This window comes from Salmo trutta, chromosome 14 (assembly GCF_901001165.1).
Source record: "Salmo trutta chromosome 14, fSalTru1.1, whole genome shotgun sequence".
In the NCBI taxonomy this organism is placed as follows: Eukaryota; Metazoa; Chordata; class Actinopteri; order Salmoniformes; family Salmonidae; genus Salmo; species Salmo trutta.
The window spans coordinates 31,191,449-31,263,537 of NC_042970.1; the positions used below are offsets into that span (position 1 = coordinate 31,191,449).

The window sequence follows — 72,089 nt, forward strand, 5'->3', positions numbered from 1 at the left end:
AATAGAATAACATAGAACATAACCCAAAAACCCCAAAACACACAGACAAACACCCCCTGCCACGCCCTGACCAACTACAATAACAAATAACCCCTTTTACTGGTCAGGACGTGACAGATACAATCTTCCCAGCTCTACAGATTCTGCTGTGCGGAGGCAGAGTCATTAGATCATTTCTTTTGGTATTGTCCATATGTAGCTCGTTTTTGGTCACAGGTCCAGGAATGACTGAAGAATTGCAACATTTGCCTAGAACTAATGCTGCAGATAGCAATACTGGGTGATTTGAAAAGCCATTGTCAATCAATCAATAATATAATAATTATTTTAGCAAAAATGTTTATTTTTAATTTACAATCTGTAGAACCTATGAGAATAGAAAGGTTCAATTGTTTTGTGAAGCATCACAGCACAGTTATATGGCAAATATATCGCAAATAGAAATCCGAAATGGATGATGTTGAGAGATAGATGGGAGGGGTTGAATGGAGCTGAAGGGTGGGACTAATAACAAGATAAACAATGTAAAACATACGGGGTCTGTAAAATGTATATAGGTTCAGAACTTTTGTGAAATAGCACAGTTACAAATAGAAATCAAACTGGATGGACATCAGAAATAGAGGAAGGACTAAAAACAAACAAAAAATAACTATTGTAAAATAGACTGTGTCTGTAAAATGTGTATAAGATGAATAAATTGAAGGTAAAAGCCGAAGTGTTTATTAGTTTACTCCAATTGGGGGATCGGTGGTAGGGTTTGCGGGGAATAATAATAAAGGTATATTCTTTAAAAAAGTATGCGTCTATATAGGTATGTGTATATATATATATATGTGTATATGTATGCATGCGTGTATGAATATATATATTTACCAAAAATATATATGGGGGATTGGAAATGATGCAGACAATTACATTGATGGAAGCAATATTCTTTCCGCAATATTAAGCTGATTCACCCCTAAAAAATAAATAAAAAAACACACAGAAACAGTACACCCTCCAAATAATTCATATCATAGGTCTAATAGTGCTGTAGAGCTCTTTTTACTTGCACACAATATAGCTGGGTCACCCCGTCCTGCCCCTAGGGGTGTATGGCCCTGTAGCGTCCCAACCCAACACACCCCACTCAGCTTTAGGGTCTTAGTAAAACTTTCCTTATTGGTGGGCGCCGGAGGAGAGGGCTGCCGTTTTACATCCACCTAACCAATTGTGCTATTGTGTGTTTTTTCGCGTTATTTGTAACTTATTTTGTACATAATGTTTGTGCCACCGTCTCTTATGACCAAAAATAGCTTCTAGATATCCGGACATCGATTAATCACCTAGGACTGGAAGAATACTTTTTCTTTAACAAGCCGGACGTGGAGGATTTACTTCAGACACCCGACAAGGCCCCCATCCCTGTCATTTGCAGGAGAAAGAGACGGAGATATCGGGGACATAGGTCGGGGTGCCTTGTTAGGATCCGACGACGAGTGGGTAATCTGCCTTTACCATCGGTCCAATTAGCCAACGTACAATCATTGGATAATAAAGTAGGCGAACTACGATCACGTATATCCTACAAACGGGACATTAAAAACGGTAATATCTTATGTTTCACCAAGTCGTGGCTGAACGACGCCATGAATAATACAGCTGGCGGGCTTTACACTGTATCGGCAAGATAGAACAGCAGCCTCTGGTAAGAATAGGGGTGACGGTCTATGTATATTTGGAAACAACAGTTGGTGCACGAAATCTAATAGTAAGGAAGTCTCATGATAAGCTGTAGACCACACTATTTACGAAGAGAGTTTTCATCTATATTCTTCGTAGCTGTCTATTTACCACCACAAAACGATGATGGCACTAAGATCGAACTCAATGAGCTGAATACGGCCATAAAAAAAAACAGGAAAATGCTCATCCAGAGGTGTCTCTCCTAATGGCCGGGGAATTTAATGCAGGGAAAATTAAATCAGTTTTTACCTCATTTCTTTCAGCATGTTAAATGTGCAACCAGAGGGGAAAAAAACCTAGACCACCTTTACTCCACACACAGAGACGTGTACAAAGCTCTCCCTCGCCCTCCAATTGGCAAATCTTACCATAATTCTATCCTCCTGATTCCTGCTTACAAGCAAAAACTAAAGCAGGAGGCACCAGTGACTCAGTCAATAAAAAAGTGGTCAGATGAAGCAGATGCGAAGCTATAGGACTGTTTTGCTAGCACAGACTGGAATATCAGCGATCACTGCCTCATTGCCTGCATCCATAATGGGTCTGCGGTCAAACGACCACCCCTCATCACTGTCAAACGCTCCCTAAAACACTTCAGAAAACAGGCCTTTCTAATCGACCTGGCCGGGGTATCCTGGAATGACATTGACCTCGTCCCGTCAGTAGAGGATGCCTGGTTATTCTTTAAAAGTGCCTTCCTCACCATCTTAAATAAGCATGCCCCATTCAAAACATTTTGAGCCAGGAATAGATATAGCCCTTGGTTCACTCCATACCTGTCTGCCCTTGACCAGCACAAAAACATCCTGTGGTGTTCTGCATTAGCATCGAATAGCCCCAGTGATATGCAACTTTTCAGGGAAATTAGGAACCAATATACACAGGCAGATAGGAAAGCTAAGGCTAGCTTTTTCAAACAGAAAATTGCATCCTGCAGTACAAACTCAAAAAAGTTCTGGGACACTGTAAAGTCCATGGAGAATAAGAGCACCTCCTCCCAGCTGCCCTCTGCACTGAGGCTAGGAAACACTGTCACCACCGATAAATTCACAGTAATTGAGAATTTCAATAAGCATTTTTCTACGGCTGGCCATGCTTTCCACCTGGCTACCCCTACCCCGATCAACTGCACTGCACTCCCCACAGCAACTCGCCCAAACCTCCCCCACTTCTCCTTCACCCAAATCCAGATAGCTGATGTTCTGAAAGAGCTGCAAAATCTGGACCCCTACAAATCAGCCGGGCTAGACAATCTGGATCCTCTCTTTCTAAAATGATCTGCCGAAATTATTGCAACCCCTATTACTATCCTGTTCAACCTCTCTTTCGTATCGTCTGAGATTCCCAAAGATTGGAAACCCACTCTTCAACCCCCTCTTCAAAGGGGAAGACACTCTAGACCCAAACTGCTACAGACCTATATCTATCCTACCCTGCCTTTCTAAGGACTTCGAAAGCCAAGTTAACAAACATATTTCATTTTGAATCTCACCGTACCTTCTCCGCTATGCAATCTGGTTTCAGAGCTGGTCATGGGTGCACCTCAGCCACGCTCAAGGTCCTAAACGATATCATAACCGCCATCGATAAGAGACAGTACTGTGCAGCTGTATTAATCGACCTGGCTAAGGCTTTTGACTGTCAATCACAACATTCTTATTGGCAGACTCAACAGCCTTGGTTTCTCAAATGATTGCCTCGCTTGGTTCACCAACTACTTCTCCGATAGAGTTCAGTATGTCAAATCGGAGGGCCTGTTGTCCGTACCTCTGGCAGTCTCTATGGGGGTGCCACAGGGTTCAATTCTCGGGCCGACTCTCTTCTCTGTATACATCAATGATGTCACTCTTGCTGCTAGTGATTCTCTGATCCACCTCTACGCAGACGACACCATTCTGTATACCTCTGGCCCTTCGTTGGACACTGTGTTAACTAACCTCCAGACGACCTTCAATGCCATGCAACTCTCATTCTGTGGCCTCCAACTGCTCTTAAATGCAAGTAAAACTAAATGCCTGCTCTTCAACCGATCGCTGCCTGCACCTGCCCGCCCGTCCAGCATCACTACTCTGGAAGGTTCTAACTTAGAATATGTGGACAACTACAAATACCTAGGTGTCTGGTTAGACTGTAAACTCTCCTTCCAGACTCACATTAAACATCGCCAATCCAAAATTAAATCTAGAATTGTCTTCCTATTTCACAACAAAGCATCCTTCGCTCACGCTGCCAAACATACCCTCGTAAAACTGACCATCCTACCGATCCTCGACTTCGGCGATGTCGTTTATAAAATAGCCTCCAACACTCTACTCAACAAACTGGATGCAGTCTATCACAGTGCCATCCGTTTTGTCACCAAAGCCCCATATACTACCCACCACTGCGACGTGTATACTCTCGTCGGCTGGCCCTCACTTCATACTCGTCGCCAAACCCACTGGCTCCAGGTCATCTACAAGTCTCTGCTTGGTAAAGCCCCGCCTGCTACGGGTGGGTCACCATAGCAGCACCCACCCGTAGCACGCGCTCCAGCAGGTATATCTCACTGGTCACCCCCAAAGCCAATTCTTCCTTTGGCCACCTCTCCTTCCAGTTCTCTGCTGCCAATGACTGGAACGAACTGCAAAAACTCTGAAGCTGGAGACTCTTACCTCCCTCACTAGCTTTAAGCACCAGCTGTCAATGCAGCTCACAGATCACTGCACCTGTACATAGCTCATCTGTAAATAGCCCATCCAATCTACCTCATCCCCATACTGTATTTATTTATTTATTTATCTTGCTCCTTTGTACCCCAGTATCTCAACTTGCACATTCATCTTCTGCACATCCTACCATTCCAGTGTTTAATTGCTATATTGTAATTAATTTGCCACCATAGCCGATTTATTGCCTTACCTCTCTTATCCTACCTCATTTGCACATGCTGTATAAAGATTTTTCTACTGTGTTGTTGTATGTGTCGAACTGCTTTGCTTTATCTTGGCCAGGTCGCAATTGCAAATGAGAACTTGTTCTCAACTAGCCTACCTGGTTAAATAAAGGTGAAATAAAAATAAATAAAATAAAAATATGTGCCGGTGGCATTGAGGAGTACACCACATCAGTCACTGGCTTCATCAATAAGTGCATCGATGACGTCGTCCCCACAGCGATTGTACGTACACACCATAACCAGAAGCCATGAATCACAGGCAACATCCGCACTGAGCTAAAGGGTAGAGCTGCCACTTTCAAGGAGCGGGACTCTAAACCGTAAACTTATAAGAAATCCTGCTATGCCCTCCGGCAAACCATCAAACAGGCAAAGCGTCAATACAGGAATAAGATTGAATCGTACTACACTGGCTCCGACGCTCGTGGGACGTGGCATGGCTTGCAAACTATTACAGACTACAAAGGGAAAAACAACTTGGACAAAACAGAGATGCTAGTTCTAGATCACAAGAAACAAAGAGATCTTCTGTTGGATCTGACAATTAATCTTGATGGTTCTTCAGTCGTCTCAAATAAAACTGTAAAGGACCTCGGCATTACTCTGGACCCTGATCTCTCTTTTGACAAAGATATCAAGACTGTTTCAAGGATAGCTTTTTTTCACCTACGTAACATTGCAAAAATCAGAAACTTTCTGACCAAAAATGACGCAGAAAAATTAATCCATGCTTTTGTCACTTCTAGATTAGACTACTGCAAAGCTCTACTTCCGGCTACCTGGATAAAGAACTAAATAAACTTCAGTTAGTGCTAAACACAGCTGCCAGAATCTTGACTAGAACCCAAAAATGTGATCATATTACTCCAGTGCTAGCCTCTCTACACTGGCTTCTTGTTAAGGCTAGGGCTGATTTCAAGGTACTGCTAACCTACAAAACATTACATGCGCTTGCTCCTATCTATCTTTCCGATTTGGTCCTGCCGTACATACCGACACGTACGCTACGGTCACAAGACGCAGGCCTCCTTATTGTCTCTAGAATTTCTAAGCAAACAGCTGGAGGCAGGGCTTTCTCCTTTAGAGCTCAATTTTTATGGAATGGTCTGCCTATCCATGTGAGAGACGCAGATTCGTCTCGACCTTTAAGTCTTTATTGAAGACTCATCTCTTCAGTAGGTCCTATGATTGAGTGTAGTCTGGTCCAGGGGTGTGAAGGTGAACGGAAAGGCACTGGAGCGACGAACCACCCTTGCTGTCTCTGCCTGGCTGGTTCCCCTCTCTCCACTGGGATTCTCTGCCTCTAACCCGATTACAGGGGCTGAGTTACTGGCTTACTGGTGCTCTGCCATGCCATCCCTAGGAGGGGTGCGTCACTTGAGTGGGTTGAGTCTCTGACATGATCTTCCTGTCTGGGTTGGCGCCTCCCCTCGGGTTCGTGCCATGGGGGAGATCTTCCTGGGCTATACTTGGCCTTGTCTCAGGGTATTAAGTTGGTGGTTGAAGATATCCCTCTCGTGGTGTGGGGGCTGTGCTTTGGCAAAGTGGGTGGGGTTATATCCATCCTGGTTGGCCCTGTCTGGGGGTATAGTCGGACGGGGCCACAGTGTCTCACGACCACTCCTGTCTCAGCCTCCAGTAATTATGCTAAAATAGTTTATGTGTTTCGGGGCTAGGGTCAGTCTGTTATATCTGGAGTATTTATCCTGTCTTATCCGGTGTCCTGTGGGAATTTAAGTATTCTCCCTCTAATTTTCTCTCTCTCTCTCTTTCTCTTCTCTCGGAGGATCTGAGCCCTAGGACCATGCCTCAGAACTACCTGGCCTGATGATTCCTTGCTGTCCCCACTCCACCTGGTCATGCTGCTGCTCCAGTTTCAATTGTTCAGCCTTGTGGCTATGGAACCCTGACCTGGTCACCGGATGTGATACCGTGCTGTTTTCAACCCTCTCTCTCTACCGCACCTGCTGTCTCTAACTCTGAATGATCGGCTATGAAAAGCCAACTGACATTTACTCCTGAAGTGCTGACCTGTTGCACATTTACATTACATTTAAGTCATTTAGCAGACGCTCTTATCCAGAGCGACTTACAAATTGGTGCATTCACCTTATGATATCCAGTGGAACAACCACTTTACAATAGTGCATCTAAATCTTTTAGGGGGGGGTGGGGTTAGAAGGATTACTTTATCCTATCCCAGGTATTCCTTAAACCAATCCACAGCCTTATGGTGACCTTTACACACGTTTAAATACTGTACACTGTACACATTACAAGTCACATGGAATAATAACTGCTGGATAGCTCCCCCCTCCTTCCCCCACCTCTGTTCAAAATATATCGACAGTTATTTATTCTGCAAGATAGATAACGGAACATGGTAAAACAAAAACAAAACGTCAATCAAATGATTGTGCTTTTAGCTCTCCTGTATAGTAAGAAGTAGGATGACTTTGTCCATAAATGCTGATCTAAGATCAGTTTTGCATTCCCCCCTAATGGTTAAAGTTATGATTTGGGGAGTAAGCTGATCCTAGATCTGCGGTTAGGGGCAACTTCCACCTGGAGTATATATTCTGTACTTTGACAAACAACCTTATTGCTTTACATACACCAATAGAGGTGTTTGGGACAATAATATAATTACATTTACATAATAATATCACTCCTTTTTCATTTACATACTATGTAGGAATACACTTGGTGAATGACCACTGGTCTCCAAAAAGCGTGTGTGTGTGCATTTATCTTTGTGTGTGTGACATTAAGTGCAATGTGATGGTATTTGCATGGCATAAAACTAATCGAGTGTCTTTCCTCCGTCGAGTAGAGTCGTCACTCCATCCTCTCTGTGCTTCTCTGTGTATGAAGAGGATTCAGCTGCTTGGCATGGGAAACACAAGGCCAACAGAAAGGCTCCTCACATGAAACAACAAGGGCCAAAGCCAACCGACGCAAACATTCCCAGCGACATCATCCGCAGTAGTCCCAGTCCAAATCCCACAATGAACTTTTCTAATACCTCTTCACATGTTCCAAGTCCACTCCATCATCCATCCATGCACCCTCTACAACCACTGTGATTATTATTATTTGACCCTGCTGGTCATCTATGAACATTTGAACATCTTGGCCATGTACTGTTATCTCCATCCGCACAGCCAGAAGAGGACTGGCCACCCCTCAGAGCCTGGTTCCTCTCTAGGTTTCTTCTTAGGTTCCTGCCTTTCTAGCCACTGTGCATCTACAGCTCAATTGATTGCTGTTTGGTGTTTAGGCTGGGTTTCTGAATAACACTTTGTGACCTCACTGATGTAAAAAGGGCTTTATAAATAAATGTGATTGATGATTGATTTTTCAAGCAGATCACCAATAGCGTTTGCCCTACCAAGCAAAAAGGCAGTAACTACTCATTTGGTCAAAAATTAGTTCATGTAATTTTTGAAACATTAAATACGTGCTTAATCATGTGGACAAGTATCCTGCCACTATTGGATTGTGTTTTGGAGAAAATGGGGGTCACGTTAGCAGTAATTGCATGAAGTTACTGTGAAACCAAGGTAAATAAAAGCCATTCTTCTCAGTTCCACGATATGAGCAGTTACTGCCTTTTTGCTTGGTAGGGCAGCATAGTCCCTGTGCCCAAGAACACTAAGGAAACCTGCCTAAATGACTACCAACCCGTAGCACTCACATCTGTAGCCATGAAGTGCTTTGAAAGACTGGTCATGGCTCACATCAACACCATTATCCCAGAAACCTTAGACCCACTCCAATTTGCAAACTGCCCCAACAGATCCACAGATGATGCAATCTCTATTGCACTACACACTGTCCTTTCCCACCTGGACAAAAGGAACACCTATGTGAGAATGCTATTCATTGACTACAGCTCAGCGTTCAACACCATAGTGCCATCAAAGCTCATCACTAAGCTAAGGACCCTGGGACCAAACACCTCAACACATCCACCACGCTGATCCTCAACATAGGGCCCCTCGGGGTGCGTGCTCAGTCCTCTCCTGTACTCCCTGTTCACTCATGACTGTGTAACCGATGTGAAATGGCTAGTTAGCTAGCGGTGGTGCACGCTAATAGCGTTTCAATCAGTGACGTCACTCGCTCTGAGACTTGAAGTAGGGTTTCCCCTTGCGTTGCAAGGGCCGCGGCTTTTGTGGCGCGATGGGTAACGATACTTTGCGGGGTGTCAGTTGTTGATGTGTGCAAGGGTCCCTGGTTCGAGCCCAGGTTGGGGGCGAAGAGAGGGACGGAACCTACAGTGTTACATTGGTGCCGTGACCCAGATCATTGGTTGCTGCGGAAAAAGGAGGAGGTCAAAAGGGGGGTGAGTGTAACCGATGTGAAATGGCTAGTTAGTTAGCGGTGGTGCGCGCTAATAGCGTTTCAATCAGTGACGTCACTCGCTCTGAAACTTGAAGTAGGGTTTCCCCTTGCGTTGCAAGGGCCGCGGCTTTTGTGGCGCGATGGGTAACGATGCTTTGTGGGGTGTAAGTTATTTTTGCGCATTTGATATTGCCTATAGGGCGCAAAATTGCTGGGACCCTGGCTGGCAAGTGAGCTGCATCACATATGCCTAAAATAACATTGCAGGACTGCGGTTGGGTTTGGCACCATCGGAAAGAAAGCCAGCAGGTGCTGGAAGAGTGAGGTATGAAAAGCTGTGTCTGAGGGCAGGAGCTGGATGAAGAAATCGGTCCTGTGCAGACCTCTACTGTACACCATGACAGCGATGCCTGGAACTTTAGAGCTGTTTATTACTGTGTCAGTGTGAAAACTAGGGAATTATCTAGGGAAACTGACAGATCAATAACATTACATTGACATACTGACAAATACAACTCACATTGCACTGAAAAAATATAATTCTTCAATCATTTGGCTGATGGTTTTATTGTTTGATTCAAGTCTAGTTTGAGGCAAAAATAATTGCTAATGTAAGCCAACTTTTGGCCAGCTCTCTCTAACGGTACATCAACTGGCAAAAGCTTGCCAAGTTCATTTACTTCTGAAGCGTGACAAAACAAAGGCTACAAAACATTCCATACAAACAACTGCTGTTAGATAGTAATAATAGCCACCTCATATCGCTATCTGACAGATAACTAAAGGCTAGAGCTGACCTGGCTGTGGAAGCTACTCACTAGCGTAGCTTATTCATTCACCTCAGTCAAGACGGGATGAAACATTAGCTAACGCCACATGTCAGTTACAATACTAGCTCAGCACAGCGAATAAACACTAGTTTTGTATTTTTTCTGATAAGTTAAACAGCAGTTACCTTGCCAGCTACATCAGTCAACTAAAGAGTAGCCAGTTTCAGTTCTGCTTCTTTTACAACACGGTGAAAGAGCGCAACACTATGTTCAACTCTCCCGTGCTGATCCAGCCAGCCTTCCAGAAGCTTTGACTTCACACAGCCTGTCAGCCCGCTCTGTGGTGTCTGTGTGGTCCTAAATCCAGTCGGAAAACCACTCCGAACAGCCTACCTGATTGCTCGGCGGCGTCTGCATGGTCTTAAAGCACACCGTTGCCATGTTTTGTATCACATTCCAATGATACATTTTGGGGGACAAAAATGCAATTTCAGAACGTGGGGGACATGTCCCCCTCGTCCTCAGTGAAAGTTGCGCCCCTGCCTACAAGTGTGATCTGGGATTTCTATTGGATAAGCAGTTTTAGCCTATCTTCAGACTGTACTGTCTTTGCCAACATGATGAGATTATTATGGACAAAAGACCGAGATTATTTATTGGAAAGGAGCATCAAGCTCATCACCTTGCACTTTCACTACCCTGTGAAGTTCATCATAATTTATTTCAGGCTTACCCTGGCGTAAGGTTTTGATAACTGTGTAAATCTCTCCAGGCGAAGGTGACTTTTGTCAATATATTCGCCTGTATTTACCCATCAAAAATGAAATTCTAATGATCTGCTAATGTGGCTATCATAAAGAGCTACAAATGCCATGATGATCTGGACGAGACTGACGAATCGAGGCAAAGGTAAGAATCTCTGGATTAACTATCAGGTGTATCAGGTCTATCACCTACACAGGTGTAACTAATGTTAGCTAAATTTGGTCATGAATAAATTGGCTAAATTTCTTTAAATTAATATGAACTAATAAATACCAGGAACTACGATGTGAATTTTGCTAAACCTTTTACATGAATTTACCATTGATCCTGGTGATACCGTAAATGTGTACATTCATTTTCCCAACAGAGATGTTTCCATCAAATTGACTTCTTGCAGATAAAAGCCTGTGCGTGATCACATAGTGCACATAAAAATACCTTTTGCGGTTAAATGACCAAATAAAGTTAAATGGCTTTCCATCGCATTTTGAACTTTACATATGGTTATATAGGAAGTGTGCCCACTATGGTATTGGCACGTGCATTCTAGCCAACAGCAGATAGGGGTACAGTACTGTATCTGCACGCTGGTGGCTAGAGCGCAAATATAGCCTACAGGATGAGATTATCATGCACAAAAACACAAGATTATGTTTGTCTAACAGCAGCCAAGCATCGATGATTATGTCACCAGAATAAAACCCTTGATATTTATTGAAAAGGAGCATCAAGCTCATCACCTTGCACCACCCTGCTAAGTTCATCATAAATTGTTTCATCTGTAGCCTAATGAACTGTTTGCTTTCGACAAATTGTACTGGGAGGACCACACAACATGTCATTGGGTGACTCCAAGTTTACTTTGATATGATGGTTATTATATCAATATTTGTGCATAAAAGCGTTGCCAACGACATTTCTCACATAATTCGTTTAATCGACACAAAGAGATCCCTACTTCCCGTGGCATGCACTTTACTTGGATAAAAAAAGGTTGGATGGTAACCTGGTTTAGCCTGTGTATGTTTGTCCTTCATTGGACCTTGAGGTGTGTCACAGGAAGTGAGAAAGAAATTAGAAGGAGGCCTATGCCCTCAGTGTCCATAGCACTTTATCAGAGGAACCCGTCTGCCCCCTAGTGGTTATTGTGCTTCTCACATCCACCTGGCAACAGGTTGCTCATGGCAAAAGGAGTAATGCAATTGTATTTGTATGCGAATCAGACATTTAACAATAATAAACTTAAAGTTTACAAATTTGCACAAATGAATGAAAGGGGGTAGATACTGTATCTCCAAAGGCCTGTACTGTAGCTATGGTGCTTACCCTATCCTCCTGGTTCAACTGTTGCTGTAATTGAGGCATCTGTCTGGCTGTAATGAGGGCAAATGACAGTTATGAATAGGTTTCCTCTTCTCCACCAGCTGCTCCTCATCACTCCTCCGATGTCTCTCTGGCAGTGCACCAGTACTGGTGCCAGTGACTTTGGCTGCAGCCGTACAGACAGAGAGATTGTGTCCCAAATAGCACCCTATTCCCACATAGTGCACTACTTTTGACCAGAGCTCTATTGCCCCTGGTTAAAAATAGTTCAATATATAGATGATTTGGGACATAACCAGAGAGGTTCTACCTAAGTAGACCCCAGAAATAAATGTGTCAGTCCCTGTCAGTCGATGCAGGCCTCATTAATCAACTCCTCTACCACTAACCAGTTCCACCTCACTCTCCCCCATCTCTTTCATGACTTTGATTGATATTGTACATGATGTGTCTCTCTCTCACACTCTCTCAAAGAATTTACATCAGTATAGAGCAGATCACTATGAAGACATAAAATAATCTATAGGCTGAGTCTCATTGTAATGTTTTGTTACTACTTTTATTAATCTTATCAGTTTCTATTTTTAAAGCACACATTTTTTTCTTATTTCCTACCATATGCCTTAGCCTACATTTTCAGCCTAATTTTCTAAATCTTCACTAAACAATACAAAAATGTGTTGGAGTTTCTATGGCGCAATCTTATTTTTAGCTTGTTGCATTTCCATCTGATCCAAAAAGGATAGGCCTACTATAATATTAACATTTATGTGTCTCATACATAAAGCCTAAGATATTAGAGGTTACTGACCTTCCTCACTGTATTTTAGGCCAGAACCGCACCCATACTGTGTTGAGTGACATGTGTGGAACCAATCGTTCTTCTCTACGCGAGCCGCATTCCACCAATCACCAAAGCTGGGCGGGACTTTTAATGCTGCTCTTCAACATGGCGGACCTTTCGCCTACGAGTTGAATTTAAATCACATTTTACTTACTTAATAAGTTAGAGACAAAAACAGTGTGTAGTAAGATTAGAATATATCGCTTTCAAGACGGTAACTGCAGTCTACTAAAAATGAAAGGCAAGGAGCGGTCGCCCGTTAAAAAGCGCTCGCGGATTCTGAACGATATTCGAGATCGGGGAGGAAGCCACCCAACAAGTAAGAAAATGGGAACACTCTCGACGGCAGGCAGCAACGGGAATAGTTCTGTCAAAAGTGGTGGTTCGGTAAAACGGAGTTTACCATCTGAAAAGAGAGACTGTCGAGATTTAGACGGACATGTGTCAAATCGAACTGGGAGTAGCCATGGATATGCTAATACAACTGGTTCGAGTAGCAAGCTAAACATTAGCATTGCTCTGGACCCCACGACAAGGACCAATTCTCGTGGGGAACCGCGGCCTCTTCCGAGTAACGAAAGTGAGTACAAGACTCTAAAAATTAGCGAACTGGGCTCTCAGTTGAGCGACGAAGACATTGAAGATGGATTATTTCACGAATTTAAGAAATTTGGGGACGTGAGTGTCAAAATATGCCGAGTTAACGACGAAAGGGTGGCATTTGTGAATTTCAGAAGGCCCGACGATGCCAAGGCGGCCAAGCACGCACGCGGCAAATTGGTACTCTATGATCGCCCTCTAAAAATTGACGCGGTGTACATGAACCGGAGGAGGAGCCGCTCCCCCATCGAAAAAGATCCATATGCAGGAGTTGCAGGACACAGACATTTGCATGTCCAAAGACCCCTTTCACCAACGGGGCTAGGATATAGAGATTTCCGACTGCAGCAGCTAGCTTTGGGCCGTCTCCCCCCTCCCTCCCTCCCTAGAGAACTGGAAAGAGAGAGGGAATTTTCTATCTATGAAGCCAGGGCCCGGCCACCCTTCATCCCTGACTGTGCAGCTTTCTGTGAGGAGGACCTCCTCTCCCCTGAAGACGATCAGCGGGCCAACAGGACGTTGTTTCTTGGCAACCTTGATGTCTCAGTGACAGAGAATGACTTGAGGAGGGTGTTTGACAGGTTTGGGTTGATCACAGAGGTGGACATCAAGCGGACATCCGCTCGCGGACAGAACAGCACCTATGGATTCCTAAAGTTCGAGAACCTGGACATGGCTCACCGTGCTAAGATCACCATGTCAGGAAAAGTGGTGTGTCACAACCCTATTAAAATTGGCTATGGCAAAGCAACACCCACAACCAGGCTGTGGGTGGGGGGTCTTGGCCCCTGGGTCCCCCTTGCTGCTCTGGCTAGGGAGTTTGACCGCTTCGGCACCATCAGGACAATAGACTACAGGAAGGGGGACACATGGGCCTACATCCAGTATGAGAGCCTGGACGCTGCCCAGGCCGCCTGCTCCCACATGCGTGGCTTTCCTCTGGGTGGTCCTGAGAGGAGACTTAGGGTGGACTTTGCTGACACAGAGCTCCGCTACCAGCAACAGTACCTGCAGCCTCTCCCTCTGCCGCCTCACTTTGACCTAGTGGCAGACTCGTTCGTCCACCGGCCCACCCTCGAGGCCATCAGAATCAGAGAGAGGAGCCCTCCACCCCCACTCCGTTTCAGGGAAAGGGAACTGTACAATGCAGACTGGGCTGGCCCAACAGTCTGCGAGAGGGTGCGAGGGACATCTTTTGAACCCGTGGAGCACCTGGAGAGGCGTTCACGTGAACCCTGGTCTCTGGAACGGGAGCTGCAGAGCCGAGACCAGGCCCGAAAACGGCGCCTTTTAGAGGATGGGCGTCGCCCGGACCGCTCACCAAACAGCAGTGAACATGGGCGTCGTCGTCACGGCACCTCTCTGGAGCACAGCCCTGGTGGCAGCAGCCGGGACGGGGGGCGCTACAGCGCCCCACGCTCCGATAGACCCTCTCCCGTCAGAGAGCAGCGAGGCAGCCTAGGCCGTGGCCCTGGGGACAAGCGGCTGCGGACAGTCAGCCCAGCCTTACCAGAACGGGACCGCAAACGCAAAGCCAGTGACTCATGCACAAGCCCTGTAAAGAGGGAGGACCGCTCTGATCACCCCTCCTCTTCCATGTCCAGCCTGCAGTCTAAGCAGGGGGCTGGGGGGCAAAAGCTGTGTCAGGCCTGGCAGGGCGTGCTCCTGCTGAAGAACAGCAGCTTCCCCATCTCCATGCACCTGCTAGAAGGGGACTTAGCTGTGGCAGCCAGACTACTGGTGGAGAGCTCCACTGGTGGCCAGGTGTCCCAGCTAAAGATCACCCAGCGCCTGCGTCTGGACCAGCCCAAGCTGGATGAGGTGTCCCGTCGCATCAAGACTGCAGGCCCCAGCGGCTATTCTGTCCTCTTGGCTGTGCCCGGGAGCTGTGAGGAGGGGCCCCAGGATGTGGGAAGCTCCACCGAGAGGCCTCTAAAGAACCTGGTCTCCTACCTGAAGCAGAAGCAAGCAGCTGGCGTCATCAGCCTGCCTGTGGGTGGCACCCGTGACAAGGACGGCGCAGGAGTTCTTCACGCTTTCCCGCCCTGTGATTTTTCCCAGCAGTTCATGGATGCCTCAGCTAAAGCCCTTGCCAAAACCGAAGAGGACTACCTGGTGATGGTCGTTGTCCGAGGAGCCTCATAAAATGAGAATCGTTCATGTGTGATGCATTGGTAGCACATTAACACCCACAATGTGTTACGGGATTTAGCTGTCATTGAAACAGGGAACAGGGTGGGGTTGATAGCTTTCTGTCTTGCTACAAGTAGAACTTCTTGGCAGAACACAATGCTATACTAAGAGTCATTTGGTAATCAAAAATAACAAGCCTTTCAGATATTTTAAGTTGTCAACTCAGCATGCATTAGCATGTAGCCTGCATTACATTCTATTGGTGGTCTACTTTTAATGTGAACAATTTAAATCGCAAGAAGTGGATACATTTAATTGAAAATGGTTAAGTCAAAGTACACTCACCTTTCTCTATTTGCGCAACTAATCTGTAAATCATTCATCTGTAGAGTAATTTATGCATTTTTGTGAATCACAACTACATTGGTTATTGCCTTTTTATTTTGAAAAAATCTGACATCCATTGTATTTGCAAACAATCATTTATCTGGTGTCAAGTCTTGTTTGCTATTCATTGCAGTAGAACATAAAAGCATGTAAAATTAATCTGAGACCTGAAAAAAAACTGAACTACACTTAGTTATCTCCTCATTTGAATTTCTTACACTTAGTCAGACTGGTAATAGATAAGCCATGCCATATTTTAAGAGCCCTGTGAAGGTGTGTAGCTGTAAGACGATACAGGTTTCCATTGCGTTATCAATAATTTATTAGTAAAATTGGCGTCTGCTTTTGTTGAGCAATAGGAATATACCAGTCTCTATCAAGCAGCCAATGTAAAGGGGCATGAAAGGTTTTGAAATTCAGTTATTTACATAAAACTACCTGGAATATTTTCAAATTAAACATGGCTGTTTGATAAGGTCTTACTTATTTGATCCATAATTGGGACGATTTTTGTTATTTCTGATCTCCAAAGTGCTCACATTTTCACCTACTGTATCACCAACTGTTGTCAGTGTATCTTTGCTTGGCACCAATAGCACTCACAGTTAAGTTTGAATTTTCAATGTTGGAAACAATTATTTTGTGTGATACATTATAAGAGAATCTAGGATATCAGTTTGTTTTACAAGTGTTGCATTGCCCTGTTGACTATATAGACTAATAGTAAAAAAAAAACAAAAAAAAAACAAGGCTCATAAGTTTCTTTTGAGTGGTCTAGTTTAAAAGTGCCTATTAGTTAGGCAATATCCAAATATTGAACCTATTAGTGTAAATCCAGAATGGTTTTGATTGTCAACAGGTCTATGATCCTTGGGTTCATTCAATAGAGATGATGCCACACAAATTCCATAGAGGGTATTATTTTTGACTAAATAAGAACTACCACTATTTTCCTGTGCCACTGAGGTCCTTGAGGTCAGGACGTTATCCTGGTTTTTATATTGTGAGTAATGTTATTTCCAACAATCATCCCCACAGTTAAATGGCTTAGTTAAGTTTAAGTCTTTTACTATACATAGTAAAGAGAGAAATAAAGCTTCTAAACCAAATGATGATGGCCCCCCCATGGCAGTAATATGTGTGCCTTGATGACTTCCCCTTTTGGTTCTGAGAAAACTGTCTAGAAACCATTTAGACTGCCTAGCCTTCCAGAAAGCTAGACAGAGCCATTTCAAATAGTCTTTTCAGTTCCACAAAAGTGAGTCAACAAGGTGAGAAGGAACGTAGTTTATCTAAATGGAATTTCTCCAATGAGTTCAATCAGTTATGTCAAATGTATGACTCACTTTTCAAACAGGATACCTTTCTATTTGCTCTCAAGGACCAAGAGTATGTATGTCCCTAAAACATATATAGATTTTAACAATTGGTTTAGTTCAACAGTGTACTTAAATTCTGTTTAGAGTTAAACTAAGGATAAGGTTTGTTGACTGGCATTAAGCATATGTATCAAAATCTTTCCAAATACTACAGTGGAAGTTAATTTACATAATTGTTGATTTTCAATTTGGCTTTTACATTAATTGCCAACTTTATACTTGGGGAACTCACCAGTAGTGTTGTTAATGCCATAGCCTTCTGCTTCTACTTAGAATTCAAAGTATATTGGCATTTTTATTTAAAAAAAACAAAGTTTTATTTAAAAATGTATTTTAAGTGAAATTTCTTGTATAAAATTATTACTGTATGTATGTTATGGACACTTCAGATTTGAGCAAGGAATACCAGAGTGGATAACACCACCATACCACCGTTGGACACTGGAAAACACCATACGCAAAAATACTCCAGAATGCACAGGGGCAAGGGTCCTTTGCACAGTGGCCCTTTGTGCATTTCCTCAGAATTTACTGCTCGTTGTGTTAATGCTTTGTGATGCCATTTCCCGTGTTTTAAATGGAAAAAATGCTTTGTGCTGTGTCCACCTGATTTTTGGAGAAAAAAATGGAAACCGCAATTGCACATGCGCCTAAGACGTAGTTGTCAAAAAACACAAAGTGCAGCTTGCACTTCATAGATTTTGTTTCGGTATCAATAAATGTTCTCTTTCGTGGGAAAACAAATGTTTCTGCCTTGGAAGACGACTTTTGTGACCTTTTCTGTTGTGTTGCGAAGGAATTGTCTTTTGCACTTAAAAACCCTGGCCCTGCCTGTGTGAAAAATGGGAGCACCTTTCCAGACCAGAAAGGAAAAAGAAAAGTGTTGAGAGCAAGGGAAAGAGCTCAAATCTTTGTGTTGACATCATTGCTCACCATCATTGTTGACACCGCTTTTTGAAGAGTTGCTGATGTTCCAGCTGTTAATGCCCAAATTTGCCCCACCCCCCATACCTTTTACCTGGCCATCATTACTTTGCTGAGATGTCCCGTTGAAGTGGGAGTGGGGCCCTACTCCTGTGTCATCTCTGGTCCTCGTAGCTGTAGGTGATGAAGCTGTTTTCCAGTGAGCTGTTACAACGGGGGCTGGAGAGAGGCTCACCGCTTGCTGGCTGCTGCTCTGATGGTGGCGCTGTTGTCATCACCTTGGGCCACTGATCCAGTTGTCCCGGGTGTTCCACTGCTCTGCACACCACACCTCCTGCTGTGTGTCACTTTGGCCAACAACACACAGCTGGAGTGCCTGTCCTGTCCACTCAACTCTACTGACGAAAACAACCCTGCAGAGCTAGGAGGGTAATGCCTCAAGATCTGTTCCAGCTTAACAAGGAGCCATAGTTTTAATTATTTGTGTATTTGCCAGTTGCTTTGCTCTCCCTGCGTTGAAGCCTGCAGGAATAATATTTTACTGTGTTAGGGTCAGTTTACATTGGTACCCCACCATGGGATGGAGTGACTCGGCACCCAGGCTTTCCACAAACCATCATGTGCCACTCCCAGTGAAAGGAACCTCACGCCCTGTGCAGGGATCGATGATTTGAATTGATTTAGTTCTAAAGTTTATTCTAAGTGAATATGAAATCAAAATGAAGAGACCGTCATTGGGCTGCCATCAGGGATCCAGAATCCACAGGAGGCACTGCCCAGTTAACAGTCGGCTTAGTGCCAGGATTCCAGGCCTGACTAGCATAGTTGCGGATTTGGTATGTAAACTTTGGTAGGAAATGCAAATCCTGCCTTGCGAGAAACCCACTGTGTGTGCCACACACTGGACGGCAACACAAGGCTTCTCAGAGGTTTTGACCTCTGCCAGTCTATGACAGGAGTAGGCACCTCCCTTCCCCCCACAGACACCTGTCCCTGCTCAGGTAAAGATTGCTGCCAGCCTGAACGACATACTTTGGTACGTATAAACAAAAAACAGTCTGATCCCTTGTTATGAACACCTGAAAATCACTTAATCTGGTATTGTGTACTTAGATGCATTCTATATATGAGGCAAGCAGATAAGCCGTTCAATTAATGATACCTGGTTCATAATATATGTAATACCATACACTTGTATATATTGCACATAAACGTGCATAGACATCTCCTTAAAGCAATGCCATCAGTATAATAGCACTGGTTACAATTTATAGAAGTGTATTGCTCCATGATCATTTTGTTTCACTTTCCAAATGTCCATAGGTCTGTTATACAATTCATTAACAGTGCGTTGTAAATAGTTTTTTCTCCCTGCATGCTGTTTTGTCACAGGCAAATTAACCAATAGAAGTCCCTCTGATGTGTATGTCACATACCAGTAAGTTAAATTGAGTATGACATTTTACTCCATCAAGTGTAACTGGGGAGTGATAGATAAATAGCTAGGTCAGGACTATTCCTAAAATCATACACAAATCTAATAAAATCCTCAGGCTATATTGTTTTCAAAATTGTAAAATATTCAGATGCGCTATGTAACAGCATGCAGGAAGAACAACTGGTAGAGAACAAATGTTAGAGTTAAAATTAGAACTGCACATTATCAGGGGAGACAGGATCCATTTTGTTTAATGATATGAATGGGTAGGATAGTGTGTTCCCTGCTTATAATGAGTGGGGGAGTGACACGCTCTTGAAAATATCTGCCTTTTATGTCTGCAGCATGAGCATAACATTCAGTTTAACAGAAATCTTTGTGATGGAAATATCTGATAACAGGTGCCTGAAGACCTGGTAGTATGCCTGATATGATCAATACTGCTTGTACAACTGCATAAAATAACAGGGACATGTGAAATAATCTCACAGTTGCATTTGATAGATTAGACACAAATGGAAGAACAGCAGCGGACTCGTGCCCCCACCTCCTGTTGAGAATAGCAGAAAGGATAGATGTATAAATATGCCATGAGTATTGATCATCAGTAGTTGTGTTATGTTGTCAGATCATGCAGCGCCTTCACTGATGATATTGAATGGGTTTTGATGAATGACTTATTTCACAGTAGATAACGCTGCCTTTTCGTTATGAAGCGGTAAGTAGTGACTTTCTCTTAGCCATCACTAGTCCCAGGGGGCTTTGAACAGTCAATGCGGTCTTTTTACCATTCACAATACGATTCTAGAAGATTCAATCAGCTTTTTTCTACTAAATTATAACGCTTAGTTAATTTGTTTGATACTGAAGGCTTTGGTTTATTTAGAACATATCCTTATGTTATGTGATATTAAGTTGTTAATTTTGTCCAGTAGAATTTCAGGCGATTTCGATTTTTGTATGACATGTTTTAATGTGCCACATGTTTGTTGTTTCTCTGGCCAGTCTTGTCTTTGTGTTAAGGATGTGGCCCGGTTTCAGTCCTCAGCTCATCGATTAATCCTCCAGGAAACCGTTTGCAGCAGGTACTACATCATGCACTGTAGTAAATACACATTAACCCCATACTACTGTATTTTGACCTCCTTTTGTGTTCCTCATGAAAGGAGTGAACAGGGATTAATCACGTTTGAGTTTCACAAGAGCAACATTCAGAAAAGGAGGAAATAAAGAAGCTTGCTCCATTAAACTTTCTGCTCTGGAAGAGTCATACAACCTGAAAACAGTTTTACCTTAATGTTTTATCTAATTAACAAACATCTGGTTGATACAGTATTAAACAAGGAATTCATCTGACAAGGGATCCACACGTTGGTGAGTACATTTTCTAATGCTGCCATTTAATGTGCATTTAGCCAGAGTCACTATTTACTATTTGAGCTAATTAAAATTTGTACATACCACATTACGTTTCAATTAAAACAATTTGTAGAATGTTTTTTTTAATAAAGAGTCTTATTTTAAACATGGCTGTTGTTTTTTATTAGTGTGTTCTCTTTTATTACTTTTGTACATTTGAAGATGAGGTTGAATGATCTAAAGTTATTACAGTTTTACAATGTTAGAACCTGTTGGCATTAAATACAATTTTACGAAATTATAAGACAGTGTAAGTTATGATGATGTCTGACTTTGTCCTTTAGAGGGCAGAGTTGTCTAAAGAAGTTAAGACAATTACCTTCGTCACTTTGATTCAGACGCATGGGAAATCGGAAACGTTATTACTGACATTATCTTGTTTAAAAACACTCTAATCTAGTGATAATTGAATCAAATTGGTGAGACGCAAACAATTGAACAATTCCCATCAGACTCAAGTATGCGAAAAGTACGCTCAGACCTTTATTTGCAGTCATTAAAGTCACTATTCTTTGTATCAAATGGCCATTCATAAAAAATATGGGTAATTGAAGCCATTAAACTAAAACCAATCGTACACACTCATATGTTACATGCTCACGTTCTGAAAAGTCAACAGCCCCATTTTACAGAAATCTTTGTGGGAAATGCTGTCATGACGTACTGTTCCAGTTTATCTATGTGACTTATTATTAACCTGTAACAAGGTGTGACCTACATGTACTGTATACGCACTTCATTAGTGCAGATGTAGATTTATTGTATGCTCGTCTGTCTCATGCAGTTGACAACAGTACACAAATAGAAACACTTGCCACTTCAAATAATTCACGCTGAGTGTACAAAACATTAGGAACACCTTCCTAATATTGAGTTGCGTCCTCTTTTGCCCTCAGAACAGCCTCAATTCGCCGGGGCATGGACTATACAAGGTCTCGAAAGGCCGATCTTAACTCTGAAGTTTCCCACAGTTGTCATGTTGGCTGGGTGTCCTTTGGATGGTGGACCATTCTTGATTCGCACAGGAAACTGTTGAGAGTGAAAAAGCCAGCAGCGTTGCAGTTCTTGAAACACTCAAACCGGTGCGCCTGGCACCTACTAGCATACCTCGTTCAAAGGGACTTAAATATTTTGTCTTGCCTATTCACCCTCTGAATGGCACACACAATCCATGTCTCAATTGTCTCAAGGCTGGAAAATCCTTCTTTAACCTATCTCTGCCCCTTCATCTACACTGATTGAAGTTGATTTAACAAGTGACAATAAGGGATCATAGCTTTCATTTGGATTCACCTGGTCAGTCGGTCATGGAAAGAGCAGGTGTTCCTCACTGGCATAAAACACTGGGTGAGCACTGCTCCTACCTTTGTTTGCCCTGTCTCAATGCAGGATCAAACGTCAAAAAGATTCTATGGAAATTATACTATTGCTTCTATTTTTAGACCCTCATTATTCCTAATTGTTGGATCATTTGAGGCATGGATAAGACATTTTTGTTTGAAAGGTTTCAGGTGAACTAGTCTGTTTATTGTTAGGTGAACTAGTCTGTTTATCTGATATATTAACCTATTGAACTCTGTTCTTATTGTTGTTAAGTCGTTTCTTATCACTGCATTAGATATGGCAGACGTATAGGAGGGGTAAATTCTGGGAATAATGAACACTGTCCAAACACACTAGGGTGTATAAAAGGCCAGGGTTGTTCTACCCTGTCCAGTGTACTGTACTCCCAGGTAACTGAGCAGGCGAGATGAAGTCAGCTGTTGTGCTGTTTGCCTTAATGGCCCTTTGAGTGCCTTCTCAAGTATATAATCTCGGAATTATGTAGGGTATTGTGTTGCTGAGAGAGACTTGAGGGTAGGTTTTGAATATGTTGAAATGTAATTGAAAGGAAAACAGTTTTTTCTAACTGCAGTATCAGACTGTTTTAACGCTCTGTTCCTCTCTGAGTCACAGTAGATGGTCGTAGTGTTGTGTTATCTGATGCTAAACGAGTGATGTCCACTTTGTGGCCCAGGGTTACTCTATTTAAAGGGGAAGTCAGCCAGCCAGGCAGGCTCTGGTTGACAAGGGTCTGTATGAAGAGTATAATAGGAAGTATCCCTACAACCCCATAGACAAATTTTAACACCAGGCCTGGGGATGCCACGGTGCCCATGAGGTGTGTGCACCTACCTAAAGCCCAGTCTGTCTCCATTGGTGACTGCTCAGCCTAACTTGAGTGTCGGGCTGAAACATTCCTCATATGAATTTCTCTCCCTTGACTCTGTCTCACACAGTCCACATACTATGGAGTCATCGCCATCGGTACACCCCCTCAGTTGTTCAAGGTTCTCTTTGACACAGGCTCTGCTGACCTGTGGGTGCCCTCTACACTGCAGCAGCAGCCAGGCCTGCAGTGAGTATGTACAGAATGATAGAGATGCACAACAGTGATACAATGAAATAATACCTTGTTGTGGAACTGTAACCTCTAAATAAGATATTATGTATTTGTTAAAAATGTTCCTTTAAATCCGGGGTCGGCAACAAGCGGCCTGCTGGCCAAAACCACCCCGAGTTATTTTTTTTGTGGGGCCCTCAAGTGTTTGGGCCCTTATTTTTAGGATGTTATTTTTAGGTAAAATACAAATCACCAGGAATTCAGATAAAAATTTGTTTCATTTAGGAAATCTGTTAAATATATTTTTTATTTGTGGGAATACTTTTTGTGGCACAGTGGTGGTCAATTTGCAGTGTACAAATTATTCTATTTATTTCCTGGCCCCGACCATCTGCTCTGACACAAATCAGCCCGTGACTGAATGTAGTTGTCTACCCCTTTAAAGCATGTCTACTCTTTCTACTTTTCTCCCAAACCAGGAAACTTGCAGCCCACCTCAGAGACTTTCTCCATCCAATATGTCACTGGTTAAATGACAGGGGATGTGGGATATGACACCATAATAGTGAGAAACATAAATATCTATTTACTTTCTTTCACATTGGTAATGTAACATTATAAACTGGGTGGTTCGAGCCCTGAATGCCGACAGCCATGGTATATCAGACCGTATACCACGGTTTGACAAAACATGTATTTTTAATGCTCTAATTACGTTGGTAACCAGTTTATAATAGCAATAAGGCACCTTGGAGGTTTGTGATATATGGCCACTTTACCACGGCTAAGGGCTGTATCCAGACACTCCGCTATGTCGTGCATAAGAACACCCCTTAGCCGTGTTATATTGGCCATATACCACACCTCTGGCATTATTGCTTAATTATAAACTGGGTGGTGACAGCCGTTGTATATCAGACCGTATACCACGGGTATGACAAAGCATTTCTTTGTTACTGCATAAATAGCATGGCTGGGCTGATGGGAGTGGATTGTGCAGTCAGAACAGAGTAAATAGGCATTTTCCCAGGCACTCCGTGTTGCGTCGTGATAAGAATAGCCCTTGGCCATGGTATATTGGCCATATACCACAAAGCCCCGAGATGCCTTATTGCTATTATAAACTGGCTACCTGACCTCCACTATAAATTGCATTTAGACATCTCACATTTCTTTTAGACTAACATTTCGTTTTCAACAGCAGAGATTTGTATAAACCTTGCAAATGTCAGAGAGACAGACAACTTTGTTTCAACATTCAAATTCGATCTCCAGATGTCGCATAGTAATGAACGTGTCGGGATGAGACAGACAGGCAGCTTTTCTCAGCCAGTCGAAATCATGAATCATTATTTTTTTATGGGTATATACAATAGAAAACAGCTAAAACGAAACGAAGTGCAGCTAGTTTGCTGTCTTTCCAGCTTCAGTTTGAAGTGATTGTGTTAGCTGTGTTGTTGGCTAGCTCCTCTGAATAGGTCCTGACGAGAGCACGTTGTCTACGCCAGGCGAAATCGCGCATCATTAGCTCATTGTTATGGATGTATCCAAATAAATGTCACTAGAAAACAGCTTCAACAAACGCAAATGCAGCTACTTTGCTGTCATTCTGTCTGCACTGTTTGATGTGACTGTAAGTTAGCCGTAGTTGGCTAGCTAGCAAGCAGGGATAAGAATGTTGCCTGCCAGTATGGCAATGGAACATTTAGAACGAACGACTGGGTCGCGTCCGTAAATACAGAACAAAAAGACTGAAGGACTGGGTTGCTTCTCTGGCAACAGAACCAATTGAACGAAAGACCAGCCGGTTTGGGGACCAACACAAGATTTGTGTCGAGGTTATATCTTGTGGAAGGAATAAATTGTATGAATACATTTATCAAAATAGCGTTTTTAATGAAAATATGTACATAATTATTTGAATATGGTAACCGGTTGTATAAAAGTGATAATGCCCGAGAAGCCGGTGTTTGGAGGATATATTTGCCCTCAATGAACACCCGTGCCAATATATCCTCCAGACACCGGCTTCTCGGTAACAAATACAGCCACATCACATTCAATCCCCTCAATTTATGCTGTTGAGAGAGGCTTGTACTTCTCATTCTTAAATGTCACCAACAGCATTTTGAGTGGATGTGTGTGACTGCTTTCTCCCCCAGATCAGTGACACCATATCTTTGGCCGGAGTCTGGTGGGGGACACTCATGCAGACATTACCATGGGATGGGATTATGGGTCTGGCCTTCCCCAAGCAGCTGTCAATTAAGGGAGGCACTCCTGTATTTGGCAACATTTGGAAACATGGCAAGATCCCCCAAGACCTGTTCTCCATCTAACTGACCAAGTGAGATTTCACTGGAGGACAGGGTTGTAGATGGCAGTTTGTTAATCCTGGGAGGAACCGAGCCCTCCTTCAAAGGAAGCATCCAATGGATTCCCATCTCTCAACCTACTGGCTACTGGCAGTATAAAGTAGACAGGTAATATTGTGGACAGCTAATGAATTAGTTTATGTGTAACAGAATAAAAGATTATCATTGTCCTACAGAAGACACCAACCAAGTTCAAACTCATGATCAGTTACTGGTGTTATGCGTACTTTTGTTGTTGATGACTCTATAGAATAGTGATGTTATTTGTCTTAAGGTGGCAGGTAGCCTAGTGATAGCCTAGGCCAGTAACTGAAAGGTTGGTGGGTCGAATCCCGAAGCTGACAAAATAATAATATGTCGTTCTGTCCCTGAACAAGGCAATTAACCCAGTGTTCCTAGGCTGTCATTGTAAATAAGAATTTGTTCTTAACTGACTTGCCTAGAAAATAAATGTGGTCTGTCTGTTGCAGTACAATGGGAATACTGTGGTGCGTGTAGCTGGCTGCCAAGCTATAGTTGACTCTGGCACCACTGAGATCATCGGGCCTCCCAGGGATGTCAATGGCTGGGTGGGAGTGTAACAGTGTAGGTTCCGTCCCTCTCTTCGCCCCAACCCGAGCTTGAACCAGGGACCCTTGCACACATCAATAACTGACACCCACCGAAGCATCGTTACCCATCGCGCCACAAGAGCCACGGCCCTTGCAACGCAAGGGGAAACCCTACTTCAAGTCTCAGAGAGAGTGACGTCACCGATTGAAACGCTATTAGCGCGCACCACCGCTAACTAACTAGCCATTTCACATCGGTTACAGGAGCATACAGGCGGGTTTCACTGGATCTCAATCTTATAAACGAACACAGTTTTGTAATGGATATTTGTCTTATGTTTTTCATATGTATAATAACGGAACAACTCATTTATGGTACTAATGTAAGTGGCTCAGTGAATTTCAGAAAATATTTAGGATACATTTCTTTACTACTTTACAGAGTATCGTGAGATGCAGTAACATGCCTGAGATTACCTTTAACATCAATGGATTCAGCTTCACTCTCCCAGCGTCTGCCTATTTTTCCACAGTAAGTATCGCTAAAATGTTCCGTTTGAGCATATACTGAGTGATGCTCAAAAAGAAAGCTTAAGCCACACGTTGGTTCAGACCCGGCGCCGGAACGAATCATTTGGATGGGCCTTTGATTTCCATAGGGGGGAAAACATTTTCACGGGACCTCCTATGTGTGCACGTGCTAGGTCGTTTAGTTTTTTTTAATGCCTGTAACAGTAGCCTAAAAACAATAGGCAGCTTGTGAGTTTCAAGTTTAGGGAAGCGTACAATTTATCCTTCCATTTATACTGATCTGCATGTCAGTTATTCTTTTTATATGCACATTTTTTTGTGGAAAAGTTTCATTTCAATAATAACGTTTTCGTTTCTCAAAATCTTTGTCACATGGTTAATCATACAAATCTGAAGTAAAATTATACAAATCTAAAAGTTAAAATTCAACTATGGCGAGAGCACCAACCTCTGCCCTCAGCCTACAGTAGCAGCCAATGTGTGGTGTTCAATGTCTACATTCCATGTAGACAAAACTAAAACATGCAGGGCTTGACAACCTGTTTATCCATTTGTCCTTCAGACAAGGAGGTGACTGAAAATGTTGTTTGATGAAAGAAACCACTTTGCAAAATAACATTTATTATTATTCCCATACAATTATGACAGAGAATCAGACAAATTATGCTACGCTCTGCCTATTGGCTACTTAGCTTATTCAAGACTTTCTCAAAATACAACACATCGCTTTTGCGACATTAAAAGGCTCTTTATCTGATTGCTTTTCCAAGATGGCGAGAAATGCACATATTTTGTGCTCTTGTTGGAAGCAACCACCCCCCCATTGTTGACTAGAAATGAGCTATAACTGGGCTAATAACTCACTAACTAGCAAAGAATATGAACAAATGTGTGCAAACGTGGCTACATGCAGCTCTCACTTTGATCTCAAGAGCATCTACTGGCGACCGATCATACTGTAGCCTAAACAGCCCAGTTCAAAGGGAATGGCACAGATCCATATATGGCAATGGCTATTTGCATATAGGCCTACTGCAGCTCTGATTGGTTATGGCGCACCGGTCTGTGTAAAGTATGGGCCTGAGGGGTGCCTGTCAATGCAATAGAATCCCACTCCAATGCCTACAAGAAAATCTCTTGCACAGTTCGTTTTGCATACTAAATCTTGCATAGTTCGTTTTGTTTTGGTATATTACGTTGAAAGTGGCTAATATTGCATTGATTCGATCACAATTCCCACATTAGAGCAAAACGTTGATAGTGTAACTAAAGGAGAATACTGTAGAAAGTTGAGTGAAGTTCAGCCTCGTGCTTACATTTTACATTTAAGTCATTTAGCAGACGCCCTTATCCAGAGCGACTTACAAATTGGTGCGTTCACCTTATGATATCCAGTGGAACAACCACTTTACAATAGTGCATCTAAATCTTTTAAGGGGGGGGGGGGGGTTTAGAAGGATTACTTTATCCTATCCCAGGTATTCCTTAAAGAGGTGGGGTTTCAGGTGTCTCCGGAAGGTGGTGATTGACTCCGCTGTTCTGGCGTCGTGAGGGAGCTTGTTCCACCATTGGGGTGCCAGAGCAGCGAACAGTTTTGACTGGGCTGAGCGGGAACTGTGCTTCCTCAGAGGTAGGGAGGTGAGCAGGCCAGATGTGGATGAACGCAGTGCCCTTGTTTGGGTGTAGGGCCTGATCAGAGCCTGAAGGTACGGAGGTGCCGTTCCCCTCACAGCTCCGTAGGCAAGCTTCTCTGCACCCGCTCATATTTCTTCTGGTTGGCAGTCTGAGTGGAGCTGCTTGCCCGCGCTTAGTTGAGGGAACATTGCCTTACAATGTTCCCGTCTTACAATGTTCCAGAATGGCGCAGTAGTCTAAGACACCGCATCTCAGTGCAAGAGGAACTACAGTCCCTGGTTCGAATCCAGGCTGTATCACATCCGGCTGTGATTGGGAGTCCCATAGGGACTGGCCCAGCGTCGTCTGGGTTTGGCTGGGTTAGGCCTTCATTGTAAATAAGAATTTGTTCTTAACTGACTTGCAGAGTTAAATAAAAAATAAACATGCTGACCAGACTGCTCCTGCACATGTTGATTTTGTCCACCCACACCAGACGCAATCAGGTTGAAATATCAAAACGAACTCTGAACCAACGTGGGGACAGGTCAAAAAGTATGTAACATTTATGGCAATTTAGCTAGCTAGCTTGCTGTTGCTAGCTAATTTGTCCTGGGATATAAACCTTGGTTTGTTATTTTACCTGAAATGCAAGGTCCTCTACTCTGACAGTTACTCCACATATAAAAGGGTCAACCGAGTTTGTTCCTAGTATATGCTCCTCCTTCAGGCTTCTTCTTCTTTGGACTTTATATGGCGGTAGGCAACCAACTTTATAAGGTGCATTACCACCACCAACTGGACTGGAGTGTGGACCTCAGTTCATCTGTCAATGACCCATGTGGGTATAAGTTTCTAAAAACCATTGAGGAGATGTGAGAGGCAGGACTTGCAGAGGGTCAAGAGTCACAAATAGAACCAAGTTCTATTTTAGCGCTTGGCTACGCAGATGATCGTTGACATGTGGGTGCAATTATTGAATAACATGTATGTGCACATTTATTTTTGCAACGGTCGCCCACCCTACGCGAGCGGTGTGGTCAGCATGTCAGAGGTTCCTGCACCAGTGAGCTTCTGACGTTTCCACTGGATATATGGGATAATCAATCATGATATTTCGATTTTCCAAATACTGAGGAACTATCATTCGCAATGGATGTAAAAAAAACGGTACATTTTCTTAATTCTTCCTTGACTTGTATGAGGCGAAGAAAAAAATGAGTGGTGTATATGGTAAGTTAAGACAATCAGACATTGCCAAATGGACGCGCTATATTTTTGCCACACCCCTCTACCTTTCTTCTTGATGCAACATTTTAAAATTATACTCAAGACACATAATATTCACACGTATTTTAGACGCTTTTCACTGACAGCCGCAACTCAATTTGCTAGACCTATTGCCACGCGCACTACACAGATGGAGGGCTTCCTAAACACACTTGTGCTTTAAAATAATACACAGCTATTTTAAAAAAGAAACTAATGATCGACTGTGGCTAAGTCATGTTCCCTGGTGAATTATTTTAATGATTTTATTTAGACAGGAGTAGTTGTATAATTTTGGCGAAATCCAGTATCCTAAAAGTGCACTGTGCACCCGCCACTTTCTTGCAGGCGACAAGCTTCGGCCGGCATATTATTCGATAGAAACGCATTGGGCTTATACTGGACAGATTTTGGCGAGAGTGAGCCCTCTCACTTCGCCTCTTCCTCTCTGCTGTATGTAGCCTATGTACAGAATCTGATGCTGTCTGGCCAGAAGTAGTATGACATGCCATAATCTTTTGGTCCAGACAGCATCAGATTGTTTGTCTCTGTCAAACAAATGATCAATATTTCAGTACTTTATTTGGACGGACAAGGAGATAAGGTAGGGTGGGCCAGGCCCTCTAAGGCCCGCCCATAACTCCGGCCCTGCTTGGGTCACTCAATTTAAAATCACTACAATGTGCCAATGCTATTACTGAAATCTGTATTCCTTGTTGCAATGTAAGGACTCAACATTGTTAAAATCAGAGATAAACTTTTTCACTAGCCCTGCTGCTATGTGTCCCCTGGCGACTGGTTCATACATAAAACATCCTCTGTTCAGGCTGCAAAGATGTCGGTTTCCTCCTTAATACTTTTTTTCCCACCACCATGTGGGGTGGCTAATGCTGATGTTGCGGACCATGTTCAGGCAGGGGTAAACAACAGACCCACCCGGTGTGCAACATCCAGAAGTTGGTGGTGAAAAATATTATGCATATTGGCCTCCCGAATGGCGCAGTGGTCTAAGGCACTGCATCGCAGTGCTAGCTGTGCCACTAGAGATTCTCCCGCGACCGAGAGACCCATTGGCCCAGTGTCGTCCGGGTTAGGGGAGGGTTTGGCCGGCAGGGATGTCCTTGTCCCATTGCGCACTAGTGATTCCTGTGGCGGGCCGGGCGCTGTGCACGCTGACACGGTTGCCAGGTGTACGGTGTTTCCCCCGACACATTGGTGCGGCTGGCTTCTGGGTTAAGTGGGCATTGTGCCAAGAAGCAATGCGGCTTGGTTGGGTTGTGTTTCGGAGGACGCATGGCTCGACCTTTGCCTCTCAATTGGATACCACGAAATTGTGGAGAAAAAGGGGTAAAAGCAAAAATATATATAAAAATAAATAATTAAATAAGGGCATATTTTCCGGAAAAAAAATTCCTTCCACCCACAGACCATTAAATCGAGATAAGGAGGAAACTGACGGCGTTGCAGCCTGAATGGAGGATTTGTTATATAGAACCGGTCGCTAGGGGACACGAGTGTATCACCTTCTGGGCACTTTAAGTCTAGATGATAGTGGACAATAGCGCCCACTAGCGGCTGTCCAGGCTACTTTTCCACCTGCAGTTATACTCCACTTTCTTCTCTCTCCAGTATGGCTCCAGTTGTAGAACTGGTTTTGCTTGGGACAATGATCAGTGGATCCTGGCTGAGGTCTTCATGAGGCAGTTCTACACAATCTTTAACAGAGACCAGAACTGGGTGGGCTTGGCACAAGCTGAATCGTTCTGATATTTCTTTATTTTGGGGGATTTGTGTGTTGTTTTGTATTGTTAGATATTACTGCACTGTTGGAGCTAGAAACACAAGCATTTCGCTGCACCTGCGATAACATCTGCTAAATATGTGGATGCTGGCAACCACGCTGGTGCCCCAACACAACACTGAGACCATGCCTTTTTTAAAATGTATTTTTATTTCACCTTTATTTAACCAGGTAGGCTAGTTGAGAACAAGTTCTCATTTACAACTGCGACCTGGCCAAGATAAAGCAAAGCAGTGTGACACAGACAACAACACAGAGTTACACATGGAGTAAACAATAAACAAGCCAATAACACAATAAACAAGTCAATGACACAGTACAAAAAAAAGAAAGTCTATATACAGTGTGTGCAAAAGGCATGAGGAGGTAGGCAATAAATAGGCCTTAGGAGCGAATAATTACAAGTTAGCAGATTAACACTGGAGTGATAAATGAGCATATGATGATGTGCAAGTAGAAATACTGGAGTGCAAAGGAGCAGAAAAGTAAATAAAATAAAAACAGAATGGGGATGAGGTAGGTAGATTGGGTGGGCAATTTACAGATTGACTATGTACAGCTGCAGCGATTGGTTAGCAGCTCAGGTAGCTGATGTTTAAAGTTGGTGAGGGAAATAAAAGTCTCCAACTTCAGGAGCAGAGAACTGGAAGGAAAGGCGGCCAAATCAGGTGTTGGCTTTGGGGATGATCAGTGAGGTATACCTGCTGGAACGTGTGCTACAGGTGGGTGTTGTTATCGTGACCAGTGAACTGAGATAAGGCGGAGCTTTACCTAGCATAGACTTATAGATGACCTGGAGCCAGTGGGTCTGGCAACGAATATGTAGCGAGGGGCAGCCGACTAGAGCATACAGGTCACAGTGGTGGGTGGTATAAGGTGATTTTGTAACAAAACGGATGGCACTGTGATAGACTGCATCCAGTTTGCCGAGTAGAGTAATGGAAGCTATTTTGTAGATAACATCGCCGAAGTCGAGGATCGATAGGATAGTCAGTTTTACTAGGGTAAGTTTGGCGGCGTGATTGAAGGAGGCTTTGTTGCGAAATAGAAAGCCGATTCTAGATTTAATTTTGGATTGGAGATGTTTAATATGAGTCTGGAAGGAGAGTTTACAGTCTAACCAGACACCTAGGTATTTATAGTTGTCCACATATTCTAGGTCAGAACCGTTCAGGGTGGTGATGCTAGTCAGGCGGGCAGGTGCGGGCAGCGAACGGTTGAAAAGCATGCATTTGGTTTTACTAGCGTTTAAGAGCAGTTGGAGGCCACGGAAGGGGTGTTGTATGGCATTGAAGCTCGTTTGGAGGTTTGTTAGCACAGTGTCCAAGGAAGGGCCAGAAGTATACAGAATGGTGTCGTCTGCGTAGAGGTGGATCAGGGAATCACCCGCAGCAAGAGCGACATCACTGATATATACAGAGAAAAGAGTCGGCCCGAGAATTGAACCCTGTGGTACCCCCATAGAGACTGCCAGAGGTCCGGACAACATGCCCTCCAATTTGACACACTGAACTCTGTCTGCAAAGTAGTTGGTGAACCAGGCGCGGCAGTCATTAGAAAAACCAAAGCTATTGAGCCTGCCGATAAGAATACGGTGATTGACAGAGTCGAAAGCCTTGGCCAGTTCGATGAAGACGGCTGCACAGTACTGTCTTTTATCGATGGCGGTTATGATATCGTTTAGAACCTTGAGCGTGTCTGAGGTGCACCCGTGACCGGCTCGGAAACCGGATTGCACAGCGGAGAAGGTACGGTGGGATTCGAAATGGTCAGTGATCTGTTTATTAACTTGGCTTTCGAAGACTTTAGATAGGCAGGGAAGGATGGAAATAGGTCTGTAACCGTTTGGGTCTAGGGTGTCACCCCCTTTGAAGAGGGGGATGACCGTGGCAGCTTTCCAATCTTTAGGGATCTCGGACAATACAAAAGAGAGGTTGAACAGGCTGGTAATAGGGGTTGCAACAATGGCGTCGGATTGTTTTAGAAAGAGAGGGTCCAGATTGTCTAGCCCAGCTGATTTATATGGGTCCCGGTTTTGCAGCTCTTTCAGAACATCAGCTATCTGGATTTGGGTGAAGGAGAAGCTGGGGATGCTTGGGCGAGTAGCTGCGAGGGGGGGGGGGGAGCTGTTGGCCGGGGTTGGAGTAGCCAGGAGGAAGGCATGGCCAGCCGTTGAGAAGTGCTTATTGAAATTTTCGATTGTCATGGTTTTATCGGTGGTGACCGTGTTACCTAGCCTCAGTGCAGTGGGCAGCTGGGAGGAGGTGCTCTTGTTCTCCATGGACTTTAGTGTCCCAAAACTTTTGGGAGTTAGAGCTACAGGATGCAAATTTCTGCTTGAAAAAGCTAGCCTTTGCTTTCCTGACTGGCTGCGTGTATTGGTTCCTGACTTCCCTGTTGCATATCGCGGGGACTTTTTGATGCTATTGCAGTCCGCCACAGGATGTTTTTGTGCTGGTCAAGGGCAGTCAGGTCTGGAGTGAACCAAGGGCTATATCTGTTCTTAGTTCTGCATTTTTTGAACGGGGCAAGCTTATCTAAGATGGTGAGGAAATTACTTTTAAAGAATGACCAGGCATCCTTGACTGCCGGGATGAGGTCAATATCCTTCCAGGATACCCGGGCCAGGTCGATTAGAAAGGCCTGCTCGCAGAAGTGTTTTAGGGAGCGTTTGACAATGATGAGGGGTGATCGTTTGACCGCAGACCCATAGCGGATACAGGCAATGAGGCAGTGATCGCTGACATCCTGATTGAAAACAGCGGAGGTGTATTTGGAGGGCAAGTTGGTCAGGATAATGTCTATGAGGGTGCCCATGTTTACGGATTTAGGGTTGTACCTGGTGGGTTCCTTGATGATTTGTGTGAGATTGAGGGCACCTAGCTTAGATTGTAGGACTGCCGGGGTGTTAAGCATATCCCAGTTTAGGTCACCTAACAGAACGAACTCTGAGGCTAGATGGGGGGCGATCAATTCACAAATGGTGTCCAGGGCACAGCTGGGAGCGGAGGGGGGGTCGATAGCAGGCGGCAACAGTGAGAGACTCATTTTTGGAGAGATTCATTTTTAAAATTAGAAGTTTGAACTGTTTGGGTATAGACCTGGAAAGTATGACAGAACTTTGCAGGCTATCTCTGCAGTAGATTGCAACTCCTCCCCCTTTGGCAGTTCTATCTTGATGGAAAAAGTTGTAGTTGGGTAAGGAAATCTCAGAATTTTTGGTGGCCTTCCTAAGCCAGGATGCCTGTCTGCATCTGACTCTGAAAGATTCACCAGGACCGACCATCTTTATTCCAGTTCTGAAGTGAACTGCAGACAGAGGTAATGAAAAGTGAACAAGCTCCACTACTGTGCAATTATTCCAATTATGCAAATAAAACAAAGTTAACCTGTATCGGATTTGTGATTTATTAAGTCTATTGTGCTGTTTTGCAAATGTGGTTGTTTGACCATTGACATGGATTCTCGTTCAGATTAACCAGGTTATGGGCCCATTCACAGTGTTAGACTGCATGTTCAGCTAAATCATTCACAATACAGCCCACTAGATGGCATGAAACCCATAGACTCACAAATACACAATATTATAGGCAGTCATTTCATTAAATCTGGAGGGGGCTTACAGAGAAAGGATGAGTCATCTTCTGAATTCAGTCTACATACACACAACTACATGCCAATCATTGAGCAGGCACTGACTGCATGCACCATGCCATCTGTGCCTGCTCTAAATACAGTCATCTTCAGGTCGTTCTTACATTTCTTCTGCGGGTCGATTGGTTCTAATTATAAACTATGCTTGAATATCTACTAGCTGGAAATGTGTCATTACCACACCTCAATACTTACTATTACATAACTATTTGTGACAATACATATTGTACAGTATGTTACTGCAAGGCCATAGACCTAGTTTTAGTAAAAATGTGCAGGGATCTTTACATTTCTTATCCAGAGCGACTTACAGTAATACATTTTCATACCGGTCTCCCATTGGATTTGAACCCACAACCCTGGCATTGAAAGAGCCATGCTCTACCAAATGAACCACATGGGACCTAAGCATCTAGCATCTGCTGACATATCACCCAGTTTAATCAAACTTGTCACTTCATTACAAAACCTGGATGATTTTGCTTTTGGTCAGCATTGCTAAATCAGGGATTACGTCCCAAATGGCACCATATTCCCTAACCAGAGGCAAATGGGCCCTCGTCAAAAGTAGTGCACTATATAGGGTAGTACACTATATAGCCTTTTGGGATGAACCCAGGGTCTTTAGACTTCCCTCTCCAGTCCTCTTGAATCATTAATCTAGTAGAAGTCTTCATTTACACTTTAGCAGTATTACATTAGTGGGTTCTGGCACACACGCCTTCATATTATAGAATCTAGATGGAAATAAACCTTTACTTCTGCAGATATTGACACTTAATCCAAAATGACATCGAGTACAGTAATTCAGATTGGTGATAAACAAAAATCCACACAGAAACACACAGTCCTTCCCTCAGTTTACCTGTAATGAAGTTACCTGTAAATGGCCAAAGGGATGTGATGGTGTGCACCTACAGCCACATGACAGTGCCAAAGATAAATGGTCCAAAAGAGGAAGAATAAAGAGCCTGCATGAAATGGTGCCTGAAGAAAGTAAACGGACTGCTCCTCCAGTGAACTGAGTTTTCACCTCAGTGATCCTGTGAGTTCTAACATTTCACCCCCTAGTGATCACAGTACATGTCATTAGGGTAATTTACTGTAGAAAAAGAAGCCAGTGGAGTGGCATGCCATTTGGCCCCGTGAGGAGGCCTGAATATCAGGCTTCACTAACACTGGACACTCACGTCACAATATCGCAAGGAGGGCTGTAATAAAGCATACATTCTAGGCGATCAGATATTGACAGTAGTGGAAAAAGTACCCAATTGTCATACTTGAGTAAAAGTAAAGATACCTTAATAGAAAAGGACTCAAGTGAAAGTTAGTCACCCAGTAAAATACTTGAGCAAAAGTTTTTGGTTTAAAAGTACATCTAATTGCTAAAATATACTTAAATATCAAAAGTAAATACTATAAATAATTTAAAATATTATATTAAGCAAACCTGAAAACATGGTTTTCTTGATTTTTATTTGCGGATTGCCAGGGGCAGACTCCAACACTCATTTCTAAATGAAGCATTTCTAAATGGGAGTAAAAAGTAGATCTTTTCTTTATGAATGTAGTGGAGTTAAAGTAATCAAAAATATAAATAGTAAAGTACAGATACTACAAAAAAACTACTTTCACAGTCGCTAGTGAAAGTCTACACATCCCTTGCACAGCCTTCACATGTTGCTGCATGTTGCCCTAAGAGTTGTGCAAAGTTGGTAGAATATGATTCCAAATGATTCACAGCTGTAATGGCTGCTAAAGGTGCTTCCACCAAGTATTACCTCTGGGGTGTTAGGACATACGCAATCAATACAACATTTTGTATTTCTTAGTAATTTGGAAAATGTTCTATAAATGTTCTATAATGTGGAGCAAGTTGTATAGATCGATCAAATTTAATCTGTTTTTTTTGTATAGATCGATCAAATTTAATCTGTTTTTTTTAAATACAATTTTAAGGCAGCAAAATGTGTAGACTGTGCAAGGGGTGTGTAGACCTCCACTAGGCACTGTAATAAGTATTTTTACTTAGTTACTTTACACCACTGGAATATCAATATTCATGTTGTGTGTCTCTTGAGTGCTTCTTTCCAAGAAAAACACAGCATCATCACACTTCATGGTTTGTAAGTTTGAGGTTGTGAATACAGTTGACAGGTACAGTGGATGAACAGGAAGACATTTGAGAGCATAGCAGAGAGATTCTGACAGAAGTCTGTCATTACAGATTGTCTTTGTCCTTGACCCAACAATTCATAAGCAGTAAGTAGTAAGTAACACAGACGTACAGTAGGCAAACGCAGAACATCACAAGAAATGGCTACCACAAAGACGCATAATACTTTTACATATTTTAACAGATAACAATTACTCAGCTGATTCCCTTTGTGAGTGTATAAGAGATTACACACTGGTTACTCTTTAAATATTTGAACTAATCATTGCTTGGTCAGAGATGATACATTTTTCTTCAGGAGATTATAATGCGGTCTTTATACAGAAGAGCCAGAGGTCTAATAGCTTCTACCAGAAATGACCATGTCAATTGTACAATGTCAGCAAATTGTCAAATGTAAGGGTCTTCAAAGCATAACAAGATTATAGGTTATGATAATATTCTCATATAACATTATCTGTCTTTAATTTACAACTCCTCTGCTAGTATGCAAAAACACATACAGTATCTTGCAACATCTTTATATAATTATGTATACTGTAGGGATACATACTATTAAACATCTGATTAATAGATAGTTAGATAATGTGTATACACATACATATGAAACTATATGACCCTGAGCAGGCAGAAACATAGACATGAATGGATAGCTTAAGAAAGTCTTGCTTCTAAAAATGTTAGTGGCACATGTTTTGTTGTGTGTGTTCTGTAACTGCTTTACTGTGAGTTAATAATGCACCTTTCAGCTTATACTATAGGTTTGAGTATATGGTCCTAAGAGGTGGGAGTCTGTCTTCAGAGATGTCCGTCTATAACAGCAGCGCAGTTCCTCCATCAAGGTACTGAAATTACGATGACACCTGGTTTCAAGTTAAGAGGCCTAGAGATTCTCAGGTTGAAAAGCTGTTAGTCAAGGTTAGGTAATATCTAATGAAGTGTGTTAAGAAACCCCTATAGCATACAACTGGATTGAGTGACTAAACAGAGGTTCAGGTACAAAACAAGAGCTCAAACTTCATTGAGCTCAAACCTGATTTTCAGCTGGGTAACATTAGCATCTGACTGCTTGTTGACCATTTTTTCCGAGCTCATGGTGCTGGCATAATATCAATGGCTTTTGTTTATATTATACCTCCTACATCAGTCCTTAATCTTAGTTGTGCCTGTTTAGCAATACAAGAATGACAGCAGAATATCTGTTATTCCAGTGCTAGAGTTGTGTTTACATCCGATGCTCAACTGTGGCAGGGGCGCTGAGTGGGCTAGCGATTTAGCTGTACTACTGGTTGCTATTTCTGACCATGTTTATAAGACAATCGCCCAGTCTGCATTTGTCTGTTTGCTTAGGGACTTGAACCCATGCCCAGAAGTACTCAGTGGATTTTCACAGCAACTCTCTTTGGTAGGACTGGGCCTGGCTGTTAACAAATATCCTTTCTGTCCCACACTGTCCCACTAGCATTTCCCTCCCAATAATGACTAAGTGACAGAGACTATTATTAGCCTGGTGATCCAGGCGTCACAGCAGCACAGATGTATTGGAGCAATGTTGAGTCTATTCGAGTGAATACACTTCAATGCAGCTTCTGTTGGTTGCATAAATTCAGCTACAACTCATAATGTTTTTGTGCCCCTTATCACTGGAAAGAATCAACAATATTGGTATTCTAACACAAAGAGATGAAGCATTTGATGAACACATAGATTGCTACAAAATAAATTTGTGAGAATGAATCCTCATTTGGTTGAAAGTTCTTGTCTTATAAAAAGACAAGATAGTGTAATCCCACTACTTAAAGCTACTTACCCTATTGAATTTCTACATATGGAAAATGGATAGCCTCCTGCTTCATGAGCAAGTTACAGTCCTACTGAGGCAGCTGAGTCACCCATCCTCCACCCTCCCCCCAGTGGTTTTATGTGGAACATCCTCCAGTTGAAGCGAAACACCCTCTCACACCACAATAGGGGTGTCCGAGCACACAGAGCTCAGAGACTCTGCGTCTGACTTCCTTCTCTGTTCCTGCCTCCCTCTGTCCTCCTCCTGCCACTCCTCATCCTCCTCCCCACATGGGCTCAGTCGCCCATTCTGCTCCAGCAGGCCCTTTGGGTCCAGGTAGGCGACATGCCTGTTAAAGGGAGGCTTGTCAAAGGCACACCCTCCACCTCCGCCCCCCTCCGGTCCTGTGTCCTCATGGGTGGGAGAGACGCTAAGGATGGAGGAGTGAAGGCTGTCCCCCGGGGCTCTCTTGTCCAGGCCCTGGACCGGGCAGCAGATGCAGCGGCAGGGTGTGAGGTAGAGGTAGATGAGCACCATCATCGCACTGGCCAGACAGCCCACCAGTGTGGTGTAGGCCGTCTTCATGCCCTCCTGCCCTCCAGCCTGAGTGGCGTTGTGCACTAACACAGTCACATATAGGGTCTCGTTGAAGGATTCCCCCACTGCGTAACAGGTGTAGATCCCAGAGTCCTCTAGCGTGATAGGGCCAACCTGCAGGCTGCCGTCGCTGAGGACCCTGGAACTCTGGTTACCAGAAGACAACTGCACATTGCCTGGAAGGACCCAGCTCTTCAGCATGTACCTCTGCCTAGTGTCACAGCCCAGTCTTATGAACTGCTCAAGGTAAGCCTCCTCGTCTAAAATGGTCACTGCGCTACAATTCAGATGGACCTTGTTCAGCTCCAGGGTGAGTGCCTTCTCCTTCTGTGTGCCTGGGAGGAGGCAGGTGTGGTCGTCTCTGAAATCAGTGGCGGAGCTGAGCTCCTGGCGGTGCCAGCTGGCCAGCATGCTGTACAGCTCACAGCTGCAGGGCAGCGGGTTGTTGTGGAAGTAGAGGCCATTCTTGATCCAGGCGGGCAGGACCTGGAGCTCCTGTATGGGCAGCAGTTTGAGCCGATTGGTGGACAGGTCCAACAGAGTGAGCTTCTCCAGCCGATTCCTCTCTTTGACCAGCTCCAGGGGGAAGCGTTGGATCTGGTTCTGGCTGAGGTAGAGCTTCTGCAGGCTGTTGAGGCTGGAGAAGGCAGTGCGGTCAATCTGGGAGATGTGGTTGTTGTAAAGCAGAAGTACCTCCAGGTGCTCCAGGGGCTCGAAGATGAACTCCTCCAGAATTTTCAGGCCGTTTGAGGACAGGTCCAGGTAGCGCAACCGTGTGACGTATAGGAAGGCCTCGGAAGAGAGGAAGGTGAGACCGTTGTGGCTGAGCAGGAGGCTGTGCAGCATGCTGAGCTTGACCGGGGTCCATTCAGCTTTCAGTTTACTGATTTGGTTGAAGCTGAGGTCCAGCACAGCAGTGTAGCGAGGAAAAGTCATGGGGATGCCGGTCAGGTTCATCTTGGAGCAGCTAACGATGTTGCTGGCGCACAAACAGATTTTGTGGCAGGTGACAGATTTTGAGCTGGTTGTTGCTCCTGAAGGCAGCAGGAGACTTAGGACCAGAAGGGCAAAGAGCCCCTTAATAAACACTCCTTCTATGGCACAGCGGGAACCAGAGAGTTGCCCAACCACCATGTCAGGTGCAGGCATGGTAGAGGATGTTGAATGTATTTTTAGATAGGGAATCTGTCTTCACAATGCAGAATTTAGACTGCATATGACATACATCCTCAATCGGCCATGTGCTGAAAGAAAATATATTGGAGGTCAGCAGCACATTGCTTACCTATACCTTGATATTTGTAGTGTCCCCTGGCTAAAATTATGCCAACACCTAGCAATAACATAAAACAACCCCATGACAGTCATAACTCACACACGTGGGCTGTCAAGCATAGTAAATGCGCTACTAAACAGTAATAGATGAGCAGAATATTTCATCTTCTATGCACTTTACCCATGCGCACATGGTACACTTACCGGGGTGCATTGCACCACAGGACCGCTACAAGTTCCCATAATGAGTTGAACTTCATGCGTCTCAGAACAGATCTCTAATTTCTACGCTTGTTTCATTCACTAACTCATGTTCGACATTGAATACACTGCCTACATTACATCCTACATGTCTAGCCACATTAGCCACAAAAAGCATTGCCGATATCCTATTGCTAAATAGGAGAGTAGGCTATCTATTATTAATAAAGCCAAAACAATTTAAATACTTTTTTATTAGCTGATGCCATGCAACATAATTTTATTTTCAAAACCTATAGAAACGTTCAACATCCAGGTGACCTCTGCCTAAAATAAATGATCCACAAGCATTATTTTACCTTCCGCTCCCTCAAGGCGTAAACTGAAGAAAATCAAAGGCGATATTGAGAAATGTCGCAGGTTGAACAGCAAATGGACCCAGGACGTCGATGCAAAATAGTAGCCTACCAATTGGCTATACTTCATATAATAAGAAAATGCAATTCGAAGTGATTCTTTAAGAGCGAAGTAGACCACAGCCTATGATGTCAAGCCTTCTATTCCGTATCAGAGAGAGCGAAGCAGCAGCCTTCTGCCGGATGAGGAGCCTTCTGATTGATTACTGGGAGGGCGCTCACGCGATGCACTATTACAAACACAGCACCGACCTCGAGTCAAGTCCGTTAGTTTCCACTCCAGTAGCTCAATGCAACGTTCGTACGGATTATTATCATGGAAGGTAGAATAAAACGATTAAATACAGATTAAAATAAAGAGGTATTAAATGATATTTATTTTAGGTTATTTAATTCCCTTCAGACTGTAGGTCTGATAACAGGTACAACATTTACACAGGTGTATGTAAATGTGGCCTCATTGTACTATACCAGTCAGCCTATTTTGGTTTCTTAACTTCGAAAATAGGTCATGCAATATGATGAGAAAAAAGGGAATGTCAACTGAATGAGATGATAATCTGAGCTAACCTGTAGCCCATGGATTTGCAATTGGCGGCTGCATGCAATGCTTCATTTGTAAATTGGGAGGTGCCTGAACAAAAAGTGAGCTGACCTGGGGGGCTCTGAGGTACCGGAACGCATGAAAAAAAACACACAAAAAACATTTATAATAAAGCATTGCATGCATGTCATTGCTTTTGCGTGCTGACATAGAGCAGAAGAGTAGAATTGCTTGCAGAAGATGCACACATGGGGTAATTAATTTTGGCCTAGGGTCCTGGAAAATGTTTGCCTTATATAAACGCATTAAATGCAATTCTACACAATTTTAGATGACTGGAGACTTTGGCAGAATATTTTTTAATACCTCACAAATTGAGAATCTGAGATGAATAAAAACGACCTTGTCTTGACTCCATCAATAGCCTAGGCCTAGGTGTGTAGTTCACTCATCCGCGATGGCCGATGCGCTCGTGCCAAAACCCTATCTCTCTCTTGTTTTACTTTGCAACGCATCGTTTTACTTTTCCAGATTAATCTTCTCTTTTCAGCAGAATCCATTTGCTTTCAAACCTGTGTTTTCCCGCGATGTTTGGCTATTTGAAATACTGCAAAAGGCCTGTTTTGGCTTCATGCTGTTCACTGACAGATTTGCCGCGCGTCCCAGACTGTAGGCATGCCTTGTGATTGGGCTACACACAATCTGCAGCTAGGCTATTTTAAAATAAAATAAGCTATTGATCCTCTGTAGCTAAATTATAGACCTACTCCGGGTGTAGTATTCTACATGATTTAATTTCTATCTCAACAGACAGCAGTAATTCTATAACTTTGGCAAATATATTTCAATTTATCATGGGTGCTGCGGAACCTCCAGCACCCTTCCCGCGTCTACACTCAGAAAAAAGGTTCCAAAAGGGTTCTGCGGCTGTCCCCATAAGATAACATTTTTTGGTTCCAGGTAGAACCTGTTTTGGTTCCAGGTAGAACCTTTTTTTGTTCCAGGTAGAACCTTTTTTTGTTCCAGGTAGAACCCTCTTTGGTTCCAGGTAGAACTTTTGGGGGTTCCATGTAGAACCCTCTATGGAAAAGGTTCTACCTGGAACTAAAGGGGTTCTCCTATGGGGGCAGCTGAATAACCCTTTTTGGTTCTAGATAGAATCATACTCTTAGAAAATGGTGCTAAGGAATAAATGACGAAGTGCAACGCTGGAGAGAAGAGAATTGCAGGAGCATGACTATCAAAGCAGAGAGAGGGAGAGCGATCATAGAAAGTGAATCTCATACTAGTTCTGTGAGATACAGGCGCGCTTCTCTCTCTCACCACAGCAATGGCAACACATTGATCTATATAGGCTACTGCTGCGCAAACCATAAACTCGGGCAGGCCCAAGATGGAACAATTCTTAGAATATCAGGCACATTTTCACATTACGTTTTTAGGGGGAAGGAGAATTACAGAGAAGGCAACTTGAATTAACTTTGATTTTATTATATTTTTTACATTGCAAACAGGGACAATTATTTTTAATGACAAGAGAGGTCCTGGCACATGGGTTCCGGATCAAAACAGTTCAGAATTGAGAGGTTCCGGATCCTGTTCAGGCCGGATGCGGCTCGAATTAAGCACTGGCTGCATGTACGCACCTTTTGAAGACCCTCGGATCAATAAAAATAATAATAGAAACTGAATAGTAGAATAAGGTGTAATTTCGAAATGTGGTTGTGCATCAGCAGTTTTTCTCTTATGTCAGTCACTAAACTATCCCATGTCAGCTAACATTTTTAAGGTAGGTAAATTAGTCTAGCTGCCAGCTATTTCAATTTAGTAATTATCGTTGAATTACTGCCTGGGTGGCCCCCATTAATTTATGCAGTTAGTCTCATTTCAGATATCATATTAAAAACTGGGTACAGAGGCCCATCAAAGTTAATATTTCACATCTTCTCCCTCCTTTTGCTGTGTGGATGTGAGAATCTTATATTTCCATAAATTGATGTCATTATAGTGTTGTTCTATTGCTAACAGTAAAGGCTTCTGAATAAAACCTTGTTAGATGAGTTGTCCTCATTAAAACTGAGGAAGAGCTTTAGTAAGAGGAATGTGCTGCTCAGTTCAAAGCCTGAAGGATAACTACTGTCATATCTGTCCTCAGACCAGTGCTAATTTGATTATCAAATGGGGCTTTTTCACATTCTGTGCGGTTCATAGCCAAAATGGGTCATTGGAGGAGGTTTATCTCCATTGTACAGTGGGACATGCCCGTTTGTCCTTCTAAGTGAAGAACACCTCAAAAAGAGTCACGTGCTTCCATTGCCTTTGAGATGAGACCTCCTCATTGTTAAATCCCCCTGAGTTCTCGCTGTCTGTATAGGAGCTGGCAAAGAGCAAGGTTATCACTATCATGATCCATTTGAACTGTAGATGCCCTGTATCAGGGGGAGTGATGTGTGTTGGTGAAGCAATATGGTGATTTAGGATTGCAAGGAGAGGAGTGTTGCATACAGAGGAATTACGGAGATTCACTGCTCATTGTTTAGCAGATTCAGAAGTGTGACATTAACCGAAGAGCCCTGGTTTAGATTGCATGCAGGTGGCACTCTAGGATTATCCAGTACATTGCCCTGACTTTGATAATTTACTGTAGTGGGGATTTTTTTTTATTTCATGTTGCTGAGAAGGTCTCACTTGAGATGAGTTGACCCCACCTCTCTGTTAACTCTCAGCTCACATGGCACAAAAGATGTCACTTGAGCTTTCAGAGCGAAGAATGATGGGAACAGTCTACAGGGCCAGTTGCCATGGAAGCCAAGGTCAGTGATGACTTTCTGCTGCAGAGGCATTGAGGAGCGAGAGCAGAAAGGTGTGTGTGTCATAGTGTGGAAAAGTGACAGATTCTAGGGTCTGGGCAGGCATAGTGAAGTAGAGGCAGACAACAATAAACATAAGGCATGATTTTCAATAGTCAAGTCTCAACACATCTTAATTCGTTTTCACAATTCATTTAGAATGCTTCATTTCCATATACAATTTTCTCTTTACTTTTAACTCCATAGTTTCTCAGACTTAGTCATACAGCAAAATGTCCATTTGCTATGTGCTCTCATCAGACATTTCACCATCATGCCTCTGGACTGCATCACTTCCTGTGAGCGGCCGCCTGGAACACAAAAACAGGGGTTTTAAACACACAATTCAAAATCACATGATGCGTTAATCATCCAGTAGGAAGGCTTGACTGTTACACATGCAAAATAGTCACACCAATGACGTGTGTGTGTTTACTTGTGTGTAGCGCAGTGCAGTGCATCCACGTGATGTCTGTGTATACGTGGGTAATACTTATGTTATTGATTGTTAAAGGGAACTAGAATGCCAGGTGATGGGGATGTATCCAACAATAGACCACAGTGCTTCTTCTTCTTTCTCCTTCCCCTGTGAGACACATGTAGATTTGTGTATGTATGTGAATGCATCCTACAAATGGAAAGAGAGAAACTTGTGTGTACAATATCCACCATCCTGGTGCAGACTCACTCCCTCCCTCCCCCTACATGAAGCTTGATTCCCCCTCATCTCCAGTCACACATTACAGTACTCATCACATTATCCAGATATGACTCATGTATTATGGGGTGCATTCTAAATGATGAGTATATTTCAGTCACCTCAATTTGATAATGGAAGTGGAGTAGTTGTCCATGTATATCACATTGACATTCTGGCTCAGAAAGGCTTTGAGGAGATGGCTGACATTTTCTTGGAGAACATGCTGAACTGTCAGTTCATCAGGACATTGCTAAGACACTTGAGTCTCTAGACTTGTCATGGCCTGAAAGAAATGATTGGCTGGGAAAGCCAGCAGAGAGCGGGGGTTATTGATTACCTATGGTCACTTTGGATCACCTCAGTTAGGGTGTCTGTCTCTGCTCTTGAGTGAAGACTATGGGTGGGTTAGTATGTTACATCGGACATACTCTATGGATGCCATGCCCAATAATAACCTGCTGTCGGTCCTTGTAAGCTAAACAACACACACATTTTCAGTATGAGAATAGTAGAGATGTGCATCTTTCCCTTTCAAGATGATTTGATACATACACAATATATACACAAAGTATGTGGACACCCCTTCAAATGAGTGGATTTGGCTATTTCAGCCACACCCGTTGCTGACAGGTGTAAAAGAAAATCAAGCTCAAAGCAATGCAATCTCCATAGACAAACATTGGCAGTAGAATGGCCTTGCTGAAGAGCTCAGTGACTTTCAACCTGGCACCGTCATAGAATGCCACCTTTCTAACAAGTCAGTTTGTCAAATTTCTGCCCTGCTAGAGCTGCCCCGGTCAAGTGCTGTTATTGTGAAGTGGAAACATCTAGGAGCAACAACGGCTCAGCAACAGCTCAGCCGCGAAGTGGTAAGCCACACAAGCTCATAGAATGGGACCGCCGAGTGCTGAATCATGTAGCGCGTAAAAAAAAAGGTCTGTCCTCGGTTGCAACATTCACTACCGAGTTCCAAACTGCCTCTGGAAGCAATGTCAGCACAAGAACTGTTCGTAGGGAGCTTCATGAAATGGATTTCCATGGCTGAACAGCTGCACACAAGCCTAAGATTACCATGTGCAATGCCAAGCGTCGGCTGGAGTGGTGTTAAACTCGCAGCCATTGGACTCTGGAGCAGTGGAAACAAGTTCACTGGAGTGATGAATCACGCTTCACTATCTGGGTTTGGCGAATGCCAGGAGAACGCTACCTGTCCGAATGCATAGAGCCAGCTGTAAAGTTTGGAGGAGGAGGAATAATAGTATGGGGCTGTTTTTCATGCTAGGCCTCTTAGTTCCAGTGAAGGGAAATCTTAACACTGCAGCGTACAATGACATTCTAGACGATTTTGTGTTTCCAACTTTGTGGCACCAGGAAGGCCCTTTCCAATTTCAGTATGACAATGCCGCCGTGCACAAAGCGAGGTCCATACAGAAATGTTTTGTCGAGATCGATGTGGAAGAACTTGACTGGCCTGCACAGAGCCCTTACCTCAACCCCATCGAACACCTTTGGGATTAATTGGAACGTCAGTGCCCGACCTCACTAATGCTCTTGTGGTTGAATGGCAGCAAGTCCCCGCAGCAATGTTCCAACATCTAGTGGAAAGCCTCCCCAGAAGAGTGAAGAATGTAATAGCAGCAAAGGGGGACCAACTCCATATTAATGCCCATGATTTTGGAATGAGATGTTCGACAAGCAGGTGTCCACATACTTTTGGTCATGTAGTGTATCTAGATACATGGGCTCTGATACAATACAGGAAATACAGGTTTTAGGATTCATTCAGTTTGATTCGGTTTGATTAGAGAACGAATCGATGTGATTCGGTGCGATACCATGCACTAACATTTGTTCCATAAAACCATTCATTTTCCATTATAAATACAAATCTGCTGCTGATGGAGTGCATGAGCTAGGCCTCTCTGATCTGGATCTGTCTGGGTGTATGTCTATAGTGTATGTACTACAGTATGTAGGCACCTTAGCTGAGCCATAAGGGAGACAAGGCATTTTTTATTTATTTATTTTATTTAACCTTTATTTAACCCGGACGACGCTGGGCCAATTGTGCGCCGCCCTATGGGACTCCCAATCATGGCCGGATGTGATACAGCCTGGATTCGAACAAGTGTCTGGTATGAAAGTGAACTGTGTTTGCTTGTGATCAGGGGTGTACTCATTGCGGCGATTCGGTTGAAAAAAGTTTCTTAAACGGAACAAAACAGTGATAAACATACCTGAATTTGTCCAATAGAAACTAACGTTTGATTGTCTGTCACTTTGATTACTCAAAATTCTCTCGACCTGTACACCTACATTGTAAACTTAGGCTAGGTTGTAGCAACCTCATGATGGGTACAGGAAACATTTGAGTATCATGTAGTAGCCTAAACATATCGATGTTACATTGATCTTGATGAATGGAAAATTAATGACAGTGAACCAATATGCTGTAATAGAAATTAGGCCATGTTCATAAAACATTTGTATCATCCATCCTCATCTTAAAAGGCACTGACCGCCACTGGACTACAGATATTTCCTGGGGTTGTTGGCATGCAAAATTACTTGTAGATCAATGACTGTCAACTCAGTCACATGTAGTTCGACATTGAAGGAGAGGACACATCAGTTGTCACAAAGATGAGAGGTTTTTTCGGAAGGTAGAAAGAATGTAATGAGCAAAACAAATTTTGTGAACTGGCGGTTCTTAACGTTTGAATCGATTTTCTGACCGATGCATCTTGCTACATTTGGATCGGTGCGGACTGATGCACTTGTATCTTAAACATTTGGATCAGGGACTGATGCGTATCAGTGATTCGTTACATCCCTAGAATAGTATTGATTACTTGTCTTCCTAGCGTCATACCCAAAGTGTTTATATGTGTGTGATGGAGTCATGATATGAATCAATCTGATGTTATTGAATTGACCATTTGTCTCTGTTCCTGTTGACAAGGACTCTGCCAAGGCCAGTGGTTCCTGCTGCTCTGTTCTTGTCCTTTCAGTGAACCCTCAGAGTGGAGTGAGGTAAGACAGAGGAGGTATCAATCAATTCTCTGCCAAGCACCTATGCTTACACAAATATAGAATATATTGCAAGAGAATTCACCGATAAATTGGTCCACATGGAAAACTAAATGCATAGAACCCATAAATGATTTAAATAGGAAATACATGTATTTCCATGACAGCATTACAAATCAATGTTGGATTGACCAATTTAGACATTTTCAAATACATGCAATTTAACAGTTTTACATCACAAAATGTTGATTTGAAATCTTTTGGGCATCAGATTAATCTCGATGGAATCCTATTTGAGTCAGAAAATGATATTCATATGGTAGGTTAGCTATAAAAAACCTTGCAGAGAGCCTATGCATCTGACATTAATATATTCCCCCTGTAATAATGTTATTTTTTGTTTGATAATTATTGTGTTTTTCTCTATTGTCTAATCTTGGTTTGTATGTGTTTGCATGCCCACATTGTGTGTACTTTGTGAGTCTTCACATGTGGGAGGTATGTGTGTGATGAGTACACACTGTTCTGAGCTTTTGGAGGAATAATTTATCACCCTCACTCTCATTACACAAGGTCCGCATTGCATTGTGGGAAGGAGTAGTGCCACATTTATTGTGCTGTAAATTTAAAATGAAGGGTTGGATCTCCTTGGGTTTACAAGTCTATGGAGTAGCCTAGGTTCTAACACAGATCTGATTATGTCAGGTACCGTGAAAGGTTTATACTCCTGTCTCATTGTGATATAATGTGTGCAGCGTACCCATTTTACATGTAACCCTGACCCTGCCCATCCCCCACTAACTGAGACACAACCCAGATGCAGCTGCAGCTCCCTGGGTATTAGCGTAAGATGTATGGCTCTTCTAATAGCAGTAATGAACCCTGACTGACTGTCAGTGGGGTAATACTAGGACCAGAGACCGGGACACAAAATTACCCTTTCTCTCTCCCTCTGTGTCACTGTCACATGGCAGTCACAATACATTGAGTTATTATATGGATAATGGTCATTAACAGGCTGACAAGGGAAAGGTAAATCTATCAATAACCTTTGGGACCTCTAGGAACCTCTACGCTGCTCATGACATACTCCTAAGTGGTTAATTAAACACAATACATTTTAATAGAACTTCCAAAAGAAAAAAATGCTGTGTAGAATGAATAAGATTGGGCATCAGTTTAGTCATCGGCCGGCCAGTTAGAGGAATCTGTGACTAAGGCTGTGGTTTGGAACAAAGAGTTACCCTAGTAATGGAATACACCTCTTACTGTCACAACAACAGCCTGACAGCCAATGGGACATGGTGGTGTGTTATTTTGGAGGGGTGTCAGGGAGAGGTGTCAGAGTGTTGATCCCATCCCATGGTTGGTTTTGGCAGCAGCCCTGAAGATCTAACATTCCCTGGTAAATGATGGGTGAGACTGGCTGGGCTGGGCTGGTGGCGGTGAAGGAGGCAGGAGAGCAGGGTGGTAATACATCTCCCTGCCCAGCACTCCATCAGCCAAATGAGAAGGGACTCAGAAAACGGTGCTCTGCTGCTCACACACACATCCCTATTCAAGGGTATCAAGGTGTTTTAGCAGGAGATGGTATAAATGTTTGATTTAGGTACTATTATAGATGTAGGTACTATTTCTGCAGTACCCTATCCATTATAAAATGGTATACAAAAAAGGTATGGTTTATGGTTTTATATAATTGTATTACATTATATGCAATTACATCATATTTACAGTCAAAAGAAAGATGCATATGCAGAAACAAACCCCACACCTACTGTAAAATATGGTGGTGGATTTTTGATGTTATGGGGCTATTTTGCTTCCACTGGTCCTGGGCCCTTGTTAAAAGATCAACGTCATCATCAACTTTACCCAGTACCCAGACATTTTAGCCCAAAACTTGGTTGCCTCTAGCAGGAGGCTTTAAACTTGGCCGATCTTCCAGCAAGACAATAACCCTAAATGGTTTATTGACCCCAAAACAACATTTTGCAATGGCCATTTCAGTCTCCAGACTTGAACCCCATTGAAAACCTGTGCTTTGAATTGAAGAGAGAAGTCCATAAGTACAGAGGAAGGATATCAAGGATCTGAAAAGATTCCTCCCAATGTGTTCTCCAATATCATATTTTTTTAGGAAAGGCTCAGTGTCATTATCCTCGCAAGGTGAGGTATTGAAAGGTATTGAAAACAAGGGTGTCAAGATGGATCATAACATGGGTTCCGGTGGCATGCATTGAAACACGTGGCCTAATCGTGACTTTCTTTTGCAAAATTACTATGAATTAATCAATATCTTTTTCTAAAATTGTCAATTGTAAACCCCATATTAAGGTCTGGGACGTTCATTGTATGACAGGACAAAACTAGCAGGTTTAGTTCGTTACAGCAGATAGCATGATCTGTATGTCTACAATTCACCTGTGGGAACATGGCCTCTACTATCCGAAATATTGTTTGTGAGGAGATTACCTCCCCCCACGACTTGCAATTAAAACCGGTAAATGAATCACTTCCGTTGCTTACTTCTAAAGTGGATGCTAGGGTTGAATGGCGCGAACCAAGTTACCGATATTTACTGCCCAAAATCACTCCCTTTTCCAGGAAATAAATAACTGCGAGAAACCACTACATTTGAATTATTTATTTATTTATAGGAACAGCATGTCGTGAAATGGAACTGTTTAATTATATGCATTGTCTAAATCTGGATTCTCTATGGCTCTAACTGTCACATTCGTCGTAAAGATGGGACCAAGGCGCAGCGGGAATGTGTATGCTCATCTTGTTTTATTTAATGAGAAGAAAATGAAACAAAACACTTAATCAAAACGACGACGACGACGAAAAACAGTCCTGTGAGACATACAGCTACACATGGAACAACTACCCACAAAAACCCATGAAAAAACACCCCTACTAAATAGGACCTTCAATTAGAGGCAACGAGAAACAGCTGCCTCCAATTGAAGGTCAAACCAATAAACTAAGCATAGAAATAGAAAAACTAGACACAGACATAGAAATAGACTAACATAGAACATTACCCAAAATACCCCGAAACACATAAAACAAACACCCCCTGCCACGTCCTGACCAAACTACAATAACAAATAACCTCTTTACTGGTCAGGACGTGACACTAATGCTCAGGGTGGGGGCAGACAGCCCATCTCAGTATGGAGCTCGGTTCACAATGCATGTAGACCTATCATCTCATCATGGTAAATGTTTTTCTTGTGACAGGTAGGCCTACATTTGCTACAGTAATATAAGGACTGAATACGTGTCTAATTTACCCCTCTCCATCTGGGTTTCGGGGTCACCGTATTTTTTTATTTATTGCAGCTGCAGAGTTTTTAAAAACAGGACATCCGGGTTAGCAGAGTGTGTCTGAATCCTGGCTTAGGAAGACCACCAAAAACCCAGAAATTTCCATCCCAAACTATAACATGTTCCAACAAGATAGAACTGCCAAAGGGGGCGGAGTGGCAATCTACTGCAGAGATAGCCTGCAGAGTTCTGTCATACTATCCAGGGGTCTGTGCCCAAACAATTCAAGCTTCTACTTCTAAAAATCCACCTTTCCAGAAACAAGTCTCTCACCGTTGCCGCTTGCTATAGACCACCCTCTGCCCCCAGCTGTGTCCTGGACACCATATGTGAATTGATTGCCCCCATCTATCTTCAGAGCTCATGCTGCTAGGTGACCTAAACTTGGACATGCTTAATACACCGGCCATCCTACAATCTAAGCTTGATGCCCTCAATCTCACACAAATTATCAATGAACCTACCAGGTACAACCCCAAATCCGTAAACACGGGCACCCTCATAGATATCATCTTAACCAACTTGCCCTCCAAACACACTTCTGCTGTCATCAACCAAGATCTCAGTGATCGCTGCCTCATTGCCTGCATCCGTAATGGGTCACTGTCACTGTTGCCTGCATCACTGTCAAACGCTCCCTAAAACACTAAAGCGAGCAGGCCTTTCTAATCAACCTGGCCCAGGTATCCTGGAAGGATATTGACCTCATCCCGTCAGTAGAGGATGCCTGGTTATTCTTTAAAAGTGCCTTCCTCACCATCTTAAGTGGTGAGGCATGCCCCATTCAAAAAAATGTAGAAACAGGAACAGATATAGCCCTTGGTTCACTCCAGACCTGACTGCCCTTGACCAGCACAAAAACATCCTGTGTCGTACTGCATTAGCATCAAATAGCCCCCATGATATGCAACTTTTCAGGGAAGTTAGGAACCAATATACACACGCAGTTAGGAAAGCTAAGGCTAGCTTTTTCAAACAGACATTTTCATCCTGTAGCACAAACTTCAAAAAGTTTTGGGACACTGTAAAGTCCATGGAGAAAAAGAGCACCTCCTCTCAGCTGCCCACTGCACTGAGGCTAGGAAACACTGTCACCACCGATAAATCCACGATAATTGAGAATTTCAATAAGCATTTTTCTACGGCTGGCCATGCTTTCCACCTGGCTACCCTTACCCCAGTCAACTGCCCTGCACCCCCCACATCAACTTTCCCAAGCCTCCCCATTTCTCCTTCACCCAAATCCAGATAGCTGATGTTCTTAAAGAGCTGTAAAATCTGGACCCCTACAAATCAGCCGGGCTAAACAATCTGGACCCTCTCTTTCTAAAATTATCTGCCGAAATTGTTGCAACCCCTATTACTAGCCTCTTCAACCTCTCTTTTGTATCGTCTGAGATCCCCAAAGATTGGAAAGCTGCCACGGTCATCCCCCTCTTCAAAGGGGGAGACACTTTAGACCCAAACTGCTACAGACCTAAATCTATCCTACCCTGCCATTCTAAGGTTTTCGAAAGCTAAGTTAACAAAGAGATAACTGACCATTTCGAATCCCACCGTACCTTCTCCGCTATGCAATCTGGCTTCCGAGCTGGTCATGGGTGCACCTCAGCCACGCCCAAGGTCCTAAACGATATCATAACTGCCATTGATAAGAGACAATACTGTGCAGCCGTATTCATCAACATTGCCAAGGCTTTTGACTCTGTCAATCACCACATTCTTATAGGCAGACTCAACAGCCTTGGTTTCTCAAATGACTGCCTCGCCTAGTTCACCAACTACTTCTCTGATAGAGTTCAGTGTGTCAAATTAGAGGGCCTGTTGTCCGGACATCTGGGGTGCCACAGGGTTCAATTCTCGGGCCGACTCTTTTCTCTGTATACATCAACGATGTCGCTCTTGCTGCTGGTGATTCTCTGATCCACCTCTATGCAGATGACACCATTCTGTATACTTCTGGCCCTTCTTTGGACACTGTGCTAACTAACCTCCAGACGAGCTTCAATGCCATACAACTCTCCTGCCGTGGCCTGCAACTGCTCTTAAATGCAAGTAAAACTAAATGCATGTTCTTCAACCGATCGCTGCCTGCACCTGCCCGCCCGTCCAGCATCACTACTCTGGACAGTTCTGACCAAGAATATGTGGACAACTACAAATACCTAGGTGTCTGGTTAGACTATAAACTCTCCTTCCAGACCCACATTATGCATCTCCAATCCAAAATGAAATCTAGAATCGGCTTCCTATTTCACAACAAAGCATCCTTCACTCATGCTGCCGAACATACCCTCGTAAAACTGACCATCTTACCGATCCTCGACTTTGGCGATGTCATTTACAAAATAGCCTCCAACACTCTACTCAGCAAGTTGGATGCAGTCTATCACAGTGCCATCCGTTTTGTCACCAAAGCCCCATATACTACCCACCACAGCGACCTGTATGCTCTCGTTGGCTGGCCCTTGCTTCATACTTGTCGCCAAAACCACTAGCTCCAGGTCATCTACAAGTCTTTGCTAGGTAAAGCCCCGCCTTATCTCAGTTCACTGGTCACCATAGCAGCACCCACCCGCAGCACGCGCTCCAGCAGGTATATTTCACTGGTCACCCCCAAAGCCAATTCCTCAATTGGCCGCCTTTCCTTCCAGTTCTGTGCTGCCAGTGTCTGGAACGAACTGGAAAAATCGCTGAAGCTGGAGACTCTTATCTAACGCACATAATCTTCAAGTACCAGCTGTCAGAGCAGCTTACCGATAATTGCAACTGTACATAGCCCATCTGTAAATAGCCCATCCAACAACCTCATCCTCATACTGTATTTATTTTGCTCCTTTGCACCCCAGTATCTGTACTTGCACATTCATCTTCTGCACATCTATCACTCCAGTGTTTAATTGCTATATTTTAATTACCTCGCCACTATGGCCTATTTTATTGCCTTACCTCCCTTATCTTACCTCATTTGCACACACTGTATATATACTTTTTTTTCTACTGCATTATTGACTGTACGTTTGTTTATTCCATGTGTATCTCTGTGTTGTTGTATGTGTCAAACTGCTTTGCTTTATCTTGGCCAGGTCGCAGTTGTAAATGAGAACTTGATCTCAACTAGCCTACCTGCTTAAATAAAGGTGAAATAAAATAAATAAAAAGAAAAAAAATTAAACAGCTTGGAAAATTACAGAAAATGATGTCATGGCTTTAGAAGCTTCTGATAGATACACATTCTGTAAATATACATTAACTATAGAACCATGCATTTCATTAAAGTGGAATATTTTGATGATGGTGGATTTATGGCTGGGAAACCTGTGCTGTTTTAGGTGAACAGAACATTGAGCCAAATCCAAACCAGTATGACAAGTCTATACTGTAGTCACATCATTTGAGTCAATTGGAGGTGTACCTGTGGATATATTTCAAGGCCTACCTTCAAACTCAGGGACTGGTGCACTTCACAAAATAGATGGCATCATGAGGTAGGAAAATGATGTGGATATATTGAAGCAACATCTCAAGACATCAGTTAAGAAGTTAAAGCTTGGTTGCAAATGGGTCTTCCAAATGGACAATGACCCCAAGCATACTTCCAAAGTTGTGGCAAAATGGCTTAAGGACTACAAAGTTAAGGTATTGGAGTGGCCATCACAAAGCCCTGACCTCAATCCCATAGAGTATTTGTGAGCAGAACTGAAAAATTGTGTGGGAGCAAGGAGGCCTACAAACCTGACTCAGTTACACCAGCTCTGTCAGGAGGAATGAGCCAAAATTCACCCAACTTATTGTGAGAAGCTTTGGGAAGGCTACCCGAAATGTTTTACCCAAGTTAAACAATTTAAAGGCAATGCTACCAAATACTAATTGAGTGTATGTAAACTTCTGACCCCTGGGAATGTGATGAAAGAAATAATAGCTGAAATAAAAAATAAAAAATGTAAATCTTTATTTTAACAGGGAAAACAGACTGAGACCTGGATCTCTTTTACGGCTGTGCCCTGTGTAAACATGTTGACATGTACAGTTTTAGGCATACAGACAAGAACATTTCAAACATACAAAACAAAGACACAATTCAACAGAAACAATCACAGACAACATCATATTGATCCTCCATAACATTTTTTAAATGGGCAAGGGACACCAGAGTGTCTAACTTAAGTTGGATCTGCAGTTTGTTCCATAAATAAGGTGCAAAGGAACTAAAGGCAGTCCTACCCAACTCTGTGGAGACCGCAGGAGTCTCTAATGTAATCCACATCTGTGATCTGGTTTTAAAATTAGTATATCTAGTGGAAATTAATGATGATATATATGGAGGTAGTTTTAAAAGAAGTGCTTTATAAATAAACAAGAGAGCATGTTGCTCTCGCCTCACAGATAGAGAGGCCCAACCCACATGTTGATATAGGATACAGTGATGAGTTTTGTAACTATCACCCGTGATAAACCTGAGTGCACAATGGTAAATAGCATCCAGTGGTTTTAATGTGTTTGCCGATGCATGCATATAGATAATATCACCATAATCTAAAACGGACATAAAAGTAGCCTGCACAATTTGTTTTCTATTTACGGAGGACAGACAAGCCCTGTTTCCGTAAAGGAACCCTATCTTGAATTTGAGCTTTTTTCCCAATTCAGTAACATGTTTTTTAAAAGAAAGCCTATCATCTAACCATACCCCTAAGTATTTATATGCAGAGACCTGTTTGATTTGAGTACCATCCAAGCTAGTGATTACAAATGTGTTTCTAACTGAGAGTTTAGACCTAGAAAAAAACATGACATTTGTTTTCTTAGCGTTTAAAACAAGTTTAAGCTGTAAAAGAGACCCCTGTATTATCCTAAAATCAGACTCCAACTGCATTAAAGCTTGGTCGGCTGTTGGAGCAATAGAGTACATCACTGTGTCATCGGCATATAAATGGAATTTACAATATCTGACATCATCACCAATGTTGTTTATATAAAGTGAGAACAATAGTGGGCCAATTATTGAACCCTGAGGGACCCCTTTAAGTAACTGTAGAGGGTCATACTTGACCCCGTCGACCATGACGGCCTGAGTTCTATCTTTAAGATAGTCATAAAACCATCGGCAGGCATCAGTGCACAGTCCTATAGATGACAGCTTACTCAAAAGGATAGCATGGTCTACAGTGTCAAAAGCTTTTGACAAATCTACAAACAACGCAGCACAGTGCTTTCTATCATCTAAGGCATTTGCAATATCATTTACAACAAGCATAGTGGCCGATGTGGTACTGTGTTTAGATCTAAAACCAGATTGATTGGTGCTAAGAATACTGTTAGCAGAAAGAAAAGATTGTAACTGTTTGTTGACTATAGATTCTAGGATCTTTGCCAGACAAGGGAGCCTAGAGATGGGTCGATAGTTATCCAAATCACTACCGTCACCTCCCTTATGTAATGGCAGAACAAAAGCTGCTTTCCACACCTTAGGGATATTTCCTGTGCTTAATGTTAGATTAAAAATGTGTGTCACTGAACCAGCAATGATAGGTGCAGCACACTTAAGTAAGTACGGGTCTAAATTGTCAGTGCCTAAGGATTTCTTAGTATCAATGGCACACAGGTCAGCTAGAACCTCTGCTTCGGTTATTTTCTGGAAACTAAAAACAGGCTTACCATTTTTCAGAGTAACGGTTGAAAAGCAAGACGAAAAATCAACTAACTGGCCAGTACCACAATGGCCACTTTTCCTTTCAAATAAAAAAACAGCTAAAATAATTCTCTCTACTATTATTCTGACATTTCACATTCTTAAAATAAATTGGTGATCCTAACTGACCTAAGACAAGGAATTTTTACTAGGATTAAATGTCAGGAGTTGTGAAAAACTGAGTTTAAATGTATTTGGTTAAAGTGTATGTAAACTTCCGACTTCAACTGTATATGTTGAAGCAGCACCCATCATTCCTATAACACGGTCTGTAAAGATGAGGCCCTGACTGGATCAAAGTATTTTATGATGGACAAGGTCCTGTGCGTAGACAGGACTGGCTGATACAATCCGACGCTAGATGAGGTCAGGAGATAGTAGAGTACAGTCCTACTACATTGGACAACATAAGGTGCATAGAAAAAACTTTTTCACACAATGTGCAGGACAGCAATCCTGCCCCCATGAGTAGGGCAGACGTATCACATATCTCAGCTGAAATAACAGAATGTGTGACTGAGTTTTAAGAGGATAATTCTCCGGCTCCCAAGGACAAAGACAGAGTGAATGAAACATTGGAGTTGGTACCTGGTGAGCCAGAGTCTACAACAGTGACCTCTCATTCCAAGAAAACTAAGAAGAATTAGAAGAAAAATGCTAAAAATGAAGCTGGGAAAGTGGCTTCTGAGACCAGTGACAATAATAATCCAAGGTAATGTATTTCTGATCAATTTGATGTTATTTTAATGGACAAAAAATGTGCTTTTCTTTCAAAAAGTGACCCCAAACTTTTGAATGGTAGTGTAAATAAATGATCTCCCACTTGCTTGCCCACAAGTTAGCATGCATATGTATTCAGATGATACAGTTCTGTATGTACACTCAAAGAATAGACAACTAGTTGTTAACAAGTCAACTGAGGCTATGGTACATGTTTCTAAATGGATGACTAATTATTGCCTGCATTTAAATATCGACAAGACTGTTTGTATGTACTTCTCTAAGAAATCCATTGATTCTTCCCAACGAGCTGTTCTTGTTAATGGGGAGAATCTGAAAGTTGTGTCTAACTTCAGGTATCTCGACGTCATTTTGGACTCCAACTTGACATTTAAGAAACATGTGAAGAAGGTGGTTAACACGGTCAATTTTGGATGATCCAACTTTAGGTTTATAAGACCTTTCCTTCCTCTGTAGGCCACCAAACTACACTGCTCAAAAAAATAAAGGGAACACTAAAATAACACATCCTAGATCTGAGTGAATGAAATAATCTTATTAAATACTTTTTTCTTCACATAGTTGAATGTGCTGACAACAAAATCACACAAAAATAATCAATGGAAATCCAATTTATCAACCCATAGAGGTCTGGATTTGGAGTCACACTCAAAATTAAAGTGGAAAACCACACTACAGGCTGATCCAACTTTGATGTAATGTCCTTAAAACAAGTCAAAATTAGGCTCAGTAGTGTGTGTGGCCTCCACGTGCCTGTATGACCTCCCTACAACGCCTGGGCATGGTCCTGATGACTTGGCGGATGGTCTCCTGAGGGATCTCCTCCCAGACCTGGACTAAAGCATCCGCCAACTCCTGGACAGTCTGTGGTGCAACGTGGCGTTGGTGGATGGAGCGAGACATGATGTCCCAGATGTGCTCAATTGGATTCAGGTCTGGGGAATGGGCGGGCCAGTCCATAGCATCAATGCCTTCCTCTTGCAGGAACTGCTGACACACTCCAGCCACATGAGGTCTAGCATTGTCTTGCATTAGGAGGAACCCAGGGCCAACCGCACCAGCATATGGTCTCACAAGGGGTCTGAGGATCTCATCTCGGTACCTAATGGCAGTCAGGCTACCTCTGGCGAGCACATGGAGGGCTATGCGGCCCCCCAAAGAAATGCCACCCTACACCATGACTGACCCACCGCCAAACCGGTCATGCTGGAGGATGTTGCAGGCAGCAGAACGTTCTCCACGGCGTCACCAGACTCTGTCACGTCTGTCACATGTGCTCAGTGTGAACCTGCTTTCATCTGTGAAGAGCACAGGGCGCCAGTGGCGAATTTGCCAATCTTGGTATTCTCTGGCAAATGCCAAACGTCCTGCACGGTGTTGGGCTGTAAGCACAACCCCCACCTGTGGACGTCTGGCCCTCATACCACCCTCATGGAGTCTGTTTCTGACAGTTTGAGCAGACACATGCACATTTGTGGCCTGCTGGAGGTCATTTTGCAGGGCTCTGGCAGTGCTCCTCCTGCTCCTCCTTGCACAAAGGTGGAGGTAGCGGTCCTGCTGCTGGGTTGTTGCCCTCCTACGGCCTCCTCCACGTCTCCTGATGTACTGGCCTGTCTCCTGGTAGCACCTCCATGCTCTGGACACTACGCTGACAGACACAGCAAACCTTCTTGCCACAGCTCGCATTGATGTGCCATCCTGGATGAGCTGCACTACCTGAGCCACTTGTGTGGGTTGTAGACTCCTTCTCATGCTACCACTAGAGTGAAAGCACCGCCAGCATTCAAAAGTGACCAAAACATCAGCCAGGAAGCATAGGAACTGAAAAGTGGTCTGTGGTCACCACCTGCAGAACCACTCCTTTATTGGGGGTGTCTTGCTAATTGCCTATAATTTCCACCTGTTGTCTATTCCATTTGCACAACAGCATGTGAAATTTATTGTCAATCAGTGTTGCTTCCTAAGTGGACAGTTTGATTTCACAGAAGTGTGATTGACTTGGAGTTACATTGTGTTGTTTAAGTGTTCCCTTTATTTTTTTGAGCAGTGTATATAGGCATGCTATGCTCTTCCTACATCAGAGATATTGTCTGGTCACAAGCAGGAACTACTATTCTGAAACCAATTGAATCACTCTACAAACAAACACTTAAGATTTTTGATAACAAACCAAACAGTTACCACCATTGTCATATAGTTTACAAACATACTTTATTTAGTGTGGACAGCTTTAAGCAGTATGTAGATGCAAGCCTTGTCTTTAATAAGATCCTGCATTGTCTTGCCCCTCCACCCCTATGCCGGCATATCATGCTCAAAGAAAGAACCTCAAGGATAACAAGGGCAGTAACTAGAGGATGAATATGGTTCTTGCTTGGACGTCAAGACAACTGGAATGTTCGATAGGAACATTTACGCCTTTCAAATTCTAAGACAGATTAACTAGCGTTGCCATTGTTTTTCAGACAGGAATGTTATATTAATGATATAATTGTTATCTTTAGTGTTGATAAGCCAATGGATGTGTAACAAAAAGCAGGACCCACAAGGAAACTCACCCGCCCTGCACTATCATTACAGGGTTGCAGCATAACTGCGAGTGGCAGCCTTACACCTGGAGTCTCTTAGCAGCTATTTTTTAGGTCATAAAAAAATGAAGTAAAACAAAATAAGTAACCATTTTCAGACCTTTACACTTTAGTTAACAGACTTGGATGAGTTAAGGTGGGTAATATATTTTCTTTATTTTTACTATTTTCTACATTGCAGAATAATAGTGAAGAGATCAATAATAGTGAAGACAAGCATTTCACTGTAAGGTTGTATTCTTCATGAATGCCATTTTGGACATGTGAGACAAATCTGAAGACCAACTACAATCGACACACACTCAAGGCTCTCCACCATATACTCTCTGATTACAACCTCATTGATGCCTTGTGAGCACATAATCCTAAAACAAGAGTACACTTTCTACTCAAGAAGCATTAAAATCATTCTCACAAATCGATTTCATACTATTATCTATACTTCTATTTTTTTTAAGCAATACATTTTTTTAGACATATGAACTTGTCTGACCAGTCTTACTACTGCCAACTTCAAATCTTAGAATCTACTAAAAGTGCCACAAGATGGTCGTTTCACTGTTTCATTACTACAAAATCTTGCATTCTAGGATCAATTTGAAATTGAATTAAATTCATTCACAATGACGAATAAAAATGTATTTGATGACCCCCGGATTCTATGGGATGTCACCAAAGGTTTTATTAAAAATAATGCAACTGCATTTGCATCTGGGTTGAATAAATCACAATTACAAAAGCGTTCTCAACAAACACTCTTTTTAAACCAGGTAGCTATTACTCTTTCCTAAGTTAAGACAGAACTTCATTTATTGATAAGACAGAGAGCAGAATTTGCCACCCATAGAGTTAGACTCAACCATTATTTCCAACAAGCTATGTAGTAATAATGATAATTAGCTGATATAGCAACTATTGAATTTGAAACAGGGGAATTACTATCAGAACCCAAATGACTCAAAAATTCTCCCGCTTCTATAAAGAACTGTACAGCTCCAGTGCTTAATTAGTAAATTGGGAGATGCGGGAACAAAAAGTGAGCCGAGAGGGGGCTGACCTGGGGGGCTCTGAGCTACCGGAACACATGTAAAAAATAAAATCACCTTTATAATAAGCAATGCATGCTTATCATCGCTTTTGCGTGCTGGCATAGAGCAGTTGAGAGCCTCTTACAGAAGATGCACACATAGGAATTATTTTTTTTAAGCCTAGGATCCGGGAAAAATGTTGCCTTTTATAAACGCATTTCGTGCAATTCCACATAATTTTAGATGACTGGAGACTTCAGCGGAATCTTTTTTATTACCTCACAAATTGGAGAATCTGAGATCAATAAAAACGACATTGTCTTGAATCCATCAATAGCCTAGGCCTAGGTTTGTGGAGTCACATATTGTACAACTATAAGGAGGATATTATAGTCCTAATAAAGATTTCCAGTTTCACTGACTCACCCAATGATGTGCAGCTCACTCACCCTCGATGGCCGATGTGCTTGTGCCAAAAGAAATCTCTCTCTTGTTTTACTTTGTAAAACAATGGTCCTTGTGATTGGGCTTCACACAATTTGCAGCTAGGCTATTCAAAAATAAAATAAGCTATTGAGCCTCTGTGGCTAAATTATAGACCTACTCCGGGTGTAGTATTCTACATTATTTCATTTCTTTCAGAACAGACAGTAGTAATTTGATAACTTTGGCAAATGCATTTCAATTTATCAGGGGTGCTGCGGAACCTCTAGCATCCTTCCCATGGCTACACTCAGAAAAAAGGGTTCCAAAAGGGTTCTGCATCTGTCCCCAATGTAGAACATTTCTGGGTTCCATGTAGAACCCTCTGTGGAAAGGGTTCTACCTGGAACCAAAAGGGTTATACCTGGAACCAAAAGGGTTATACCTGGAACCAAAAAGGGTTATCCTATGGGGACAACCGAAGAACGCTTTTTGGTTCTAGATAGCACCTTTTTTTTCTAAGAGTATGATTCTAAATGAAATAAATTATGAAGTGCAAGCAGGAGAAATGAGAATTGCAGGAGCATGTCTATCAGAGCAGAGAGAGGGAGAGAGATCATAGAAAGTGAATTTCATTCTAGTTCTGTGAGAGATACAGGTGTGCTTCTCTTTCTCGCCACAGCAATGGTCACAAATTGGTCTATACAATGTTGAGCAAACCATAAACCCGGGCCGGCCCAACGCAAATCAATTTTTAGAATATCAGGCTCGTTTTCACATTACGTTTTTTAGGTGGCAGGAGAATTAGAGAAGGAAACTTGAATTAGCTATGATTTTATTATAATGTTACATTGCAAACGGTGACAATTATTTTTCATGCCAAGAACACTAGGTGGCATCCTGGCAAATGGGTTCCCGAACAAAACAGTCCAAAATTGAGAGGTGCCGGATCCTGTTCTGGCAAGATCAGGCTCAAATTAAACACTCTACACCTCTGATTGTAAATCCACCACAAGCCAGACTAAGTCCTTTCTAAAATAATTAAGAACTCTTCTCTCAACAGAAGAAGCTACCTCCCTGGGAGCCCAAATCTCCCTCAATGAACTCAAATGGGCATTGGATTGCATGAATAAAGGCAAATCACCTGGATGGGATGGTATTCCTCATGTTTCATGGACTGAAATAAAAGATCCCCGAAATGTTCCATACGCACAAAAAGCACATTTTTCTAAAAAGTTGTGCACAATTTGTTTACTAGCCTTTTAGTGAAACATTTTTAATTTGCCAAGATAATACATCCACCTGAAAGGTGTGGCATATCAAGAAGCTGATTAAACAGCATGATCATTACACAGGTGCACCTTGTGCTGAGGACAATAAAAGGCCACTCTAAAATGTGTAATTTTGTCACACAACACAACGCCACAGATGTCTCAAGTTGAGGGAGTGTGCAATTGGCATGCTGACTGCAGGATTCTCCACCAGAGCTGTTGCCAGAGAATTGAATGTTCATTTCTCTACCATAAGCCGCCTCCAATGTTGTTTGAGAGAATTTGGCGGTACGTCTAATCGGCCTCACAACTGCCGCCCAGGACCTCCACATCCAACTTCTTCACCTGCGACCAACCACCCGGACAGCTGATGAAACTGAGGAGTATTTCTGTCTGTAATAGAGCCCTTTGTGGGGAAAAACTAATTCTGATTGTTTGGGCCTGGCTACCCAGTAGTCTGGATCTGGCTCACAAGTGGGTGGGCCTATGCCCTCCCAGGCCCACCCATGGCTGCGCCCCTGCCCAGTCATGTCAAATCCATAGATTAGGGACTAATTAATTAATTTCAATTGACTGATTTCCTTATATGAACTGTAACTCAGTAAAATCTTTGAAATTGTTGGTTCTTGTGTTTATATTTTTGTTCAGTATATAATGTTGGAATCAGTTAGGTCAACCATTGCTCTAAATTATTAACACAGCCATTCACAAAGGTTCATTGTAGAGAGATGTGAATAAGGCAACTCATTTAACTTTTATTAAGAAAAGGTCAGGATGCCACCTAGTGTTCTCACTCTTTGATAAACACATATGTTAAACTGTTCTCCAAAATGTTGTCATCCTGTTTCGAAACTTACTTACCCAAATTGGTCTACTCCGGACCAAAGCAGGTTTGTTCAAAAACCTTTATCCTCAGATAACTTACATCGACTATTACATAACTTAAATGCTTCATCAGAAACAACAGCTCATTGGGCTCTATTATCTCTCAATGCAGAAAAGGTTTTGGTAGACCAGAATGGACATATCTCTGGTCTGTCTTGGAACGTATGAGAATTGGCTCCAATTTCATTAATATGATTAAAATGCTATATGCCAATCCCTTAGCCAAAATTATAACAGGCAATATCTGCTCTGTTCCCTTCAGAATCACTAGAAGCAGAAGACAAGGCGATCCAATTTTGCCTTTGCAATTTTTTTATCCATAGAACCCATGGCCCAGGCAATTCGTCAATCGATTTCCCTAAAATCTACTGAACACTTCATCTCATTATACACAGACAATATTTTACAATATCTAGACAATTAATCTCAAACGCATTGAAGATCATAGATAGATTCAGCTTCATCACAAGTTATAAAATTAATCTTACCAAATCAGCCCTACTGCCTCTCACGACCCTGGTGGAGGACTCCATCTCTACTTATGGAATCCCAATTGTTTCCCATTTTGAATTCTGTGGAGTAAATATATTTCCTTCCTTAGATAAAACCATTGTCAGAAACTTTAATAGAACACTGAAATCAACGCAAACCGACCTCAGATGGAATAATATCCCAGTTGCTTTAACCGGCATAATATCTTTTGTCAAAATGAATATGTAGTTCAATGCTTCCCATGGCTCCCCCTTCTGGCTATTGGGATAAGATTCATAGTGTTGTTTAAAAATGTAAACTCAGCAAAAAAAGAAACGCCCCTTTTTCAGGACCCTCTTTCAAAGATAATTTGTAAAAATCCAAATAACTTCACAGATCTCATTGTAAATGGTTTAAACATGGTTTCCCATGCTTGTTCAATGAACCATAAACAATTAATGAACATGCACCTGTGGAACGGTTGTTATGACACTAACAGCTTACAGACGGTAGGCAATTAAGGTCACAGTTATGAAAACTTAGGACACTAAAGAGGCCTTTCTACTGACTCTGAAAAACACCAAAGGAAAGGTGCCCAGGGTCCCTGCTCATCTACGTGAACGTGCCCTAGGCATGCTGCAAGGAGGCATGAGGACTGCAGATGTGGCCAGGGCAATAAATTGCAATGTCCATACTGTGAGACGCCTAAGACAGCGCTACAGGGACACAGGACGGTCAGCTTATCATCCTCGCAGTGGCAGACCACGTGCAACAACAGCTGCACAGGATCGGTACATCCGAACGTCACACCTGCGGGACAGGTACAGGATGGCAACAACAACTGCCCGAGTTACACCAGGAATGCACAATCCCTCCATCAGTGCTCAGACTGTCCGCAATAGGTTGAGAGAGGCTGGACTTGAGGGCTTGTAGGCCTGTTGTAAGGCAGGTTCTCACCTGACATCACTGGCAACAACGTCGCCTATGGGAACAAACCCACCGTCGCTGGACCAGACAGGACTGGCAAAAAGTGCTCTTCACTGATGAGTCGTGGTTTTGTCTCACCGGGGGTGATGGTCAGATTCGCGTTTATCGTTGAAGGAATAAGCGTTACACCGAGGCCTGTACTCTGGAGCGGGATCGATTTGGAGGTGGAGGGTCCGTCATGGTCTGGGGCGGTGTGTCACAGCATCATCGGACTGAGCTTGTTGTCATTGCAGGAAATCTCAACACTGTGCGTTACAGGGAAGACATCCTCCTCCCTCATGTGGTGCCCTTCCTGCAGGCTCATCCTGACATGACCCTCCAGCATGACAATGCCACCAGCCATACTGCTCGTTCTGTGCATGATTTCCTGCAAGACAGGAATGTCAGTGTTCTGCCATGGCCAGCGAAGAGCCCGGATCTCAATCCCATTGAGCACGTCTGGGACCTGTTGGATCGGAGGGTGAGGTCTAGGGCCATTCCCCCCAGAAATGTCCGGGAACTTGCAGGTGCCTTGGTGGAAGAGTGGGGTTACATCTCACAGCAAGAACTGGCAAATCTGCTGCAGTCCACGAGGAGATGCACTGCAGTACTTAATGCAGCTGGTGGCCACACCAGATACTGACTGTTACTTTTGATTTTGACCCCCCTTTGTTCAGGGACACATTATTCAATTTCTGTTAGTCACATGTCTGTGGAACTTGTTCAGTTTATGTCTCAGTTGTTGAATCTTGTTATGTTCATGCAAATATTTACACATGTTAAGTTTGCTGAAAATAAATGCAGTTTATTTTTTATTTTGAGGTCAATACTTCTGATAAATACATAATTGCAGGAAACATATTGTTTTTATTAAACTCAATTATAGTGGTAGCAAGCTGTCAAAGTTGACCTCCTCATAATCACGCTCTCCTTCTCAAACTGAACAGAACATATAGGCTTGTCCGCGAGCACGATATTGCATTTTTTGGCCAAGGTCTAATCAAAAATATTTTATTTACACCATCCCAACAGCTCAAAAGACTCAGGAAGGAAGTACATTTTCTTAGAAATATAACTTTGCTCTGTCGAACATGCAATTCGTAGCCTATAGCCTATGGATGAATTGATTGAGACCACACTAAATAGCCTACGAGCGCACTTGATATTGCGCGCCCAGCGGAGAAGATGAGGGGCGGAAACTAATTCTAAAACACTAAGAAATATTGAATTTCATCAATTACATGACCCTCCCCTGGACTAGATTTAAAATGTCTAAAACCTCCCCCTGACTGAAATGTAAAAAGCATGACCCTCCCCCATTTTCCTCTATATATCCCCGTTATGTAAATTTAGAACCATCCCTAATGAGCCGCCTTAAGTCTCTGTCATGCTCTCTTTGATATCGAATGGACCCAAGCACCCAAGTCAACATGGGAATGAGATTCCGTTTAGGGCAACCAGACACCCAAACTGCCAGCTACACATAGAAATTTGGAGTGGCCAATTATGGGACAACTTAATTGGGATGCCCACTTAGGAAAGTCCTTGCCAATGACTGCCTTTGATATAGGAGAGATCAGGTATCACTCAAGGAATGAATCTGTCACTGATTTGTTTACCCAGTAGAATACAAAGCCTGCTACTTGCAATTCTCTCTTATGACTTAGTCAAACACACTGGTTGTACAACAGCCTTTTTTCTTGGACAGAACAGATGTATGATAAGTTTACTAGACCTGACTTTGTCTGACTTCATCTGTGTTAAAATTAAGAGACCTAATTATAAACACAGTGGGAAAAACAGCTCATAAAACATAAGTAGCTGTTGAACGGCAAGAAAATGGTTTGATTATACGGCCAGACAGTCTTCATGCTCTGAACTAACCCTTTTGAATGCTGTTTTACATTTGTTCCTCCTCACCCTGTGGGCTGTGGGGGATCAGTATCATATTCATCAGACACTGTATGGAACCTTCTATGGAAGTTGATATGTGAGACTGCAATAAGAGCCAGACTCTGATTTCCTTCCTCCTTGACCTTCTCCTCCTCTTTCTCCCAGAGAGAGAGGAGATCCATTCTAACTATATTAGTTTGTCAATTAGGATAAATGCAACACTTATTTCCTTTCCTGCCTCTTGTTACAGTGCTCTTGAGTCTTGTGTCCGGAAATCCTTTATTGTCCTGTTTGGTCACACTGAAGAAAGAGCATCTGTTATTTCATGGGAATTCAAAATGTTTCTAAGAAAAATATCTGAGAAGAGATCAAAGCATCTCTCTCTCAATTTGCTTTATTGGCATGACGTAACAATGTACATATTGCCAAAGCTCTCTCTCTCTCTCTCTCTCTCTCTTTCTCTCTCTCTCTCTCTCTCTCTCTCTCTCTCTCTCTCTCTCTCTCTCTCAACAAAACAAATTACACTGTACCCTTGTTATACAATGCACTTTTTGAATTGTTTAGTAATTCATAAATCATATCTTACAGTCTAACAAGCCAGGAAGCTGTTCTTAAAGGGTTAAATCAGTCATTATGCAGTCCACTGATGTCACTGGCCCCTTTGTGTGCGTGTTGTTCACAGCATCCCGGTAATGTTATTGGAAAACACAAAAGTGAGTTCATGGAGGAAATGACTCCTTGAGTGCTTTTTGTTCATTTGTTAGGTTATCTTCAGTGCAATAATTGGTCTTCCTGGCAGATTTTTGCTGTGTGTGTGTGAGAGAAAGGGAGAGCATTCTTCGGTGAGTTTGTGTGTTGAGGAAAATAAACTACGGTATGGGTCATATGAATGTCATACATTTCTAACTATGTTCAATATTGGGCTTTTGAGGGCGGCAGGTAGGCAAAGAGCGTTGGGCCAGTAGAGCATTGGGCGGTTAGAGCATTGGGCCAGTAACCAAAAGGTTGCTGGTTTGAATCCACCAGCCGACAAGGTGAAAATCTGTTGATGTGCCCTTTAAAAAAAATTAAAAGATTTAATTAGGCAAGAACAAATTCTTATTACAATGAGAGCCTACCCCAGCCAACCTATGAGAAACCCAATCACAGCCAGATGTAATGCAGCTTGGATTTGAACCAGGTGTGAACAGCTTGGATTTGAACCAGTGACACCTCTTGCACGGAGATGCAGTGCCTTAGACCGCTGCGCCACTCGGGTGCCCTTGAGCAAGGCACTTAACCCTAATTTGATCCAGGGGTGCCGTACTACTATGGCTGACCCTGTAAAACAACACATTTCACTGCACCAGAATGTGACAATAAAGAAAAAACATGAAACATCTAAGACTGTAATACCATTCTCCTGTAATAGGCAAAGTTAACAGCTTCTGTAGAGTTATAAGACACTGCCACCCCCTGGTCATTCACATGAAGACTTGAAGTGTAACAATCTACATCTAGGCTAATTTAATGAATAAGGATTTTATCAGTCAATTATTGTTATTTCAGTAGGCCACAAAGGCCAGTGCAATGGAACACAAAGGGCAAGGCAATGGAACACAAAGGGCAAGACAATGGAACACAAAGGGCAAGACAATGGAACACAAAGGGCAAGACAATGGAACACAAAGGGCAAGGCAATGGAACACAAAGGGCAAGACAATGGAACACAATGGGCAAGGCAATGGAACACAAAGGGCAAGGCAATGGAACACAAAGGGAAAGGCGCCTCAACGCGACACTTTAGCCATGCATCCTTTGAGCATTTCAGCATGCAATCATTCAGTGCTCAATAGCATGTCTATAGGCTAACCATTCCCATAGCACCACCACTACTAAACACTACCACATTATTCTAAATATTTCATTCTTCCTAGATTGATGAATACAGCCATAGCAAAACGGCTGTCAGCTCAAGACATTTTAACGGTTCAGGTGCCTAGTATCCACCCATGCTGAATTTCAGCTCTGCCTTTAACGCTTTCATCAACCCTCATTAGGTATTAGTGGTTTGAAGCGTTGTGTGTGTGTGGTGACAAAGTCTTGGTCAACAGTAAGGTAAGACCCCCTCTGTCCCTGACTCCCTGGCAACTCACATCACAGAGCCCTTATCTTTGACTACTTCAAAGGACCACCATTTTATTTGTGGTATACCATGGGGGTGGTGGAACAGGTCAAGTGATGTGTGTACATGTTGGTGTGCAAGAAAAAGTATCTGTTCATGTGTCTCTGTCCATATAGTGTTTCTGTATGTTTCACCAGTACAGTTTATAGGCTGAGTGTACAAAATATAAGGAACACCTGCTCGTTCTATAACATAGACTGACCAGGTGAAAGCTATGATCCCTTACTGATGTCACCTGTTAAATCCACTTCAAACCAGTGTAGATGAAGGGAAGGAGACAGGTTAAAGAAGGATTTTTAAGCCTTGAGAAAATTGAGACGTGGAATGTGTATGGTGTTCCATTCAGAGGGTGAATGGGCAAGACAAAAGATTGAAATGCCTTTGAAAGAGGTATTGTGGTAGATGCGAGGCACACTGGTTTGAGTGTGTCAAGAACTGCAGCGCTGCTGGGTTTTTCACGCTCAACAGTTTCCTGTGTGTATTAAGAATGTTCCACCAACCAAAGGACATCCAGATAACTTGAAACAACTGTGGGAAGCATTGGAGTCAACATGGGCCAGCATCTCTGTGGAATGTTGTCGACACCAGTAATTATGCTACAATAGTTAATGTGTCGGGGGGCTAGGGTCAGTCTGTTATATCTGGAGTATTTCTCCTGTCTTATCCGGTGTCCTGTGTGAATTTAAGTATGTTCTATCTAATTCTCTCGGAGGGCCTGAGCCCTAGGACCGTGCCTTAGGTCTACCTGGCCCGATGACTCCTTGCTGTCCCCAGTCCACCTGGTCATGCTGCTGCTCCAGTTTCAACTGTTCTGCCTGCGGCTATGGAACCCTGACCTGTTCACCGGACGTGCTACCTTGTCCCAGACCTGCTGTTTTCGACTCTCTCTCACTACCGCGCCTGCTGTCTGAATGATTGGCTGTGAAAAGCCAACTGACATTTACTCCTGAGGTGCTGACCTGTTGCACCCTCTACAACAACTGTGATTATTATTATTTGACCCTGCTGGTCATCTATGAACGTTTGAACATCTTGGCCATGTACTGTTATAATCTCCACCAGACACAGCCAGAAGAGGACTGGCCACCCCTCAGAGCCTGGTTCCTCTCTAGGTTTCTTCCTAGGTTCCTGCCTTTCTTGGGATTTTTATCTAGCCACTGTGCTTCTACATCTGCATTGCTTGCTGTTTGGGGTTTTAGGCTGAGTTTCTGTATAGCACTTTGTGACATGGCTTTATAAATTCATTTGATTGATTGATTGACCTTGAAGTGTGTCCATGCCCCGACAAATTAAGGCTGTTCTGAGGGTAACAAGGGGTGCAACTCAATATTAGGAAGGGGTTCCTAATGTTTTGTACACTCAGTGTGTATACACACACACAGTGTATTCGGAAACTATTCAGACCCTTTGACTTTTTCCACATTTTGTTACGTTGCAGCCTTATTCTAAAATTGATCAAATTATTTTATTTCACTCTTCAATCTACACACAATACCCCATAATGACGAAGCAAAAACATATATTTTTCAATTTATAAAAATGTAAAACTAAAATATCAGATTTACATAAGTATTCAGACACTTCACTCAGTACTTTGCTGAAGCACCTTTGGCAGCAATTACAGCCTTGAGTCTTCTTGGGTATAACACTACCAGCTTGATACACCTGTATTTGGGGAGTTTCTCCTATTTTTCTCTGCAGATCCTCTCAAGCTCTGTCAGGTTGGATGGGGGGCGTCGCTGCACAGCTATTTTCAGGTCTCTCCAGAGATGTTCAATCAGGTTCAAGTCTGGGTTCTAGCTGGGCCACTCATGGACTTTCAGAGACATGTCCCAAAGCCACTCCTGCGTTGTCTTGGCTTTGTGCTTAGGGTCGTTGTCCTGT

The 72,089-nt window shown here is 42.9% G+C and overlaps 2 protein-coding genes and 1 pseudogene across 3 annotated transcripts; 2 read left to right on the forward strand and 1 right to left on the reverse strand.

Annotated features, from left to right (window-relative positions):
* Window positions 1–12,776: 12,776 nt before the first annotated feature.
* Window positions 12,777–21,104, forward strand: rbm15 (RNA binding motif protein 15). 2 transcript variants are annotated; one of them, XM_029775284.1, is made up of 2 exons: window positions 12,777–20,664; window positions 20,746–21,104. In XM_029775284.1, the coding sequence occupies exon 1, from the start codon at window positions 12,953–12,955 to the stop codon at window positions 15,461–15,463; it is 2,511 nt and encodes an 836-aa protein (XP_029631144.1). In that variant the 5' UTR covers window positions 12,777–12,952; the 3' UTR covers window positions 15,464–20,664; window positions 20,746–21,104. The 2 variants fall into 2 exon arrangements, with proteins under 2 accessions (XP_029631144.1, XP_029631145.1); XM_029775285.1 differs by having other exon boundaries at window positions 20,913–21,104.
* A 1,514-nt stretch (window positions 21,105–22,618) lies between these two features.
* On the forward strand, window positions 22,619–31,488 carry LOC115207206 (pepsin A-like; annotated as a pseudogene).
* A 5,332-nt stretch (window positions 31,489–36,820) lies between these two features.
* LOC115207801 (amphoterin-induced protein 1-like) lies at window positions 36,821–40,955 on the reverse strand. Its single transcript, XM_029775286.1, has one exon. It carries the CDS (start codon window positions 40,879–40,881, stop codon window positions 39,310–39,312), a length of 1,572 nt encoding a protein of 523 aa, XP_029631146.1. The 5' UTR covers window positions 40,882–40,955; the 3' UTR covers window positions 36,821–39,309.
* Window positions 40,956–72,089: the final 31,134 nt, after the last annotated feature.

Excerpts from the sequence above, each read along its gene's own strand:
- rbm15 (XM_029775284.1), top strand. The coding sequence starts at position 12,953 with ATGAAAGGCAAGGAGCGGTCGCCCGTTAAAAAGCGCTCGCGGATTCTG.
- LOC115207801 (XM_029775286.1), bottom strand. The coding sequence starts at position 40,881 with ATGCCTGCACCTGACATGGTGGTTGGGCAACTCTCTGGTTCCCGCTGT.